The sequence below is a fragment of the Hipposideros armiger genome, unplaced genomic scaffold, assembly GCF_001890085.2.
Source record: "Hipposideros armiger isolate ML-2016 unplaced genomic scaffold, ASM189008v1 scaffold_447, whole genome shotgun sequence".
In the NCBI taxonomy this organism is placed as follows: domain Eukaryota; kingdom Metazoa; phylum Chordata; class Mammalia; order Chiroptera; family Hipposideridae; genus Hipposideros; species Hipposideros armiger.
In genome coordinates, this window is record NW_017731797.1 from 404,875 (window position 1) to 468,909 (window position 64,035).

The 64,035-nt window shown below is 51.8% G+C and overlaps 2 protein-coding genes across 3 annotated transcripts; both read left to right on the forward strand.

Annotated features, from left to right (window-relative positions):
* Nucleotides 1-20,874: 20,874 nt before the first annotated feature.
* On the forward strand, nucleotides 20,875-28,298 carry C1QL1 (complement C1q like 1). 2 transcript variants are annotated; one of them, XM_019665547.1, is made up of 3 exons: nucleotides 20,875-21,772; nucleotides 22,794-22,855; nucleotides 27,222-27,384. In XM_019665547.1, exons 1-3 carry the CDS (start codon nucleotides 21,176-21,178, stop codon nucleotides 27,283-27,285), a joined length of 723 nt encoding a protein of 240 aa, XP_019521092.1. In that variant the 5' UTR covers nucleotides 20,875-21,175; the 3' UTR covers nucleotides 27,286-27,384. The 2 variants fall into 2 exon arrangements, with proteins under 2 accessions (XP_019521092.1, XP_019521091.1); XM_019665546.1 differs by lacking the exon at nucleotides 22,794-22,855 and having other exon boundaries at nucleotides 27,222-28,298.
* Nucleotides 28,299-36,886: 8,588 nt separating this feature from the next.
* KIF18B (kinesin family member 18B) lies at nucleotides 36,887-57,329 on the forward strand. Its single transcript, XM_019665563.1, has 16 exons — nucleotides 36,887-36,965; nucleotides 46,455-46,781; nucleotides 47,431-47,588; nucleotides 47,932-48,036; nucleotides 48,237-48,347; nucleotides 48,427-48,624; nucleotides 48,779-48,955; nucleotides 49,670-49,744; nucleotides 49,902-50,002; nucleotides 50,387-50,573; nucleotides 50,929-51,056; nucleotides 53,687-53,892; nucleotides 54,175-54,703; nucleotides 55,641-55,730; nucleotides 56,248-56,330; nucleotides 56,548-57,329. The coding sequence occupies exons 2-16, from the start codon at nucleotides 46,463-46,465 to the stop codon at nucleotides 56,652-56,654; spliced, it is 2,574 nt and encodes an 857-aa protein (XP_019521108.1). The 5' UTR covers nucleotides 36,887-36,965; nucleotides 46,455-46,462; the 3' UTR covers nucleotides 56,655-57,329.
* Nucleotides 57,330-64,035: the final 6,706 nt, after the last annotated feature.

Genomic DNA, 64,035 nt, shown 5'->3' on the forward strand with positions numbered 1-64,035 from the left:
CTCCAGGTTGAGCTGTTGTTCACCATCTTAGCTGTAGAGGGCAGTGTCACTGGCCCTCATATGTGGGATCCGAACCGGGGCACTCTGGCGTCGCAAGCCAGCTCTTAACCAACGTGCCACTCGGCCGGCCCAAGGGCAATGATCTTGATGCTTTCCTGTGATGTGAGATCAGCCCAGCCCAGTGCCATGACTGTCCTCCTACCACCTAACACCCTATCTTGGGGCTGTGGGGTGATGAAAGCATCCAGCAAGCAGCAGCCAGACTTCTCTGAGGACAGCCCAGGGACAGGGAGGAAAACTCTCCCCAACCAAAGTATGCAGCTAGTCAGTGCCCGCGGGAGGAGCAGGTGGAAAGGAACGGGACTAGAGACCCAACAGGCCTACCACTAGTTAACCATACAGGTCCCAGAAGCCAGCGGAAGTTCAAATTAGTGCCCAGGTAGGGTCAGGGCAGTCCAGCTGTTACCATTAGATAGCTAAAGAGTTGCACAGGGCCCAGCACAAAGCAACAAGTGATAGTCAGTGGTTGGGAGGGTTGTCCTTATTGGATAGAATCTTAGATGGCCAACAGAGAGTGGTTTCAGGTGGTTCATTTGGGGTGGTCAATTTGGGAGACCTGTACTGAGGATCATCACTGAATGTTGGGGTAGAAATGTTGGTGATGGATGGTCAATTGAGAGGATGTATTAGCATATTGATGTTGGGTTATCAGGGGTGGATGGTCAGTGATGAATTGTTGACATTTGATGGCTGGTTGGGCATGGGACATCAGTGTTGGGAAGTTGGAGCTGGCTTGATGGGCGGTCAGTACTGCTTGTGATGGTCACTTGGCTGGTCATTGCTAAGAGGTAGATGTTGAACAGTCAGTATTTGGTGATTGGGATGAAGAGGTCAGTTCCCACACCCTGAAGGTAGGGCAGCCCTCTCCCACTCTGCATGGTGCCTGATAAGACTCAAGCAATTCTGAACTCAGAATCAGTCCTTGGTTCCCTACTCCAGGGCTTTCTCTAGTCCCAGGCTATGCTCCTTGCACAGTCAAAGCAAAGCTGTCCTGGGGCTTGGTCTCTTGGGATGGTAGCAGATGGGAAGGCAGGGCCAGGACCGGAGAATTGATGCATGGGGCATGGGGGATGGGGGATGGAGTGGCCAGGGAGCTGAAGTGCTTAGGGATGCAACAAAGCTCCACAGGGGCTGTGGGCCTCAAGGCCAGGATGCTCATTGATCAATCGATTCCCATTATTGATGCTGCTTGGAGAAGTTTTGAAAGATGGAGCTGGGGGAGAGGGTGGGGTTCTCACGGAAAAAGTCATGGCCCAGCCCAGCCACTCAGAATACAGATGCGACCATCTGCTCACCTAGCCCTTCACAGCTGCCCCCTGCAGTGCTGATGAGAGGTGGGGGCATGCACCCAGGTACGCCATGAGCTGCAGATGTGGGTGTTGGGGGGACCCATGGTAGGCTGCAGCCCCTGATTGGAGCACCCCAGCTCTGGGCAAGCTGCAGGCTTGTTGGCAGAGGTGCAGAGAGCATCAGGTTTGCATGGGGCAGTCACAATGAGATGAATGTTGGCTTCTAATGAGGACAGTTTCTCCAGAAAGCAGGTCATTTTCCACAAGAGAGAGCTCCCCTACTTCCAGAGGCACTGAGTACCCGGGACTAGAAGTGTCAGAGCAGAGTTTGGAAGAACCCCTCTCACGAAAGATGGCCTCTGAGTCACCCACCCTCTCACCAACCCTGCCCCTATATTGTCATCAGGGGTCCCACTGATGGTGTGAATGGTGGGAAAGGACCATAACCAGCCAGGGGCTCGTGGATGCTTATCATGAAGGGAAAGGGGAGTAGTTGCTGCAGTGGCCATCGCTGAGGCCAGGCAGGAGGAAGGGTGCCAATTTGGGTGGAGCTGCATCCATCCTCGCAGGTCACTGCAAGGAAAGCCTGGTGGGTACCCAAGCAGAAGCCAGGTAAGAACAGGATTACTCACTGCTGTGATGTGGAGCCAGGGATGAGTCAGGATGTAGGCATCGTTAGAGCTGCTGTAACCATCAGATCACAGGGGCAGAGGCTGGAGGGGGACAATTTGATGGGGGAGGCACAATCTCTGCCTTAAATGAATGTCCAGTCTGATGGGGGAGACTTAGTCCTTGCCCTGGGAACACCGGTCTGATGATAGCAACACAGTCCCTGCCTTGGGGAGCCCCCAAGTCTAAAGGGAAAGACACTGTCTGCCCCAAGAGTATCCATTTCTTGGGAGGAAAACAAGAGACAGGTTGTAGTGATTGGAGCCCATATGCGGTGCCCCAGACCTGAGAAGGGAGGCAGGAATGTGGAGGCCAGCATGGCCCCAAGTCTGCTGCCGTGAGGGCTAGGCCTGAGGACCTAGGCGTGCTGACTTCCTAGCTCCAACTTTCTGGTGCTGGCCTGAATTCACTGCCACTGGCTGTGACATTCCCCACCCTACCTCCCGCTCGCAGCTCCAGGCTCCGTTCTGTCCCTGATGAATTATTGAAGATACTCACACCAGCAAGAGGCCAGGGCTGCTGCTCCCTGCCAGACAGGTGACGTTCCCCCTCCGCTGTGCACACGCCATGCCTGCTCCGCTCCACACCCTCCACCCCGGAGGCCTGCTGGCTTTGTCTACCTCGTCACCCTTCGTCCGCAGGAAATCTCCAAGAGGACAGAGGCTCAGAAGGGGAGCAACGCCCTCTGTATCAGACCTAAATCATCAGCCCCGTGGTGGCAATAACTTGCTCTATGACTTTAGACAAGTCCCTTTCCCTCTGTCCCTCTGGACAATGAATGAGTTAGACCTCATGGCCTCCCAAGTCCCTGCAAGCACTAACCTTCTCTAAGCAGAAGGAACCAAAAAAGAGCAAAAGAAAAAAAAAAGTCTCTGCCATTTAGTAACATGTGACCTCGGGCAACTATTTTACCTCCTAGGGTCTCAGTTTCCTGTAAAATGGGCGCAAGAGCTGAACTGGGGCTATTATGAAGATCAGTAAGATAAAACCAGTGGCGTGCTTGATACAGGGCCTGGCGAGTAGTACATGCTTGACAGGTGTTGCTTACGGCTTTTGTTGTTGTTATTATTACTTTCTTCCCAGGAGTAGTAATGTCTCTGACATCTCTTCTCTGAACCCTATTCCCCCTTCTCCAGGCAATTCTGCCACAGCTGGGCCTTCCGCCCAATCCTTGTACCATATGGTTAGCTCCCACGTAGCCTACCATCCCATGTCTATAAGTGCCACCTTCCCCTAGCTGCCCCTCACAGGGACAAAGCTGCATAGCTCCTTCCCTATACACCCGCTACCAGTCAGAGGGCCCCTCTCCAAGCCCCCCTCTTCTGCAATTATGTAGAGCAAACAAGAGCAGCTGATGGGAAAGGAGCTGCTATTAGCTTAACCTTTCGGGACTGGAGCTGCTGGGACAGAGATGGGGAGGCCCGTGGGGAGGGGGCTTCTGAAGCAGGTGGAGCCGGGAGAGGGAAGTGAAGAAGGGAGCAGGGAGGGCATTTGCTCTGAGCTACTAATGGGTAGGATGCAGGCCCAGAAAAAGCCAAAGGGACAGAGAATGAAAGGAAGATATGGAAATGGAATTAAGGAAACTGGAGCAAAGAAATAGGTATGGGAGAGGAGGGAGGCAGAGGAAAGGTTGGGAAAATAAAGCCCCAGATCTCCGTGCTGAGAGCTCCATGCCATGTTCATCACAGCACCCCTGCCCCTCGTACACAGGTTAGGACATTAAGGTCTATAGGCAGGTTTACTCCAGCTGACACTGTGGAGGATCATAGAATGAGGATTGCCAGAGCGGCAACAGACCTCAGACAGCTCTTCTATTTTACAGATGGGGAAACTTAGGCCCAGAGAGGGCTCTTGCCTTTCCTAAAATCACAGCGAATGTTTGTAGGAACTGGGTGAACATTCAGTTCCTTGACTCATGACCCTGAGCTCTTCCCTCAACATCACCTCCCATCCATCCATCCATCCATCCATCCATCCATCCGTCCATCCAGGCAGGCAAGCTGGGTTCCAGCCTGAAGGAACTCAGATGTGGTGGGAGTGACACATATAAATAAGAAAGAAAACACAGGGTGGAGAGTGCCACAGAGAGACAAAGGTCCCACCAGGTACAACATGCGACTGCCTCTCCTCCGTGAATTTCATATTATTAAAGTGTGTCAATATGTACAGTGAACAAATAGTTCTTTCTCTGTGAATAAGGGAGGCTTCAGGGAAGAGGTGACTTTCATCTGGGCCTTGAAGGCTGTATTGGAGAAAGCTGTGACAATTGCAGTTTTCCCAGCAGAGCCAGGATCAGGTGCTGGTAGAAACTGGGGGTTCAGGGAGGCCATTCCTCCTTCTCTGAGTTCTGGGAGGGAGAATGAAACAGGTGTGCAAGGAGGTGGAGAAGGGACTGTGGCTACATGCAGGCCTCTCTCTCCTGAGGTGGGAGGGATGATGGATGGGGTGGTTCCTGTGAAATTGGTCAGGAGTTGAGGAGGGGGTTGCCAAGGGTGGTCAGGAACCTGAGACTGGCTTCTGTCTTTCTTCCTGTGCCCCACCCACCTGTGTCTCACCTGCCTCTCTCATTCCCGGCTCAGGTGGGTGGGCTAGCCAGGGGAGGGGAGGAGCAGGAGTCAGAGATCTGCGGAGGCCTGGGAGAATGCCTTTCTGCCTGACCTGGCTTGGCCAAGCCCTGACACTGGCTATGACCCTCCATCCTACAGCCCACTCAGGGGCCGAGGGAGGGAAACAGGGATGGGGGCGAGGGGGTAGGGAGGCTTGACTCACGCTTAGCCCACAGCCTCAGCCAGACAGCAAGGAATATTTTTAGGAGCTCATTAAACAGGGAAGAAAGAAAGGGAAGGGAAGGAAGGAAGATGAGGATTATGCATTATTTTTCATCCAAGTGACAGCTCTGAGCATCTCCACTGGAACTGTCACGCAAAAGAAATGGCATGTCTAATATTATTATGGAACGGGTGCGTGCACGCGTGTATGTACGTGTGAGTGCGTATGCCATCAGCGTGCAACTCTGCGGGGTGGGGGGCCCGCGGGTGAGCCCGGGCGAGCCCACGCATGTGACGTGGGGCCAGGGTGCTTGTGTGTGCGAGCAGCAGTGGGGGCGGCTGTGTGTGTATGGAAAGGCAGCACGTGCCACTGTGTGAGAGGGCCCGGAGCCCTGTGACTGTAACCGTGGGAGAAATTGCGAAGCTATGTGTAATGGGGCGTGCAGACTGTGTACAACTCCGTGTAATTGGGTGTGTATAACTCTGGGTGTGTGAGACGTCACTGGGAAGCTTGTACCCCCAGAGTTGTGTGGGGTGGGCATGGAGGGGGGGGGCACATTCTCACAGGTGAGGGAGCAGCCAGAATGAGCTGTTGGGTGTGGGCACACTGATAGGAGAGGGAGAATGGGTGCAGAGTTGAAGCCCCCAGGAGGCGATGGGGAAACCAGAGAGGTAAGTGGGGGTACTGGGCTCACCTGCCCTGTCCTGAAGGGAAAGGGTGCAGTGGCCAGAGCCCCCAGCTCACACCCACACTCTTCCGTTTCTGACCTGGCTGGCTGTGGAGCTGGAAAGGACCCCACCCCAATGGTGGGGGTGAAAAGTTCTCTTTCTTGAACCTGAACTCTTTCGTAGACTTTGTAGATGAGCTCACTGAATTTTCACGCCACTCTGGAGAGGTAGGTCCTGCTATTATCCCAATGTCGTGCGTGCGTGGTTAAGAAACTTCCCTGCTATCACAGAAGCCAGCAGGGAGCAAAGCTGAGGCTTGAATGGGCCGCTGTTGAGTTTCCACATGACTTCTCAGGGTCGGGGGTTGTGGGAAGGGGTCATCCAGGTAGGCTGTGACCCTGAGCTTGGGCTTTGGGGAGCTTTCCCAGGACTTTATTGGGGTTCTGGATGGCAGGTGCCCAGCGTGGGAAGCAGACGCCTGGAGAACTGGTGGGATGCCAGGTGGGGTGTGAGGAGATTCAATTCTGTCAGCGGCTGAGCTGTGGTGAGGGCCCTGCCGACTCGGTAACTAAAGCCAACCTCGTAAGTGGCTAATTGATTTCTGTTCCCTGATTAAATGTGCGGCACTTTACATGGCAGCACAAGGAGGTCAACGCTCTCCCCCACTCCTCCAGCGCCGCGTGCGGAGAGACAAAGAAATTGATTTTCCAATCGATGCTCTGAGCAATGATTAAATGTTCTCTGCACAGCGGGCCTAATGAGTCCCCGAGGGGCGTGCCAGTCCTTTAATTAGAGTCTCCCATGGGGGCCTGGGATAGGGGCTGTCCTGGAGTGAGGGGGTTCAGCCAGAGAAGAGGCCTCACCCCCCCAGGGATGAGTGGGCCAGGCCTCTGGGGGAGAACCTTGGCCTGAGGGATGCTGTCTATGGGCCTCTGAGCAGAAAGACCCCTGGGTGCTCAGGCCCATGCCAAGCCCCCCCCACACACACACACACAGACACAGAGCATCCAGGTAGCCAGCAGTTCTCCTTTCGGTGGGTCAGTCCATTGACGGTGGCAGCAGGGACCGGACCGGACAGAAAATGAATCCCCTGCTATAAGCGGCTGCGTTTTCATTACCCTGCTGCCCCATTGGAGGAGCCAACTAAAGACTTTAGAAATTCAAATGAGGCTCTCCGGGGAGAGCGGGGCTTAAACATTCCCCTGCGCAGGCGGCTTTATTGAAGGAATAAACTATATTTGCAAAGTAAGATATTGAGGCTGTCAGTTTCTCTTAGGGATATAATGAGATCCTGGGAGGGAGGGAGGCTGGCAGGATAGAGCTCTTGAAGGCAGGAGCACTAGCCAGGAGCTGGGGCGAGTGCCCCCCAGATGGGGCAGGCAGAGCCCCCTACCCCCCAATTCTGTGACCACCTGGTGGAATCTAGCCCTTCCCCCACATCTACGCTCCTCATCTCCCTTGTCGGAGCTCCTGAGAGAGATGGAGGCAGGAGGATAGTCAGAACAGCATGGCTTGGCTATGGAAACCCCAAGATAGTGGAGGTGTCCCCCCCCCTGCCCTGCCCCCCCCCCCACACACACACTTACCCAGACAGCTCTCCTCCTTGTAGAGAGCTCTGATCAGGAGGCAGAAGTAGAGGACAGGAGTCAAGACTCTGGTGTAGGGAGGGGGCTAAGCCTAGCCTCTGCTATTTGCTAGCTGTATGACCTTGGGCAAGCGACTTAACTTCTCTGTGCCTCAGCTGTCTCATCTCTAAAATATTATTAGTACCTGCCTCATAAGGTTGCTGGAAGGATTAAATGAATTATTACATATAAATACTGAGCATGTACCTGTTTTATGGGTGACACTCAACAAACAGTAGCTATTATTATTAAAGAGGTGGGAGAAGATGTAGAGGAAGGGAGTGACCAGTCAACCTCCCTCCCTTACTCTGATCATCCAAGAGCTACCACCACCACCACTACTATCACCACCACTGTCACTACCCCCTCCATCATTACCACCATTACCACTATCACCATCACCATCATCTCCGTCACTACTACTGTCACCGCCACCTCCACCATCATCATCACCATGACTCAGGCTTAGAGTCAGACACATAGTTTGAGACTGAAGGGATGGTCAGAAGGATCAGAGAGAGTGGAGCTGTGTGGGATGAGCCCAGAAGGCTTCCTGGGGGAGGAAGTCTGTGCACAATGTGCAGCCTGGCCATGATTCTGTCTCTCCTCTTCCTTTTTTCACTAACTCCTGGGGCGGGGGGTGGGAGGGTCAAGATGGAGATAACCATTGTTTTGAGCCGGAGACTAAGGTCCAGGACCGGAAAAGGGCAGCAAGATAACCAGGCTCCCAAGTTTACCACTTCAGAGCTCAGACAGGGATGAGGGTGGAGGGTGCCAGCGCCTACCCCTCATCCTCAATGCCAGTCAGAGTTGCTGCAGCATGGTGTCCAGGCCAAAGAAGGCCCACGGCTAGATCTGGGGAAGGGGATGTCAAGTATAATGGGTCAGGCAACAGCTGGGTGTCTGTCACTCTCACTGTGAGGCTGGAGGAGGAGACTAGAGTTGACAGTGTACAGGGTCAGGAGGACAGCCGAAACAGAGCCTGCCCCAGGGGCCTGAGGAGGTCGGGGCTCTGAGCCTCTGTCAGGGCTGTGCAGGGTAATGTGCTGATGTCCTCTGCAGTGAGACCCAGCTCCTGGGATGGGAAGGCTGCTGAGACCTAGAATTGCAGAGAAAACAGCCAGGCTCTGCTTCGAACTGCTGCACGACCTTGGGCAAATCAATAACCTCTTGGGTCTCCATGTCCCCGACTGTGAAATGTGGGTGGCTTCATGATGGCATAGAGAAGGAACATGGGGCTAGGAGTCAAAGGATCCAGAGTTAAGTAACTTTCCATGTCTTATTAGCTTGAGCTGGTACCCAGGTCACTTGTTATCTCTGGCCTCATTGTGTTTATCTGCAAAAGGAGACAGTAATCTCCATGTATTGCTGTGGAAATAAAGCATGTAGAAGGCCCTCAATGGATTAGCTGGAGCTGAGCTCTCTTTTAGCTCTCAAAATCTGAGCATAGGATTCTGAAATGAACTCCTACCTCCATCACCACCTCCACCACCACCAGTACCATCATCACCTCCATTATCATCTCTATCACTACCACCTTCACTTCCATCACCAACTTCACCATCACCACCACCAAACCATGAACACCTCCTTCACCAAAAGCACCTCCACCGTCACCACCACTGTCACCATCATCACAACCTTCACACAACCACCTCCGTCACCACCAATGCTGTCACTACCTCCACCATCACCGTTACCACCATCTCACAACCACCACACACAAAATAATGTTTGTTTAAACGTGAAAGCCAGAAGGAAGGGAACAGTGAAGAAAGGGGCTGTTTCTCTGGGATGTTCATGTGGTCTAGGAGGCAAAACCAGGCCTCTCTACCCTCCTCCCCTCAAATAAGTGGCTTCCTCAGAGAAGAAGTGACTTCCTGGGAGGGTGACATGAAGCACAGATTCACGGTGTTTGGAATGATGGGTCCTCTTGCACCCCAAATTCTCCCCAAGTTTCCTCCCTCTGCCAGTGAGGAGAGATGCTGGTGTATACTGCTGGCAAAGGGGCAGGGAAGGGGTTAGTATGAGTTGAGGCCCTACTATGTGTCAAGTACCATCTTTGCTGCTTTTTATACTCATTTGATGCTGATGGTGTGATGGGTATTCGTTACTACTTTTTTTTTTTTAAGATTTTATTGGGGAATTGGGGAAGGGGACCAGACAAGTTGTTGTTCTTCAGTCTTCGTTGTGGAGGGCGCCAGTCGCTACCTGGCTGCCCGTCAGCAGCTCGTGGCCTCTAAACTCAAGGTGCTGTGTTCAATCTTAGTTGCGGGTGGGCATAACCACCATCCCATGCAGGAGTTGAACCAGCAGCCTTGTTGTTAAGAGTGCATGCTCTAGCCACTGAGCCATCCAGGGCAGCTCAGCTCAAGGTGCCTAGTTCAGTCTTAGTTGCGGGTGGGCATAGCCCACCATCAAACAGGCAATCTTGTTACACCAGCTGAGCCATCCTGCCACCTGTTGGCAGCTCAGCGACAGCTCAGCTTGGGCGCAGCGTCACTGGCCCATGTGGGACTCGAACCAGGGGCCCTGTTGCTTAGAGCTCACGCTCTTAAGCCAACTCTTAACCAACTGAGCCACTCGGCCGGCCCCTCATTACTACTTTTTAATGGAGAAGGAAACTGGGACTTGGAGAGATGAATCATTTGCCTGAGTTCACCCAGCCAGTGAGTGTCCGAGATGACATTTCAGTTTCACATTCACATTCTTTCCACCATTCTCAGATGGCCTGATTGGCCCCCCCCCCCCCCCCCCCCGGGGCAGACCTGCAGAGGCAGGAGAGAGATGAGGAGGTGTTGATCCCCGGACGAGAGAGGGATTCTGTGTCATCTTCAAGCATTCAACTGGAAGAACAAGGACATCTAGGTCCCCAGGCAGGTCACCCAGACACTGCTCCCTGGCTCCCTGGGGGCATCACGCTTTGTTGTACATTTGTTTGTCTTCTTCCCTCAATTCTAAACACTGTGCAGGCAAGAACTTTGGCTTTTGCACTGGCTCCCAGGATGCAGCATAGGCCCTAGCACCTGGATGAATAATGGTTGTTGAATGAACCTGTGAAAGCATGAATCAATCAGGACATCAAAACCTGAGTGGAAAGCTGCCCTGGTGATTAAAAAACAGTCAATGCAACTTTTCCTGATTATTATTATTATTATTATTAGTAGTAGTAGTAGTAGTAGTAGTAGTAGTTTGTTTTTCTGATTTTATAGAAATGATTGTTCCCAAATTGCAGAGCACAAACAGATTGATTGATGTCCTAGAACAAATCACCTGAGACAGACCCCAGGTGAGAAGGACAATTATGTCACATAGCACCCAGGGACCCCATCGAGTGTGGGGACATTATTCTTGCGCATGGTAAATCAGGTGAAATTAAAAGTTTATAACAAAAACGTGTTTGGTTCCACATAGTGGCTCTCTTCCCCAACCCCCTCCTCAAGCCCTGCCTCATGTACCAGTTCCTGTCCATCTCTGATGGGTCCTGGGTGTCCAGAAGCAAAGAGTTAGCCCATGGTTCCCAGGCCCAGTTTCAGAGGCCAGGGTCTGGGCAAGGTCTGGTTAGCACTGCTCGCTCACCTTTCAGGGAGGGGGCTTCAGTTGCCTCACTGTCCCCGCTATGGCTCTGAGAGGTAATGGCAGTCAGGCCAATCACTGGTCTCATCTGGGCCCCTGTGGGTGATGAGATAGGCACTGATGGGTGAGTTAGCAGCCGGGCCAGCATGGCACAGCCAGCTGCCCTGGGCACTGTCTTCCCTGCTTGTCACCACTCCCGGCTGCCCAAGCAGCAAAGCAAAGCCACAGTGACAAGATCCAGAGGGGAGAGGCTCCAGCTGGGGGTTGCTGCTGGTCTCACAGGCCACTGGAGCAGCAATGTGACAGCTTCTCATTGGGGGAGGGGGGCTCTGTTCCCAGCTCCTGCCTCATCTGCCTTGACTCGTTTGTCAGTCTCCATTTCCTTGGCTTGACTCTGTCTTGTTTCGGTTCTGGGCTGATACCAGCTCTGAATGGCTCTTGGTCCATACCTCTAACCAATCCTCCTCCCTCTTCCTCACCCCCTGACTTCAGGGCCTGCTACACACACACACACACACACACACACACACACACACACACACACACACCATCTCAGACAGGAAACAGGAGGTTCCCTCCCAGGACCTGTGATTAAGACCTGTGGGGAGTGGCTGGGATCTGGGACTCCAATGGGTTTGTGAGCTGGTATGTGTGCAAAGGTGAGAGCTTCGATGTGGATGTGAAAGTTAGAAAACCTGTGTATAGAGTGTGACATTGAACATATGTGAGTGTTGAAAGAACGTGTGTGAGAGCAGGGTCAGTGTGGCGGTGGAGTGTGGGCACGGGGGTGAGTTGGTTGAGGGTAAAAGATGGAAGTGACTGAATGTGGAAACAGCCGGGGCAGGTGGACACCACATCCTTTGAGCTTGTGTTTCTGAATGTGGAGGCTGCCTGCCCCATGCCCTCTGCTTGATGACCCCCATCTCTGTCATCTGACTCATCAAGTCAGGTCAGGGTGTGGGGAATGGGGAGAGAAGCTACTGAGCTCTGGGCAGGGCCCCTGCCTGCTCCCGGAGTCTGTCAGCCACTGATCTTTTCCCTGTTCCTATAAATATTTACAAATCCCAGCTGCTGAGGAGCAAGACATCCGCCACCAGCTGGGGCTCCAGCCTGGAAGCTGATGGGAAAGGAATATGGGGGAGGGAAAAGTGGGGCCGCACTGGAGAGCCAGGGGACCAGGACTCCTGGGTTCAGTTTCTAGTTTCACCAAAGGTTAGCCTGTGTGCCCAGTGTGTCCCCATCAGGAACTGTGGAACCGGAAATCTCTTCACCCGTGCCTCTGCCTCAAGAAGCCTGTACTACCCCCTACCTGATGGGGAGGGGCCCCCATCACAGCCAACCTTTTGTCTCCTATTCATGTCTCTCAATTAGGGGCAAAGGGAGGGGTTTTCTCACTTTTTAAAAGACACAGAATTCTCCCTGAGCCCTTAGAGGATATTGTTTCTCTGAACTCAAAATCTTCCTCAGGATATTTTGATAAACCCATCTGGATCTTTCTAAATTGGAGGTTGGAGGACTTGCAGCTCAGTGACCCCCATCGCAAGACCCCCCTCTGTAGCCTCTTAGGGGAACTAAAGCATTTTCATCTGGCCTCACCTTCTGCCCCCCAGCCAGCCCTAATCATTTCTGGAGCTGGGCTGGTTGCAGGAACCTGGAGGAGGGGCAGTTAGGTGAGACCTCAGGGGAGGGCTCACTTGCCCCAGTCCATCAACACCATGGCCCAGGCTGGTGGTCAGACACCCTGGTGAACCTTTTCAAGCAGAGATTGATTATCTATCCTCTGTACCCGGTGCCCAGCGCAGTGTCAGGCACACCACAGGTCCCTTGGGCATTTGTGTGGAGTCATTCATTGGCCATGTGCTTGGATCTCCAAGTCAAGTTTCCCAGTAGCACTTGATGGCAACTTCCAACTCCTAGTCCCCGAAGACATGTGCCTGAGGGATGACAGTAAGGTCCTGGGTGTCCTGGGTCTCCCAGCTCAGGCAGGCCCAACACGGACACAGGAAACCCCTGATACCAAGTGAGCTGAGATCTCTTCCCCTGTATTGGCTAGAATATAGATTTATTCATGCTGGCCCCTTCTGCCCCCAGTGGGGCTGGATGCTCTTGGCCTTGCCCAGGTAATGCCTATCTCCTGCCCTAGATTTGTCCAAGAAGTCAGACATTGGAGTAGGAGAAAAAAATAGGGAGAGGGAACCCCATGACATTGTGTGGCTCTGGCTGCTTGTGTGGACAACCTAACGGGCATCAAAGTCACACAGGCAGGGGCTGCTGCTCTGCCAGAGAGTTGAAGCCAGGACTGTCTGTGGCTTCTCACTCATCTCCTCTTCGGGGCCCAGGCCAGCTGTTTTCACTGGGGAGGGAGAAGGAGAAGCAGGGTAATCATCCCAATTTCAGAAAATGAGAAGAAAGGGCTGGGGCGATTCTCAAATCTGCCCATCTCCTTAGTCCAGAGCTCAGATGAGGGGGTGGGGGAAGAGCACAGGGCAGGGCAGGAAGTGGGACTCAGGGGGACCATAGATGGGAACTTGCCTTAGTGAAAGGCAACTAGCCCCACTCCCGAGAAAACTGTGACCTTCTCTGCTGCCAAAAAGGAAGAGCAGAGACTGGGAGGAGGGAACAGGCGGAGGACAGTCTGGAGTTGGCATGTGCTCTGGAAGAGAGGTCCGGTGATGGCAGTGGCGCCGGAAGAGTTAAGAATATCCCTAAAATAGCCTAGCCAAAGCCTAAGCCAGCCGGCTAGTGCCTCTCCCGGAGAGCAGATCTATAGCGGGAAAAGCCAGCCTGCTCTGTGCCCACCGCCTGCTGCCTGGCTGGGGCTGCTAATTAAGCTTCCCACCCCACCTCTCTGCCAGCCCCTTCTGCCCTAGTGGGGGCGGGGGTGGGAGTAAGAGTAAGCAGGGGGCCATGTCTCATGTCCCTCCTATGACAACGGATTCCAGCAAGGACCAGGAGTCCTGTGGCCCGGGAGCCCTTACACACACACCCCTGGCCTGGGTCAGTGATGGGTACACAGTTGAACAGGCAAAGTGCAGGCCTGTGGATGAGATCAAGGCTGAGAGGACATAGCAGCCAAGTTCTCCCAACTCCACACATGCACAGTCAGCCTTTGGAGGGTGGGGACCCCCAGGAAGCCCATCAAAAACTAGCTTCTCCTAGCTCTGTGTTCCCCTCCACTTGGAACATCTTGGGGTGAGTTTGGGGCACGGAGGAGCCAGGGGTGCCCCTCCAAGAACAAACCACATCTCTGGTTCAAGGGCAGGACCAGCTACATAATTTACAGGGCCCAGTGGGCAGTGAAAGTGAGAAGTCCAGTCCTTTGTTCAAAAATTGTTAAGAATTTCAAGGTGGTAGCAGCAGGGCATAAACCAAGTGCAGGTCCCTTCTGAGTGTAGGACCTTTGCCACTGCTCAGGTTGCATATCCGTTAAGCTGGCCCTGTTCAGAAATTCGGTTTAATGATCATTTACTAAGCACCTCCACTCTACTGGCTCTGTCCCCTCAGAGATCACCTCTCAGTCACTCCTGTTCTCAAATGGATGGAGATGAGGTGCTCAAAGACCCCTCTCTGAACACAGAGGGGGGGCTGGTGCCACCCGCAGCCCTGGTTGACTCGGACTTTCCAAGGATACTGCTGCAGCCAGCGTTCTCACCCCCATACCTGGCTGGGAGACCTCCCTGAGCCCCAGCTCCCACTACCACCTCGGAGGGTCTGTGGAGACCACTTAGCACAGGGGCGAGCAATCAGCCCCTCCTCCCCTTGCCCCCGATCCCCACCTGTTGGGTCCTGAAAAGAGCCCCTGGGGCTCCCCTGGGACTGTGCCTCAGATAGGTCTATCACCTTAGCAAGCCATTTCCCCTCTCTGAGCCTCAGTTTCCCTGTCTATCAAAGGAGGAGGGGTCTCTGAGACCTTTCCAGACCCTAAGTTCTAGGTCTCCTGGTATGGGAATGCAAGCAAAGGTTTTTCCTAGAAAGAACAGGACTCCCCCCACCAAAAAGCTTTCTGCAGTCATCCTGGGGAGCAGGAGGCTTTCCCCCTTATGCCCCCATCCTCAGACCCAGGGGTGTCTTCCCCAGAACCCAAGAAAACTGGCAGCAGCCCACCAGCCCCAGTTTCTCCTCCACTATCTTCTCCCCACCACTGCTCCTCCTCCCTGCATTCCTGCCTTCCCTTCCCTTGCCTGGGAGCTGGGGCTGGGGCTGGGCTTGGGGGATCCGAAAGAGTCAAGGCCTGTGGAAGGGGGTGGGGAGCATGCAACCATGCTGGCCAGGCGGAGTCTTCTCTCTGCGCCTTTGCAGGAGGCTCAGCATAATTGCACTGCCTGTCACTCCTGCGTCCCGCTATCTGTCTCACAGGCTGACCCTGCGCACCCGCCATTATATTGGTTCCTGTTGGGACTGCGGAGCCTCATTACTTATACATGCAGCTGGGAGATGCAGGCTGGGCTGAGGGGAGAAGGCCCTTCTGAGTAGGTCTCCCCTCCCACAGCAGGGGCCTTTACAGAGCTGCCTCCCTGGAGCTGGATTTGGGATGGGTGGCAGCCAGTGGGTCCGAGGGGGTAAGGAGGAGGAGACCCAGGGCTCAGTAGTGCCCTGGAATCCCCAGGCATGAGACCCAGAGTTTTCTAGAAAGGGAGCATGAGAAAACCTTCCTAAGACCTGGGTACTTGGGCTCTGCCCCCTTAGTCCCTCTCTCCTCCTCAGGATAAGGGGCTGGGGGAGAGGCTCCTGAAGAAGGATGCTCACCAAACTCTGAGACCTGGCCAGACTCAGGAGTTCTGAATCCCACTCTGGTTCAGCCCACTGAGGTGTGTCCTGGCCCTCCCCACCCCAAATCACAACGTAACTTCCATTCTCCCGCACTTTCTGAACAAATGCCCCTCCCAAAAGGGGGGCTGAAATTATGGAGGCTTTTCCCATAGAGGATTTGGAAGTGTCTGAGTTTAAATGTCATGAAGGGATTAAAAATATTTTAATAGATGTCAATGGAGAATTTTCTTTAACATGATAATCACTGCCTTTCAGAGTTGCCCTGGATAATTCTCCAGCCCAGAGAAAGAAAGAGAAGCCCTTAAATGTGATGAGACTTCCCCAAAGACACAGGGCACGGTGGTGGCCCAACTGGGCCTTGAGAGCCAGTCTCTGCCTGTTGGTGCCCAGCTCCCCATCCTGCCCAAGCCAGGGCTGTAGACCAGTGTCTTCAACCAAAAGCCAAAAATATGCCTTTTATACTCCTAGGCCTTGACCAACCTGTTCTTTCTCCCTAAAATGCCTTTCCTTGCTTTCCCCACCAGGTATGTGCTGCTGGGCTGAGCAGTAAAAAGTCCCAACCAGGGGTCAAACAGACCTGATGTCTAATCCTGACTCTCCCTCTTACAAACTGTGTAATCCGGGCAAGTTACATAACCTCTCTGAGCCTTAGCATCCTCGTCTCCAACATGGAGATAATAATGTTTATTCCTTAGACTTCTAGTGAGGATTAAATAGTGTATAGAGTGCCTGGCACATATTGGTACCCAGGTAAGAGCAACAACATTCATCCATCCTTAATTCATTCATAAACATTTCAAGATCCTTCCAGAAATCTGGAAGTCCCCATTCTCACCTTCATCCCATCCAGATTAGGCCATTATCAACTCTCACCTGGACCACTGCAACTGCCTCCTATCTAATCTCCCTATGACACTCTTAGTCTATTTTAACCCCTCTGCCCCACAGTAGCCGGAGTAATCTTTCTAATCCAAAAAATCTGATTATATTGCTCTCTCAACACCCTTCAGTAGTTTCTAATTGCTCTCAGGATAAATTATACATTCCTTGTTACAGCCCACAAGGCCCTGCAAGCTTGTCCTTAGCACATGCTGTCCCCTCTGCCTGGAATATTCTTCCCTCCCTCCCACTCAGGGTAGCTTATGGCAGGCAGTTCACTGCAGCTCCACTGCAGCCTATGCAGTCGCAGGTGACTCACAGCAGCCCAGCTCCAGGTTGAGCTGTTGTTCACCATCTTAGCTGTAGAGGGCGCAGCATCACTGGCCCATGTGGCATCCGAACCGGCAGCCCTGCTGCTCAGGGCTCGCGCCCCCAAGCCAACTCTTAACCAATGAGCCACTCAGCTGGCCCAGCTGCATGCTCTTATAGCAGCCCACAGATTCCCAGCCAGCCTACTTGTCAAGCTAGATAGCAGTTGCTTGTTTAATTGTCCAGGTCCCTGACATACACTGCAAACCACATGAGGTCAGAAGTCTTTTCATGCTCATCACTTTGTCTTGTAATAATAAGAATGTGGTGGACAGTCACTTAATATGGGGTTATAGAATGGATGGACGATGGATGAATGAATGGATAAATAGATTGGAAAAATGACACCTCTCCTGTAGTCTTCCTGGAGTCCTTTGAGCTGGGAGTTTTTCATCTGTGCTTCATAACACCTAGCACAAACCTCTACCTAAGCCTTAGTTTCCTCAGCTATAAAATGGGAAAATAAGAGTACCTACCTCATAGGATTATTGATATTAAATGGCATTAGTCATGTAATAGTTTTAAGTCCATGCTAATAATAGGTTGTTAAATTTAAATGAGATAATCCACGTAAAGTGCTTTAGCACAAGACCTTGCACTTAGTATGTGCTCAGAAAATGTTAGTTGCAATAATTATCCTAGCATTTATCATTTCTTCCTTCCTGTGACCCTAGGCAAAGACTGAGCTCCTCAGGGGTACTGCTTACGTCTAACTTATTTTTGGACACACCATCACTACCACCTGGCAATGTCTTGCTAGGTATTTTCAGTAAATGTTTACTGAATGAACAAATGAACAAGTGAATGCAGATTTGCCAGCTGATGAATCAGGGCACAGCACCCCCCTTTCATCACTCACAAACCCAGACACACACTAACACAAACACAGTCTCTAATACATTCACACCCACTCACATTTATTCAAAAGACCCCAAAATACCACGGAACAGCCACCCAGTTTCCTAAAGTCAGCCATACATAATTGAGGAGCTTACCCACTTTCTTGCACCCTCCACAGACCACTGCAATGCCCGGTATCCCTCTCCACCGCTGGAATGATGGGGCTGTAGGAGTGAGCGAGCTCCCACTCACAGGAGGGAAAGTAAAGCTGGATCTTTAGCCCCCAGCACTGACAGCATCCCAGCTACAGATAATGCTGCTCTCCCTTCCCCCATGGCTCATCTCTTTCCCTTTCTGAAAACCTGGGTCCCTGATCTTGGCAGGTGGTTGAGGAAGAGACCTGGGAGCCAGAACTACAGGGTTCCTTCCTCACTCATCTTGTCCTGTGTCTGAACCTGGAAGCATAGACCATTGTCCTCTGTTAGTGCCAAGCACAGCAGTCTATAGGATGAAGGCAGGAGAAGGAGACCCAAGGCCTGGAGTGGTGGAAGGACCTTCTTAGCCTTGAGGTGGAATAATTTTATTGGGCACCATTTACTGGGTGCATTATTAGGGTCAGACACAGAACCCAGCGCTTTCCGTGCATTATATCTCATTTAATCCTCACAACAACGCTTTTCCCAAAGGAAGACACTTGAGGCGCTGCAGGTTAGGTGACTAGCTTAAAATCACCAGCTGGGATTGGCACGCAGTCTCTAAGTCCAGAATCTTCAAATGCCAGGCTTTAGAGAATTTGGGGGTGGGTGGATGGGGTGGGAGAGCTGGGGGTCCTCAAGTATTAAGCTGGGGGTGACGTCCCCCGCTCCCCCAAGACAGCACCCGCCCTCCTTCAGCCAGGCCCTCATCTCCCTCGGAAAAGCGGCACCGAGCGCGGCAGCCTGGGTTCACCTCCTTCGGGACCTGGGCGGGGCTGTGGCGGGACCTGGCGAGCCCTGGGGAGGCGCGGACTGGTGGCCCAGGCTCACAGGCCAAGATGGCTGTTAATTAAAGTGCTGGCACAAGCTCCTCTCTGCAAAGTTTGAAGCCGTTATTTTCCACTCCAGCGAAGCGGGGAGAATCCGGCTGGGCTGACAGAGACGCCACACCGCGCCAGGGGAGCGGGCGCTCTTTCGGAGCGGGGGGCGGGCTGCCTTGGACGCCCGGGCGAGTGCGGGCGGTGGGTGCTCCCGCCACTCCTTGGCCTCGGGAGGCCAGCCGCAGTTTCCCCAGCGAGTTCTGGGAGGGCTGCCGGGGGCGGACGAGCCCCAGCGGCATAGCGGAGGCGGGACGCGTCTGCGTTAGAACTAGGGAGAGGGGGTGTACAAATCATACGCTAATGACGGCGCACTTGTCCCTCGGGTCACCCACCAGCCCAGTTGCTCTTCTGGGGGGCCAAAGGCTGGACTGACAGCCAAGAGCTGAGGACTATTCTTCCTGAACCTGGAGCCCCCCTCCTCCTCCACTTGGCACCTTCTTCCCTTTGGGCAGTGAACAGCACCTAGAGACCTAATAGTGTGGAATTTGAAAGAGCATGGAATCAGGCTGAGGGTTTGAATCCCAGCTCTACCACTTATTAGTGAGACTTTGGGAAAATCTCTTAACTTGCCGGAGCCTCAGTTCTCCATCTGTAAAATGAGGGAAATGATGGACTTTTTACCTCTATGATTTGGTGTGAAGATCAAGTGTGACCGCATACCTAAAAGCATTCAACACAGGGCCTGACACAAAGTAAACCCGGAATAAATGCTACTTATTGCATTATTTTAGCTCCCTCTTTGGCGGTGGGGGTCACTCTAACCTGGCCTCAGACACAGGTGCTTGGAAGGCCCGCTCTCATAACCCACCACTTAATATCCTGCTGTCCCTTTCCCCCCTCCCAGCTCTGGGTGGGGTTAAGAAATCTCAACCTTGGATTGAGAAAGCCAGTGCATCGTAAGGACCCGGTGACAGGTCAGAAGGAGGAGAGTGTGAGCTGGGAGGGGACCTCTCAGGAGAAAAGAAAGGGGTTGAAGGGTCATCCTTTAGCAGTGGCCAGAGGCCTCCAAAAGGCAGAACCCTCCCTGGTGGGCTGGACAAGGAGGGTGAGGGCGGAGCAGTGGAGCAGCACAAGCTGGGCCTCAAATAATGTGACAAATATCTTTATGGGAGCAGACACATTTCAGTTTATGCAACCTAAACACTTTACTGCGCTGGAGGAAGAGGAATTGCCTCATACAACCTGATAGGGAGAAGAGTTAGGGGGCTGCTGAGAAGGTTGGGGTTGGGTGGAGGAGCGGTGGGGCAGGGTGAACTCAAACCCTCCTCTTGGAGACTGGAAAAGGGGGCCACCACCCAGGGACGTGTTTGTGCTGGTCAGGATGGAGAAATAATGTGGGGGTGCCCACTTTCTTCGGGCCATAAATTCTCCCTTGTCTAAAAGCAGGGATAATGGGAGTGATCATAGGAAGATGGAGACCTCCCCCTGCCTTCCAGGACAAAGCAGCCTGGTCTGGCCTGGAGCTTGGTGAGGAAGGGACAGGGGAGAGGAGGAGAAGTAGGTAGACGATTCTGCCCCTCCCCGGGCTGGGGGGCTGGGGAGGGGGTTGTGAATCAAGTCCTGGAACAGCTAGGAGCCAGAAAAGAGGAGCGAGAGGCTGTTATCGGGACTCGGGACCCCGCTGGGCACCCTGACAGGTGTGCGATCTCTCCCGAATCTCCCGGGCTGGTAGTCTGCGAGGCCCGGGTGCACGATGACCCCCTCCCCATCCTCCTTCTGCCTTCCTCTCTTCCCCTCATAATGCCCTTCCTTGATCCTTCTTGCTCCCCGCTCCGTCCTTCCTTCAATCGCTCTTTCTGTCCCCTGCAGACCGGGGTTTCCCCCCTCGCCTCCGCCCCCTGCGGACCGTGGCCCCTCTCGCCTCCCTCTGTTCCTCTTGGGTTCGCTCGTAGCCGACCCTCGAGTCCTCTCCTCTCTCAGCTCCCAGTTCCCCTCGGCGCTCTCTGGCTCTCCCGGTGGCCTTCTCTTCCACTCACTCTTTGGTCCCTACTCTCCCTTTCCCTATGCGAGCCTCTCCTGTTTCTCAGACTCTAGACCCCTTCTCATTTCGGAGTCAGTATCTCGCCCTCCCTCAGTCTCTCCCTTCCTCAGTCTCTCCCTTCCTCTCCAGGCTCTGTTCTTCTCCACGGCACCGTCCCCTCTGCCCCGCCCCTCTAGGTGGGCGGAGCCCTACCGCCCGCGGCCCAATTAGGCGTCAGCCCCGCCGTCAGCCCCACCCATCGCGGAGGCTGAGTCGCTCTTAGCGGGTGAAGTTGGGCGGGGCGGAGGGGGCGGTGGCCCCAGCTCCAGGAGGCGGGAGGAGCGAGGCAGGAGGCGGCGGCTGCCGCTCTCAGTCCGGGTGCGCAGCAGGAGGGAGGCGCGAGGCAGGAGCCGGAGGCTGGGCTCCGCAGCGCATCCAGCGCAGCGCGGCGCCCCGGGCCCGGCCCCATGCCCGCAGCCCCGCCGGACCGCCCTTGAGCGCGGGCGCCCTTCCCGCGCCCCTCGCCCGCCGGCATCATTGCCCCGACGGCGCGGCCGGGCGGCCCGGCGCTCCCCAGGCTTCGCGCCGGCCGGAAGACGCTGCTGGCGGCCGCCGCCGGCGTGGTGATGCTGTTGGTGCTGGTGGTGCTCATCCCCGTGCTGGTGAGCTCCGGCGGCCCGGACGGCCACTATGAGATGCTGGGCACCTGCCGCATGGTGTGCGACCCCTACCCCGCGCGGGGCCCCGGCACCGGCGCGCGGCCCGACGGCGGCGACGCCTTGAGCGAGCAAAGCGGCGCGCCCCCGCCCTCCACGCTGGTGCAGGGCCCCCAGGGGAAGCCGGGCCGCACAGGCAAGCCGGGTCCTCCTGGCCCCCCCGGGGACCCCGGTCCTCCGGGCCCCGTGGGGCCGCCTGGGGAGAAGGGTGAACCGGGCAAGACCGGCCCTCCCGGGTTGCCGGGCGCGGGGGGCAGCGGCGCCATCAGCACCGCCACCTACACCACGGTGCCGCGCGTGGCCTTCTACGCCGGCCTCAAGAACCCTCACGAGGGTTACGAGGTGCTCAAGTTCGACGACGTGGTCACCAACCTAGGCAACAACTACGACGCGACTAGCGGCAAGTTTACGTGCAACATTCCTGGCACCTACTTTTTCACCTACCACGTCCTCATGCGCGGCGGCGACGGCACCAGTATGTGGGCAGACCTCTGCAAGAACGGCCAGGTGGGCCAGGCAGGGCCACGGGGTTGGCCTGAGGGCATATGGGTACCGGGTCGGAGTTAGCGGGCGCAGGTGGAAACCCTAAGGCATTGCATGCGGGCCGGCTGGTACCCCTAACTCCTCAGTTCCTGGGAGCCGGCTCCAAGGCAAACGCTGCGGGGCACCCGCAGCATGGAAATGCGAGAGATAGATCGAATTGAGAGCGCAGGGACCCCGGGCGCGCGGACTAGCCCTTGAGCTTGGCCGTTGGGAAGCGGCATCTGAGAGCTGGGAGTCTGGTTGATACCAGCGGGCGATTAGGGGAGGGCAAGGATGGAAAAAAGCAGCCTCCGCTTCCGCGGGCTTCCAGGTGCACAGCCATGCACGCAAGGCCAGAAGGCGAGCTGTAAATGTTTTGGGCACAAAAGCAAAAGACGCTGGGCACGCAAAGTCTTAGCTGCAATACATCCTCCACTCCCTTGGGAAGGGACTACTGGGACGATCTGACACCCTTTGCAAAAACCCAGGACTCCTCTGCCCTTTGTATTGTGTCCGAGATACCGGCCCAAGAAGGTGGGCTGGGGGAAAAAGTTGTTCCTCCTGAGGCAGGGTGAAGAGGTGGAAACTCCCCCCTCCTCTTGGTCCCCTAGCTGTAACTCCTGACTCCTGGAGTGTCAGGGGGTCCTCTTCATTCTCTGTCCCTATCCCAGAGACCAGAGCTGGCAGGCGCCAAGTACGCAGGGTCTTTGGTACTGGGACCCGCAGTGCATGGTGTTCTCCTTGGAACTGCTGTCCCCTGGGACCAACCTTGACCCAACCCTGCCCCAGGACAGCAGTTTTGCCCAGCTCCCTTCTCTTTTGACACTCCTTCCCTTCCCAGTTCTCCCAGACCACGTAGCCTGGGTCCCTTGAGGGTGGTCAGGTTGAACATTTTTATTGAATGAGACCTGCATAGGTCAGAAATAAAGCTAGGCTGGTGGGAGTTGGGAAGGAATCTCCTGAGATTGAGACCCAAGAACCCCTGTTGGAACCCCTCCCACTACAGCACTGCCCTGAGGTAGACCCTGGCTTGGAAGTGAGAGACAGCAAAAAGCCTACCAGGTGCTTGTAAGTTGGCCCCCCTTTTCTCCCCCATTGCCTGCTTCTCTCTCTGGTTTCCACCTCTCTCCTGCTCTTGTGCCTGTCTCTGCCTTGTATCTACCAGTCCTATTTGTCTCTTCCTGTGTTTCTGGCCTCTCTACTGGGTTTAACCTCTCCCCCACCTTCTCTATTCTTTAGATGTCTCTCTCCCACTTGTGTCTGTCAGGCTTCCTGGGTCTCTCCTCTTTGTCCTTGGTTCCTGACCAAAAGGGAGGCCCCCTTATTCTGTGAAGGCTCATTCTGCAGACAGCTCCCCGATTCCCCTTACTAATCACCAATAAGGGATGCAGCAATGTCACCTTCATCAATGGAATTTCTTCCATTGAAATTTCTTCCAAAGAAAGTTTGGGCTGGCACCAAGTTGAGGTTTCAGGGGGCTGGGGGCCCAGCTTGCCTGGAGACGTAAGGGGCCACCCGTGGGCTCTAGATCCTGCACCACCTCAGGAGGTTGCAGCAGGGCCCCTGATATGAGGTAAAAGGAGACCCTAAGGATAGCGTGTGCTTAGTACTTGCTTCAGTCACTGGGAGGTGAAACTGACTCAAAAGCCTCTTCTTTGTGTGCTGTAGCAGGGGCAGAGCACTGGCAGAGCCTGACAAGGAAGTGGGGCCACAGGCTAGCGAAGAAAAGAGGTGGATTTAACTAGGGGTTTCAAAGACCCAGCATTTTAACCGTTACTCTATTTCCTCCCCTCCTCCCAAAAAAACCCAAGATTAATAGTGGGGCCTGTTCCCCCGCCCCCATCCCTGGTGACTTCTCCTTCCAGATTGTCCAAGAGACTCATTTAATCTCACCAGTCATTCCACATACTAGTTTTGAGCCCCTACTAGGAGCCAGGGATTGGTTCCAGGGGTTTGATCTGCTTGCTTTCCAGGACCTCATGGTCTGTGCAGGGGAAACAGTGGTGACTGCTTAATAATACACTCCAGTGATTACTGCATTAAAGGAAGACTGGGAGCCCAGCTGGGAACTTCTGTCCCCAAATGTGTTGGCCAGAGGGAGTGATTCAGTGGAATCTGCCCCAGCTCAGATCAACCTGGTCGGAGGAGAAGATGGTGAACCTGGGTCCCTTAAGATGAAGGGACACAGCTAGGGAGAAAATAAAAAGGTCAAGTGTAGGAAAAGACTGGCTCAGAAGTGAAAGAGGACTTTCAAGCGAGAAGAGAAAAGATGACAGGGCTGGGCAATGGATGGGAACAGAAGAGGACCTTGCACCTCCCATGCCCTCAAGACCAGGGGCAACCCTGGGCTCTGTGCTTTTCCTTCCTGGCTTCCTGACTGCAGAGAAGCTTCCAGAATTTCTTCAGGGTGACAGAGCTGCATCTGGGCCCTGGCCCTTTCCTGGGCAAGATAGGGAAGGGGAAAGTTATCACCTTCCTGCTTGGTGTTGAGGCTCCCTCTCTCCTTGTCTGAGCCCTACTGGCCCCTCTCCATAGGGGTAGCTATGAGTCACCACTGCACAGCCGGATGGCACTAAGCCCTGGTCATTAGGACATGGAGACCTGAGGAACCTGAGGAAGGCTTCTAGGTTGGGACTGGTACCCTGGGTGAGGTAAGCTCCCTGCAGCTGCCTCTAAGATCCATAGTTCATATGGGTCAAGGAGGACATGAAATTGACAAACTGGGCTGGGGAAGAGGGGGCTGCGTGGGGACAGGCCAGGCCTATGGGGAGGTGAGTATGATATTGAGTTGTCGGAAAAGTCATGACGCATTTTTGCAACGAAAAACAGAAGAAATACGTCATGACTTTTCCGACAACCCAATAAATGGGCAGGGGCTTAGACACCAGAGTGTGAGTGAGGTGAGAGGTGGTGGAATATATAAATTGAGGACTGGTATAAAGGCCTAACTGGAATCAGCCTCTTGCCTGAAGCTGGAAGAGGGGCCCCCAGCTATCCTCTCTAGCCTCTAATGCCTTTCAGACAGCCCAGGGCACAGTGCTTGGCACAGTAGGGACCGAGTAAATATGAAAGCACAAGTGTCCCATGTGGGCCAGGCTGGCTGCCTATGGGAGGCACACCTGAACATCCAAGACCCCAGCATTGATTTGGGGGCAGGGGCATGTTTTCTGGACTCTCCCCTCATCCTTTCCAGGCTCCTGGTCAGACTTCTGCCTCAGTTTTCCTTCCTGGCAGCCCTTGAAGAGGTGACAGCACCCCCTCGTGACAAGTACTAGGCTTGCTTTTCTACTTCCACGGCGACCACGGCGACCTCAGTCCCCAAACTTCTCCTTCGCCCCCAGGAGGAGCTGGAAGCCTCAGCTGTTTCCGGCCTTGAGCAAAGAATTAGAACCCCAGAGTTCTGTTCCTAGATCCCTCACCACCTAAGCACAGGGCACAAATTCTCCCCGCCTCCATGGATAATTAGGATAATCACAGCAACAATCATGGTGATGAATAAATAATAAACATAAGCATAACAGTTCTGATGCCTGTCACATCACCAGGAGATTCCTGATGACAGATGACTGTATTCTAATGGATTTGGCTATTAACAAGCACACTGTTTTAATGAGTTAAGGCTAAATTAATCTGGGTAATAAAAATAATTGTTATTAGTAGTAATTTATTAGCAAAGATAATGAAATGCATGTGTAATAATAAATACTACCAGGATTAGGGCCCAGGGAACAATACGGAAGTTGGCTGCTTGCTTTGAGTTCTTTCCTAGTAGCTCAAAGCCCCAACGAGATTAAAAATTTTTTTTCTTCACCATTAAACAGCTTTTACAAAGGTGGCAGTGGTGAGGCAGGATCTTCTTATCCATTTTTTAAACAGAGAAACTGAGCTTTTTGACAAAGAAGGCCCATCTCTCTCCTATTTGATTTCCCCCCATCTTTAGCTGGACCATGAGTTTTCCCAGCTAAGTGCCCCCAAACAGTTTCTTCCCAGGTTGGGGAAGAAGAGATTGAAGGGAGAGAAGATGGCTGGAAGGATCTGGGCTTTAAATGACAGTCTGTATGCAAATATGTTGGGTCCCCCTGTTGCAGTATTGCTGCTGAGTCAGCAGCTTTGGTGCAGCTGACCCACAGTTCCGCATTCCACCCTGGAGGGAGGATGGGCCCCTCCCCTAATTTGGCTTGGTCCTGTCCTGACTGTCAGCTCTTGCTGGAGCTGCTTTCAGGAAAAGCGCCAAATGGAGTGGGGCTGTTGAGGAACCTGGCTGAGTGAACCTCACTCAATGCAGCCTCCCCCCAACACAAGCCAGAACCTTGGAAATGGCTCCCCTCTCCCCAGTCTCCACCCAGGATATCCTGGAGGGGGCCCAGGTCCTATGGCTCAGGACTTGCATTCCTTCAGCTGTTGGAGAGGAATGCCTGGAGAGAATTTGTCCACCACCACACACCCTTAGTGTCTTATGATTATAGTCAGAGCCGGCAAAAGTGATGGCGGCAGGCTTCAGACCCAAATGCTGGTGCTCCCATACCTGTTGTCTTACCTTCCCTCCCCTCCTCCATCAAAACAAGGACCAGCAAGGATATCGGGTCAGACTAAGGATCACCGAAGGAGATAAGGATTCCTTTTTCCCCACCCACTTCCTTTCTGCCCCGTGGGGTGAGACAGGAGGAGCCAGAAATCCCTTTTGAGTGGGGTAATAGTCACAGGTATAGCTACAGCTCCTCAGAGGCGGTTGTGCAGGCCCAATCTGAGCCTTGGGAGGGGAAATAATTACCAGGCATTCCATCTCACTGCTCCAGTGTGACAGACTTCAGAATGAACTTTTGACAAGGAGTCCAAAGATCACATCCCAGTACTAGGGTGGTTACTTACCAGCAGCCTGGCATTGGTCCAGTCCCCTAGACTTACGGAGCCAAGATGCTCCTTGCGTCCATCCATTGACATGAAACAGGTGGATGTGCCTGAAATGTAAGACATCATTGTTACAATTAAAACAGAAAAGAAGGGATGAGGAGAGAGGGGATGGCCCTCCATCTTTGGGAGTCCAGAGAATTCCTCTCTGCAAGGAGGGAGTTCTAGGCGGGGCCATCCTGGAGGCAGTGTTGAGGTCCTCAGCAGGCCAGATGGTAAGACCTAGAGAAGTTAAGGAAACTGACTCCACCTTGACTCCCAATTCAGACCCAGATTACACCGGCCCTAGAAATCCAGGGCTCCTGTACTCTGCCACCCCCAAAAAACACACACTACGATTGGAAAGGGAGGACGATGGGGGAGAAACAGACTGAGAGCCCTGATGGGGCTGGAAATGGGGCCTCAAAACCCTCCCATATGGCTCCCTTACCTCTTACAGTTCCCCTTCCCTCCACGACCCCACTTCTCTCCCTCCTCATCCGTCCCCTCTCACACACGCCCCTACTCCCAACCCCACCCACCTCAGGTGCGGGCCAGCGCCATTGCCCAGGACGCAGACCAGAACTACGACTATGCCAGCAACAGCGTGATCCTGCACCTGGACGCAGGCGACGAGGTCTTCATCAAGCTCGACGGTGGCAAAGCGCATGGCGGCAACAGCAACAAATACAGCACGTTCTCCGGCTTCATCATCTACTCTGATTGAGCTCCCCGCGCGTCCCACTGCATCCCCTAACCACCCTCCCTCGGCTCCCCCTCCTGGCCGGGCAGAGGATGACCCGTCCCTTCCCCTACCCCCGCTACAAATTCGCTGCCGGCCCTGGGCTGACTGCCCTCCGCGGCTACTACGCCCGGGCCCGCCCCCACCACCGCCCTGGCCGCAGCTTGACCCTCCCGCCGGCTCGCGGCAGAGCCGGGCCCAGCGCGCCCCATCCTGGGCCCCGGGAGGCAAGCTGTGTTGACCAGCCTGCTCTGTATATTTGTACAATAGGACTGTTTATTGCTCCAGCCTGGGGACCGATCCCAGCGGGGTCACTTTCCGCGCTGGGATGCGTTGCCCTCCCGCTGCAGGGTGGCGCTGCCTGGGGAAGGGGTGGGATGGGGGCTGGATAGCTTCCCAGCGCTCCCTAAAGCCTGGCCCTGCCACGCCCGCCGCGCCTGACCAAAGCTATAATAAAAAACACTTCCACCCCGCTGTGTTTCAGTCTGTGCCCTGGGCAGATGTTGCAGGAGGCTACGACAACCCTGCCCTCCTCCAGACTGGGTAGGGGTCTGCCGTAAGCTGCCCATGGATCTGGGGGAAGCCAGGTGCTAGAGTCAGAGCTGCTCCAGGAGGAGGTGGGCCAAGAGGCTCAGTGCCCACTACAGCCCAAGTGGGCCTGGGCAGCTGGAATGGGAAGCAGCCCAGTTACATCATCATCTTCCGTGATGGTTAAGTTCCATTTTTTTCATCCTCGAAAGCGGCATTGGCATTCCAAAGGCAAAGCAAGGTTTCAACTGGGAGACCCAGCTTCTCATCCAGTGCCATTATATGTGATCCTGGGCAAGTCACTCCTCTGACTCAGTTCTGGGTCAATGACAGCCATGAAAGGAACAAGCTTTTGCACTAAAAGCTGGTTGACCTTGGCCCAAGCACTTCACCCCTGGGCCTCAGTTTTCGCATCTTTAAAGTGTAGGTGACCTACCTCACTTGACTGAGGATTAAAGAGATAGAATGTATGTGCTCAATAAACATAGCTTTTATTAGTTATACATCTTTAAAGTTTGCAAACTGCTTTCAGGTATGTCATCTCAAGTCTCCCAAGAGCCCTGGGAGGCTGGATGAGTAGATTGCATTCTTCTTCCAGGGAGGTTAAATAGCTTGCTTGCTTATTGTGAAACAGTCGCTAAGTTCTGTGATAGCACTTGAGTCCAAGAAAGCCTGCATACTAAGTCTCCTCACCCTGTCACTGCCTCCCTCACTTCCTGTAACTGGGGCCATGGCCGTCACACAGTTAGAGCATTCCGAAAAAATAGCTAATATTTAGAGAGCACCCACTCTGTGTCAGCTATCAGGAACTTTATAAATATTATCTCATGAATATGTGTGTGTGTAGATTGGCAGGAAATGCTCTCATACCCTTCAACATGGATACTGTTGTTTTATCTGAAATGATGAGGAAACTAAGGCTCTGAGAGGTTAAATAATTTGCCAAGGTCACAGAGCTTGGAAGAGGCAAATGCCAGTATTTGAGCCAAAGAACGTGCTCTTAACCGGTACACCACATTTCATAAAGATGTGGGATCTCCAAAGCAAAACCGAGGAAGGATGGCATCGAGGCAGCTCAGTCTCTCTCCCCATCGCGCTCAGTTCTTCTACTCCCACTCCTTTCTTGTAGAGGCATGGTGTATTTACAAGCCTCTGTCCTGGGCAACAGCCGTGGTGTGAGCCTCTTGGAGAATCCTAAGGCTCTACACTGAGGGAAAGGCCCCATCTGGCCTCCCCCGCCCCCCATGCTGCCAGCTCAGCTGGAGAGACAGGAAGGAGGGGTGGCCTCCCTTCCAGTCAGGCCCCATGTATGGACCCTTGTCATGGCTGGCCGACTTGAATGACTTTCTTTATCCTCCCTTCTCTCCCCTACTTCCCCCTACTGCCAGCTGTGGCCATTTAATAAAATTAGCTTAATACTTGTTCCTTCCCTGTGGGGTCTGAAGATTGAAATCTGCAGGTCCCCACAAACCCAATAAAACCCCTGGAAGGCCTGGCTGGAATGAGAGTTTCCTTGGGAAGATGATTAGATTAGACAGCACTCCCCTCTGCCCCTCAGTGCTGCCAACAGCCCCCTGTGATTCTTTAATGGCCACACTGGCTCAGAATTACCCAGCCACCACACCTGGGGGGCTCCCTGCTCCTCCCCAGAGACCATAGGGATGCGCCTAGGAACCTCTGCTTCAATAAAAAGCATGTTAATCATTTCCCTTAGGGAGTGTGCCTGGCTGGCTGGCTGGCTGGCTTTCTTTTCTTTCTGGTGACTGGATGACCCTCATGTCATTTTGAGAGATGGGCTTGAAATCTCCGTTTTGCAGATGAGGAAATCATAGTCTGAAGAAAATTCGTGACTTGCCCATGGTCATGCAGCAAGTTTGTGGCACAACTGAGACTGGACTGAAGCCAAGGACTGTTTCTTCCTTTGCAGAGCACCAGGTGTGTCCAGCAGTGCCCGTTGCCAGCTGCTTGTCACTCATCCCAGCTGCAGGGGGACCTGTTGGGGAAGCGTCTTTCCCATCAGTCAGGGGCTCCCCAAGGGCAAAGTCTGTTTTTATTCCCCCTTGGACTTGGGATACCTGCGGGCAACATCTGTGTCTCCTCCATCAGACTGGCGGTCCTCAAAGAGTGTTTTGAGTGAATTGAGGGCAAGGTGAGTATTTCCACTGAGACCGGGTATTGGGGGGTTTCCTAGGTGCAGAGACTGTGGCTCTGAGAGTAGATATTGTACTTTTTCTATTAAACTAGGGCTTTCTGAGACCAAATGTTGGGTCTAGGGGTTCCCCAAAGAACATATCCTCTCTTCTCATCCAACTGGGGGCTCTCTGAGAGCAAGAGCTGTGTCTCCCCCTCAGACTGGAGGCTCCCTGAAAGCAGGCATGTGTCTCCCCTTCTCAGTCTGGTGCTTTTCTGGCACAGGAACATTCCAAAGCGCAGGGCTGGCTGGGTGGTAGAAGGGAGGTTGGACAGTCAGAATGGCTGTCCCACTCTGGAGAAAGGAAGGAAGAAAACTCCCAGGCTGCCTCCTTTTTAGAAATATGTGTGATTAATTAATGAATAATGTCTCTGCCAGGGGTGTGTGAGGATGGAGGTGTTCCTGGAGCTTACCCACACAAGGAATGGCAGGCCAACCTGCTCCCAAGCAGTTGCCAGCCCTAGGGGCTAATGCTGCCCTGGTTTCTAGGGTCATGGGGACCAGAAGGGGCAGTGGGAGCCCACCTCTGGGGGCTGCCCTAATTGGATGACTTTGCAGGAAGGCCAGGCAGGTGCACTTGGCTCTCCCTGCCTCAGCTTGCTACAAACACATCTGCCATGGCGAGGTCTAGGGGTTAATTGCCTCCTGCTTCACTCCTGGTAACCAATATTTCATTTACTGCTCAGAGGGGGAGCTGCCCAGAGAATCAATCCTGGATAAGTGTCCGGGAGATAGGGGAGCTGCAGAGGTATGGGAGCTGTTTCTGGGAGGATCTCTGAGCACCAGAGGAAGAGGAGGCAGGAGGCGAGGACCCAAAGTGGCCAATTGCTCTTGGCTACTCTGGGCCTCACCCATGTTCTACTGACCCTGACAACAGCTACAGGATCTCTAAGGGCTGGGAGAACATCACAGGGTTCCAGAGGCTGCACTACCCCAGCTAGCCGTGCTGTCTCCCCTGCCCTCGTTCCTTGTGCATTTATTTATCTGGGTGCCCTCATAAGCTGTAGCAGGTTAGATGCTGTTAATAAGGTTATTTTCACAAGCAATGAAGGTATATTTGAAAAGCGGAACTGGAGGTGTGAGTTCCTCACTCCCTTCCAGGTAGCAAACCTTGAAATCCTACAAATGAGGTGCTAATAAAGTGGAAGTGAAAAGTCTACACACATTTGGAACTGAGAGGTAGAAGAATTACAGAAAGGGGACAGCTGGAGGCTGGAGGAAAAACGGACAAGAGGGGTTACTAGCCCCTCCTGCTTTCCACACACTACCCATTTGCCCCGCTGCCAACACTGAGAGCCAAAGCCACAGAATGGACAACTCCCATTACACAGCTGGAAAAACTGAGACTCAGAGAGGAACCCAAATTTGGTCAGGTTGGTTCAGGGTCGTGCTAGAACAACAGGACCCCACTAGATATGCAGCAACTAGAAACAGAAGCACGGAACTCAAGTCCTGGCTACACTCAGTGTTTCGGGAAAAGACACTTCGCCTCTCTGAACCTCAGTTTCTCCATCTATAAAACGGGGCTGGATAATAATTTACTTAAAGGGCTATTGTAAGGCAGTGGGTGAGAACCTGTCTGTAAGTTTTGCAGCAAACTGCAAACATGTTTTTATTATTACAACCTAAGTCTCCTGAGATCCATGATTTGAAATTCTTTTGGCTGCACTTCAATGCCTGAGATGGTGATACTGATCATCAAAGAAGGTGAAGACACCTGGGTTGTTACCCCACCCCACCCCCTGGTAACCCCAAAGTGAATGTAAGGCACTAGGGGAGGCGTTGGTTTGGGGTACCCAGGATTTGGAGCTAAGTATTGGGAGCAGAGTGCACTGAGTCCTCCAGTTTTCAATGTGGATCCCCCCAACCTTTTGCTCTGTGGCCTCTAGTTTGGAGTGAGAGCACAGGGATACCCCCAAGGCTATGGACCAGCCTTGTCTCTACTTGCTCTGCTTGCTTCAGCGTTACTGAACACCTCCAATGGGCCAGGCTGTAGCTTGGTATAGAGGATCCAAAGATGGATAAGAAACCACCCAGTTTCAAGGTACCCCAGGGATCACATAGGTACATCCAGGACACGGTGCTATTAGAGGGCCAGGGAGGGCCCCCCAAACTGTTAACAGAGGTTACTTCTGAGGGAGCTGGACTAAGTGGAGGCTTACATTTTTTTTACTTACATTATGTTTGGAAAGGCTTTACAAGTATATATCCCCCCAAAATCTGGGCCACCACTCCCAGGTTGTTACTAAAACTGTCCTTTTGGGGAAGGGCTGGCGAGTAGAAACCAGGCAGCTGAGGGTTTTCTCTTCTCTTGTCCAAGGGCTTGGGGAATACTGGAGCTGGAGGAACAACATATACTCCTATCACTGTCTGTATCAATAGCTAAGTTATAATAGTAGCTTATGTACCATGAACTGTTCTAAGCATTTTACATGTATTCATTCATTTAAATCTCCCAATGATCCCACAAGGTAGTTACCATTGCCACACCCATTTTTTGGATGAGAAAACTGAGGCACAGGGAGGTGAATTAACTTGCTCAAGATTGCATAGCTTACTCTTTCTGAGAACAGCTCTCTTGACTGGCCATTCCCTGGAGTAGGGGAAGGATTGAATCTCCCTCCCTCCCAGCCAGAGCTACCTTTCCTCCCCGAGGTCACCAGACACATCCCTTCCTGCAATGCCTGTTGCCTGGGCAACTTGTACAAGGGTAGGGATCCTGCCTTTTCCCAGATAGTGAAGGGCCAGGCCCTCAGGGCACAGACCTCTTTGCTCCCTGAGTGAGGAGCCCCAGCCTGGACTAGGACAACTCCCTAGGCCAGGAGAGTTACAGACCTCTCTCTGCCTCCCCAGAGCCAGGGATGGGTCTGCTCGGTCCTAGGCTACATCAGCTGCCTGCAGAACACCTGCTCATTATTCAAAGCCCAAGTCCATTGCCTGCTCTTCCAAGAAGCCCTCCTGACTCTCGCAGCAGTCATCTATCTGCCTGTCTCCAAGGCCATACTGAGAGCATCCTCCAAGTAGGACATGTGGCTTACTCAATACCTAACATTGTGCCTGCCACATTATAACTATTCTACCATAATAGCAACTATTTCAAATATCTCACACTCTCCATAAACTCCCAGGTCTCCTTTAGGACTGAGGATCTATTCTCCCAGCTGCTGGGAGTGCTGCCAGCAGATGGCTCTCGGCTACCAGCCCCCTCTGGGGATCGGCTCTGTTCATGTGAGCTGCCTTCCTCAAGGTCCTGCCCCTTTGTCAGGACAGCCTGCTTCCAATGACTGATCAACATGCAGGTTTCAACTCATGACAACTGTGAAGAATCTTCCCAGCTTCAGAGCTTCCAGCTCAGTTTCTCCCTCTGCCCAATCCTGCTCTCTCTTCTCTTCCACAGTTGTTAATTCCAAGAGTATTCCCCAATTAACTTCCTGCACAGTGATGCTCTCCATCTCAGAGTCTGCTCCTAGGAGTACCCAACCTGCGACACCTACCTCCAGTCTCATTCACTTATTGATTCTTTCAGCCAATTTTATTGAGTAACTATTAGGTTTCAGATCCAGCAACAAAGGTAGCAGATGAAGTGTGAAGCTAACTGTTCAATGGGTGATCACATCTTCTACCTCCCAGAGAAGTCAGAAGCCATTAGAAGGAGACTCCATCAACTTCCACCATAAAACACGAACTTCCCTGCACTGTGCCCCTCCTTTCCTCCTTTTTGCCTCCATAGAAGAGCTCTCCCCTCTTCCAGGGCCCAGCCTGACACTGTGCTCTGCATCTGGGACCTCTCACCATCATGACCAATCTATCCTTGTTTGTCCTGGACTGCCCCAGTTTTAAAACTGAAAGTCCCATATTCTGTTAAATCCTCAGTCCCAGCAGGGCAAAGTGAGATGGTTGATCACTCCACCTCTCACCTTCTTGGGAACTTCACTTAATTGGTAATCACACCTCTCTATTAATCTTCAACTGCTCAGTCTGTATCAGCTCCTTCCCATCATGATTTAAATCTCTCCTATCCTTAAAAATCCTCCTCTGGGGCTGGCCGAGTGGCGCATTGGTTAAGAGCTGGCTTGGAACGCCAGAGTGCCCCAGTTCAGATCCCACATATGAGGGCCAGTGACACTGCCCTCTACAGCTAAGATGCTGAACAACAACTCAACCTGGAGCTGGGCTGCCCTGAGTCACCGTCGACGTCGTAGGCTGCAGCCCCTGTGGCAGTGGGTTGCCATGGGCTACCGTATGTAGCCAGCAGCTGCAGTAAGCGGCCGTCCAGAAGCCGGCGACTGATCTGCCTCGCCCTGGAAGAGCGTAATGATGGTGCCAACTTGGGCCAGTGAAGCAACGTCCTCCACAACTAGACTGAAGAACAAAACGACAGCAACTTGTCTGTTCCCATCCCCCAATTCCCCAATAAAAATCTTAAAAAAAAAAATCCACCTCTGACCCCACATCCCCTCCAGCTACTACCTCCTGTCTCTGCTCCCTTTGGCAGCCAGATGCCTTAAAAGAGTTGTTACTTTTTTCTCACCTCCTACTCTGATCTGGCTGCTGCCAGTCTTCTGAAAATGCTCCTGCCAAGGCCACCTATGACCTCCTTGTGCTTGACTTCTGTGCTAGCAGACCTTGACATCTGGCCCATGTTTAAGGATGGCAAGAATGATGTCTTGGACTTGGTTCAAAGACCTTTTAAAATTAGTCTATATCTGAAACGCTAATGCTACACCTTAGCACAAAGGGCATGCAGAGATAAGGGTGCAGGTGAAAGGATGAGCCTCCCCTCTGTCTCCTCTGAGCAGCTAGAGCTGGTGGTCTTGCCAGTTACAAATAGTGAGATATCCATACACCTCACAAGAGCACAGAGCCAGTTGCCTTTCACACCCCCAGTCGTATCAGCCCAGGAACATCTTCTGCCACCATACAAGGCAAAAATTCTGCACCCAGACTTCACATCTGGGTTCTAAGCCTTGAAATTCTTGTTGGGTCAGTACCAGGTCCATCTCCCCTTGTCAGCATCTATGGTGTAGAGCCCAGGGATTTTCCATATGTGTCTACTAAAGTGGGCCTGGCCAAGACCTATCAAGGCCTCTCAGCATTATGGGCTCAGTTGACTCACCTGCAAATTCTTTCCCTTGGCTTCTGAGATCCAAGGAACAGCTCCCTTTGCCAAACCAGCTCTCTTCCTCCTTCAGACCTCAGCTTACATGCCACTTCCCACTGACAGCAGAGCCAGTCTCTGCTCCTTTCCTCACCTTGACCCACCTCACCTTCTCCAGGTAATTGTCCAAACCAGAAGTGTACCAGGGCAAGACCTGGCTTATGGGACACAAGAGGCACCTGTTCCCCTGAAGGCTCCTGGGTACCCCAAACCCTCCACCACACCGCTAAACCTCTGTTAAAATGTACATCTTTGTGAGAGGGAAGAGGACACCTATCTGGAAGCCATTCTTTAACAGATTCATTTCTCGAGTAGTAGAGATAGCAAGAATACCTTGGTTTTCTTGTAGCTTTATAATAACAGCACCTTGCATAGTTTTCTCATTTTATTCTCACAAAACTAGCAGTGTTATCCCATTGTACAGAGAGGGCAATTGAGGTCCAAGTAGGTGAATGAAGAGTTTGGGCCAAATCAACCAGGTATTAAATAGTGACTCTACTTAGTATTGATGGCAGGTCCACTAAGGCAATTTTGCCTCCCGCTTTCTTGCATGGCTCAGACCTGCTCATGGTCCCAGTGTGGGAACAAATCAGTTTAATGGAAAGTGGTGAGCAACTGGCTCCTGGTAGATCATTTTAATGGAAAGTGGTGAGTAACTGGCTCCTGGCAGCCATCACCTATTTCATTCTAATCAGATTCATAGAAAGCTATCCCCTTACATATGTAGGGAGTTTGGAGGACTTTCTTATCCATGCTCTTCTAGGTGAGTGGAAGGGCAGGATATTTGCCCCATTTTATAGATGAGAAAACTGACACACAGAGAGCAGAAGTGACTTCCACAGTCTCAGCACTAATTAGTGATTCAGCCACTAGTGAAAAGGATCAGGACTCCCGATTCCAGTGCAAGACTCTCTTCCACTCCCACAACCTCAGGTGCTGGGAATCAGCATGAAGTTGGCCCACCAGAATCCAAGCAGTGGCTGGCTGTGAGGATGGAGACAGTGCTGCCCAGCGGTGCTCTAAAGGCCCTCATATTCGACAATAAATCAGTCCTGACATTCTTCTGACACTGTCAAAGCCAAGCGGGCAGAAGCTGGCTGAGGCTTCTCCACATCAAGCCTGCTCTCGAAGTTCATTCTTGAGATGGTCGCGGAGCGAGAAGAGACTCTGGACAATAGCTAAAAAGTCTCTTTCTTGGATGAGCAGATGCCGCCCTAGCCCACAAAAAAAGCAGGTTTGAAAAAGTGTTGATGTCTGGCTGCTGCACTTGGTGATGAACCCGGTCCCAGGGACTACAGAGATGGGCCGTGGCCTATCCCTGGACCCCAACCCTGTACTGGTTTCTGAGTGTCCGTCGGGTTCGTCCAGCCTCGGAGACTGCCTCAAAACCTCCTCCAGCCAGCCGGAATGGGAAGTGCGCAAGCGCACTGTTGACAGCGCCCGCCACCGGGTGTACTGTGTTACTTAGGAAACAGCCAATCAGCGATCTGGGCTGTGACCAATGGGAAGCGCGGATGAGCCAACCCGGCTAATTTGAAAGCGCGGCGCGGGTGGAGGTTGGCGCCTGTAAAGGAAGTGTGTGGGGAGCACTTTCCTGTGGCCCCGGTCTCCTATCTGCGGCCCAGGGACCAGGCCGTGAGCGGCGATACAAGCGGCAGGGAACCGACAAAGGGTAAGCGCTGGCCTTGCGGGCTCCTGCGCTCGGGTATGGGACGCGCGGACCCAGCTGGTCGGTGCTGCAGCCCCAGCCCGATCTCTTTTGTGCGGGACACTAAAGTGCAGTGTGGAGGGCTCTGCATGGTCCCCTCAGAACAGGGCGTGGGGCAATGCCGAGAGCTGGGCGCTTCCTTCCATATATGCGTGGGAAATTGGAACCCGCTCGTTTGTACCGGACCTAGACTGGGTCCGCACATCTGCACCCAGCCCGGCCCGGCCCTCTGTACTCTGTGCATCTGCTGTGTGAAAGGTCCCTGTGCTCGTGTAAGGAAGAATTGGGTCTTCCTGTGCACTAGATCTGGAGATCTGGAGATCTGGGATCCCCTGCACATCTGGGTAGAGTAGCTAAGACCTTCACCGCACATCTGTACAGAAGAACTGATTGCAGAGTTGCAGTAACTTAGTTACCAGGCACTTAGTAAATATTTGATTGACTAAATGAAGGAATGAAAGAATATCTGTATGACAGAAAACCATGTTTTCTGTGACTGCTGCTAGGATGCATCCTCTCCGCTTTGACCTGTTAAGATAGTGAAGCGACTTGGAAAAGATTAAGCCTTGGTCTGTGCCACGGGTAACGTGGGGGATTTTACTGAAGACATTAGTTCTTCTGGCATCATGGGGAAATGTCGTATGTCATATTTATCCCAATAATAATTGCTGACATTTACTGAGCACTTACCAGATTTGAATGAACTCATTTAATCCTCACAACAACCCTATGGGATATATACTAGTATTATTTACATTCATGGGTTGGGAAACAGAGACGTTAAGCCTAGCTCAGAGGAGAACAGCTACACAATTTTTCCGAATGAACTGCTCCTCAGTTTTCACTACTTTTTCCAATCCTGTTCTATTTTCTTTCCTTCACCACATCCCATGCTTCAACTACCAACTTATCGAGTCCTTCTTTACCTATTTCGTTATTGAATTACCACACACTCAGACATTTTAAGGTGTCTCAACCAACCCAGCTCCATTTATATCTTTTTATTTTTTTAAATTTTATTTATTTTTAAAGATTTTATTGGGGAATTGGGGGATGGGAACAGAGCTGGGGAATTGGGGAAGGGGAACAGACACTTTGCTGTCCTTTTATTCTTCAGTCTAGTTGTGGAAGACGTTGCTTCACTGGCCCAAGTTGGCACCATCATTGCGCTCTTCCCTGACGAGGCAGATCAGTTGCCGGCTTCTGGACGGCCACTCACGCTGGCTGCTGGCTACACACGGTAGCCCATGGCAACCCACTGAAGCATGGGCTGCAGCCTACGCCGTCGCCAGCGACTCATGGCAGCCCAGCTCCAGGTTGAGCTGTTGTTCAGCATCTTAGCTGCAGAGAGCAGTGTCACTGGCCCTCATATGTGGGATCCGAACCGGGGCACTCTGGCGTCCCAAGCTAGCTCGTAACCAATGCGCCACTGGGCTGGCTTCATTTATATCTTTTTTAAAAAAGTATACAAGTAGCATATTTTTAGACGTAGTTATAAAAATTGTCTCTATCTGGCCACAAAGCAAATCTAGATGATTATCAGAGTACAAATCATATTCTCTTTCCACAAGCAATTAAGTTAAAAATACAAAAGAAAACAAACCCATGTTTGACTATTTAAAAAAAAAACCACTTCGTTAAATAGGATATCATAATTGGAATTAAAAGATAATTAACATGGAACAGTGATAATACTATTTGTAAAATTTGTGGGATACAGTTAAAGCAATATTTAGAGGGTAATTTATAGTCTTAAGTGCTTACATTTGAACACTTTTTAAAGCTGAAAGTTAGTGAGGCAAATATCCAACTTAGTTAAGATAAAACAGAACAACAGAATGAATGTGTAGGAAATAAAAAGGAGTTAAGCGCAGAAATTAATGAAATGAAATTTTACTACATAATAGGATTAACTTAGCCAAAAGCCGTACCTTTAAAAAGACTGATAAAAAGCCAAACCTCTAGCAATATTTGATTAAGAAATAAAGAAAAGAATCATAGAAAAATGCTCTTAAGAATAAAAATAGGGACCTGACTTTAATGACTGAGAAATTTAGAGAGAGAGGGAGAGAGTGAATCTTCAATAAAACACTCTTTCTGACAATGTTTTTGGACAATTTTCTAGGAAAAAACAACTTACGAAAACTGATTCAGAAGTTCTGGAATTTTTTTTTTTTTTTTAGAGATTTTATTGGGGAATCAGGGAAGGGTAACAGACAAGTTGCTGTCCTCTTGTTCTTCAGTCTAGTTGTGGAGGACATCACTTCACTGGCCTATGTTGGTATTATCATTACGCTCTTCCCCGGTGAGGCAGTTGCTCACTGGCCATTGGACGACTCGCGGTGGCTCACCAGCAGCTCACAGCCAGTCCCTGCTGGCCTACGGGGTTCCCGGGGACTCATGACAGCCCAGCTCCAGGTGTTCACCATCTTAGCTGTAGAGGGCACAGTGTCACTGGCCTACATGTGGGATCCGAACCTAGTCCTGCTGCTCAGAGCAGGCGTACCAAGCCAACTCCTAACCAATGTGCCACTCGGCTGGCCCAGAAGTTCTGGAAATCTTGAACAAACCTATGACCATTGAGGAAATTGTCACACCCATCAACCCCTCTCCCCCTGCTAAAATCCACCAAAAAAATTAAAACCAATTGGAAGAAATTATTCTAATCTTTTACAAACTCTGTCTCTCTAAAAAAAACAGAAAACACTTTCAGTCTATTTTGTGATACCAAAAATGAGACAAAGAAAATTACAAGCCAATAAATGTAGTTGTAAAAATCTTAAATAAAATATTAGCAATCAGAAGCCAGTAATGTAAGGGCCGGCTGAGTGGCTCAGTTGGTTAAGAGCTCACTCAAGAGTGCGAGCTCTGAGCAACAGCGGTTCGATTCCCGGCCCGAGCTGAGCAGCCGCTGAGCTGCCAACAGGTGGCAGGATGGCTCAGCTAAAAAAAAAGAAGCCAGCAATGTAATATAAAAAAAAATACATTATGACCAACTTGGGTTTATCCCAGGAATGTGAGAATAGTTTAACATTAGAAAATCTACTAATACAATTTACATAATTACAGATTAAAGGAGAAAACATCCCATTAGGCACAGAAATAGAATTCAATAAAATTCAATACCCATTAATGATTTTTTTTTAATTTGGTAAACTAGAAATAGAGGTAAATTTTCTTAAACCAACAAAAAATGAAATAATAGGAACATTCCCTATAAAATCAGTAAAGAGATAAGATTGCTCACTATTGCTGTCCCTATTCAATATTGTACCGGAGGTCCTAGCCATAACTATTGGGTTGTTGGAAAAGTCATGTCACATTTTTGCAACGAAAAACATAGAAAAAATACATCATGACTTTTCCGAAAACCCAATGGAAGATAAGAGAAATAAATAAAAATAAGATTAGAAAGGAATAAACAAAACTGTCATCAGTTACTGCCTTATGACTGTCTTTTTAAAAAAAAGAGCCCAGTTCTTTTGTGTGAAGACCAACCCAACCATAGAAAGAGCCAGTGGTCTTTGGACATTGTCCTCTGGGCACCAGAATGAACGGAGATAGGAGCCACAAAAGCCCAGCTACAGGGTAGAATGGTCTAGGATGAAGAGCAATGCTTCTGGTGACAGTCTGAACAAGGTCAAGTTCTGGCCTTGCTACTTACCATCCATATGACAAGTTCCTTCCTGAGCCTTAGTTTCCTTTGTAGAGTCGGGATGTAACTGCAGAATGAGATTGTTGTGAAAGTTAAAGGACACCATTTGTAAGGCACTTAGCATAGTATCTGATACATAGTAAGCACCAATAAATGTTCGCTGTAATAGTAATTATTTTTAGGCTTTTGGATTCAGACTCTGCTCTTCTCTGGCCTTTATTCATTCATAGGACAAACTTATACAGCCTTTACTACAGCTGGGTTTGGTGCCTAGGCATCTGCGATGAGCAGACGAGATATATATATATATATATATATATATATATATATATATATATATATATATATATATATATATATCAGAGGATCCTGTTCTCTTAGCGCTTAAGGACAAGAAACACAAGTGTGTGAGCGTTTTGACTTAGCGATGAAGGGGACTACAGCAACCCCTATAAAAAAAGAGCATGCAAGGGCTAGGCACCTGCCCCACTTTCCCAGCTCTGCAGGCGGATCCCCTCAAGTCCTCAGAAATTCTTCTCCAGGGCCTTCTGAGGAGCTTGGACTTGTTCCACCTGTGTCTCTGATGGTGGGCAGAGGAAGCTATCCTGAAAACAACTGAATCTTGACTTCCCAGCCCCAGCTCAGGATTGAACTAGCCTCTGGGTTTTAATGAGCTGCCCTGGGTTAGAAACAGGACGTGACTGTGGCTGGCTCAGAACCCTGAAGATCTTATTAAAGAATCATCTCTCTTGTACTTTGGGCTGAAATGCTCTTTCCAGCCGAGGATCAAAGCAAACTTGACAAACGTTCTCTCATTAATCTCCCCATTCCCCTGGGGCGGGAGCAGATAGTTAACTGTTCTCTCTGGCTCTCAAAGGGGGAAGCATCGACCTGGTGTGGCTGATGGAAAGACCACCCCACCAGTCAGATGCAGAGACCAGGACCCAGGTGTCCTAGCTGCGGCCATGCCAAGTGTCCCCCCACCCCAACCCTATGCCCCTAGCGCTGTCTCAGGAAGAAGGAAAACATCTCATTAGGCAAACCGCCTGCCTCACTGGCCCTCAGGAAGCCGTGAGGAGAGAACTGTAAAGGTTATGCACACTCTGCTGCCAGTGCCCTTTATAATTTCCTGCTTAGAATGTTAGTCTGCTCTGTGGCTCCTCCTCCTCCCTGTAGGGGAGCTGGGAGGGCCATTAAGGCAGCCAATGTAGACCCAGACGGTGGGGCCAGGCACCCTCAGCCTTCATTTCCCTGGGTATCAACAGTGGGGCTCCCCCGGGGGTGGGAATGAGAGGATGGGAGTGTTGAAAATTAAGAATTGTCTATATGTCTGAAAGTGCAGAATACATTATGCTAGTTACATAAAAGGGATTCTAATTATTACACAAACATAAGGGACTATCAACAATGTGATCATGAGAGCATAATATATAATATCATCATTATAAGGCAGTATACAGTCTCTGCAGTCAGACTGCCTGGGTCGGAACTAGGCTCTATCATTTACTAGCATTGGGATCTTGGGCAAGTTGCTTATCCTTTTCTGTCTCAATTTTCCCATTGAAAAATGAGTATAATAATAGTATCTATCTTGTGAGATTGTGATGGAGATGAAAGGAGGTGATACTTGTAAGGTGCTTAAAAGCAGTACCTGGCATAGTGGATAAGCAGACAGCTATTGTGTTTATTATTATGGCAGTCCAATTGCTGGGACAGGCAAAAAAATACACACGGAAAAAGATTATTGTTGGTTGCTATCTTGTTTTGTGTAGTGAAGAAATTATGAAGTTTGGAGGTGGGGGACAGGAGTTTCAAATCAGCTCCATTCTGCTTCATTCCCAAAGGAAAACATGAGTTATTTGCTGGATTATTAGGTAGAAATTCCACTTTTCTTTGCTGAATGACCTTGGTCCTGTCAGTGGGACCTTGTGTTTCCTGGGAAAGCATTCGTCTATTCAAATCCCCCAGGAACAGTCTCTGTTTCTTACCCCTGTTAATGTACCCGGAGAACTGGGTTGAACTTTTCCAGGAGATCTGTGACTCCTGCATGCCAAAATTCCATCTCTACCCTTGGTAGGCTGCCTTGAAGGAGAAATGAAAAGACCAAGGAGAGAGGTCTGAGGGGACTACAAGAGGGAATAAGCAAGTAAGTGTTTGGAATTATCACCAGGTCAACATTAGGAAATCTGTCCATGTCACTCTCTACATTAACAGATTAAAGGAGAAACACTGTTATCATCTCAGCCAGTGCCAAAAAAGCATTTGATAAAATTTAACACTCATTCCTAATGGACAGTGAAGGGTGGGAAACTAAATATAGAAGAGCTAAAAATAGAAAGTAACTCTATGACTTGCAAACTATACCATCATTTAATTGAAAAACCTAAGAGAATCAATGACAATCTATTAGAACTAATAAGGGAGTTCAGTAATGTGGCCAGATACAAGATCTGCATACAGAAATCAATTGCTTTCCTATATTCTGGCAAAAATGAATGAGAAAATGTGATTTTAAAAAGAGCCTATTCACAATATAATAAAGACTATACAATAACTAGCAATAAACCTATCAAGAAATACACAAAACTCAAGTGAAGAAAAGTATAAAATTTTATTGAGGGTTATAAAGTTGTGAATAATGAAAAGAGATAACTATATTCCTAGATGGGAAGATTTGATATTATAAAGATACTATTTCTCCTCATATTAATCTATAAATTCAAAGTAATCCCAATTAAAATCTTAGCAGGATTTTTCATTTAACTCTGTAAGCTGATTCTAAAATCATATGCAAGACAAGATGTCCAAGAGCCGGCCGAGTGGCGCGTTGGTTAAGAGCTGGCTTGGGATGCCAGAGGGCCCCGGTTCGGATCCCACATATGAGGGCCAGTGACACTGCCCTCTACAGCTAAGATGCTGAACAACAGCTCAACCTGGAGCTGGGTTGCCATGAGTCGCCGGCGACGGCGTAGGCTGCAGCCACTGCTGAAGTGGGTTGCCATGGGCTACCGTGTGTAGCCAGCAGCCAGCCTGAGCTGCCAGCAGCCGCGGTGAGCGGCCGTTCAGAAGCCGGCGACTGATCTGCCTCGCCTAGGAAGAGCGCAATGATGGTGCCAACTTGGGCCAGTGAAGCAACGTCCTCCACAACTAGACTGAAGAACAAAAGGACAGCAAAGTGTAAGTTCCCCTTCCCCCAATTCCCCAATAAAAAAAAAAAAAAGAACAAGGTGCCCAAGAATAGTCAAGAAAGGGCCGGCCGAGTGGCGCGATGGTTAAGAACTCGCTTGGGATGCCAGAGGGCCCCGGTTCGGATCCCACATATGAGGGCCAGTGACACTGCCCTCCACAGCTAAGATGCTGAACAACAGCTCAACCTGGAGCTGGGTTGCCATGAGTCGCCGGCGACGGCGTAGGCTGCAGCCACTGCTGAAGTGGGTTGCCATGGGCTACCGTGTGTAGCCAGCAGCCGCAGTGAGCGGCCGTCCAGAAGCCAGCGACTGATCTGCCTCACCCGGGAAGAGCGCAATGACGGTGCCAACTTGGGCCAGTGAAGCAACATCCTCCACAACTAGATTGAAGAACGAAAATGACAGCAACTTGTCTGTTCCCCTTCCCCCAAATCCCCAGCACTGTTCCCATCCCCGCAATTCCCCAATAAAAATCTTTAAAAAAAAAAAAAAGAATAGTCAAGAAAAAGAACAATGAGGTGAGATATAGAACCACAGTAATTACCACAGTGAGTTATTGGAAAAGGAATAGACATATCAGTATAACAGAATGGAGAATCCAAAAACAAATTTATATGAGAATTTAGTTATGTTAAATGTGGCATTTCAAATTGGTGGAGAAAGGATAGACTGTTTAATATATGATTTTGAGATAATTGCTTACCATTTGGAAAGAAATTTAGAAACCTCACACAATCAATCAATCAGTCAATCAATTCCACCTGTATAAAGGCCTAAATGTAAGAAAGAAAGAATATTAGGAGAAATATAATAAAAGTATTTATTATCTTGGGGAAAGAATATCTTCTTAAATATGATGTAAAAACCATAAAAGAAAAAGTTGATATATTTGACCGTTTGAAAATTTAAAACTTCAGTATGATCAGGGTAGTATTTTTTCTAAGAATGTGTGGTTGGTTTGATATGAGGATATCGATTTACCACATCAACAAAATAAAGGAGAAAAAACACATATCAGGCGATGCTGAAAGAGCATTAGGTAAAATTCTAGATATTTGTAATAACAACTCTAAGTAAAATAAGAATAGAAATAATTACTAGTATGATGACTATCCAAAACAAATTTCTAAATAGTGAAGCACTAAAGTCATTTTCTTTAAAATCAAGAACAAGACTGGGATGCCCATTGTCATTATTTATCGTTGTTGTGGAAGTTTTAAGGATTGCAATAGACAAGATATAAATATACAGAAAAAATATACAGAAAAAAGGTAAAAAAATTTTCTTTTCTGATATACTAATTGCATACTCAGAAAACCCAATAATCCCTAATTTAAAAAAAAATTGGAATTAATGAGAGAGTTTGAGGGTGGTGGTTATAAGGAAAATATATAAAAATCAATCATGTTTCTCCATACTAGCAATTACCATGTGGAAATGGAGATAGGGGGAGGTGTTCCATTCATAAGAGCAGTTAAATCTAGAAAGTACTTGGGAATTATATTAAAAGGGCAATTACAGAATCTGTCTGAAGAGACAGAAAACTACAAAATCTTATTGAGAGACATAAAAAATATCTGAACAAACAGGAAGGCAATAGCCATGTTTTTGCATGAAAAGGTTTAATATAAAATAAATACTTAAATGTAGGGCCGGCCGAGTGGCGCGATGGTTAAGAACTCGCTTGGGATGCCAGAGGGCTCCGGTTCGGATCCCACATATGAGGGCCAGTGACACTGCCCTCTACAGCTAAGATGCTGAACAACAGCTCAACCTGGAGCTGGGCTGCCATGAGTCGCCGGCGACGGCGTGGGCTGCAGTCCCTGTGGCAGTGGATTGCCATGGGCTACCGTGTGTGGCCAGCAGCCAGCGTGAGCGGCCAGCAGCTGCAGTGAGCGGCCGTCCAGAAGCCGGCGACTGATCTGCCTCGCCAGAGAAGAGCGCAATGAAGGTGCCAACTTGGGCCAGTGAAGCAACGTCCTCCACAACTAGACTGAAGAACAAAAAAACGACAGCAACTTGTCTGTTCCCCTTTCCCCAATTCCCCAGCACTGTTCCCATCCCCCCAATTTCCCAATAAAAATCTTAAAAAAAAAAAAAAAACTATAAAAAAAAAAAATACTTAAATGTAATGCAATTCCAATTGTAATCCCAATAGAGTTTTTTTAGGTGGTGGGTGGGATGTTCTGGGTTAGGGATGGATAAGATAATAAACATTTGAAAATAGCCAAGAAAATCATGAAAAAGAAAGACTAGTGGAGTTGGGGGGAGTCGTGCCTTACTAAGTGAAAAGCATACTGTAAAGGAATGGAATGCAAACAGTATGGGGTTGGCACAGGAGTGAACAGATTAGTGGAATATAATAGAAAGCCCAGTAATAGGCCTCTGAAAAATATATAGTCATTTAGAAACGACAAAGGTGGTATTTCAAGTGAAAAAGAGATATTTATTAGTAATCGGTGCTGGCACCAATATTCTTATTCTCTTGAGGTATAAAACGGAGATCAGCTGTTGCAAAAGACGTGGGAGGAAGCCTTGAATGCTAGGCTGCGAGACATCTGGGCAAGCCCCGGGCAGATTGGTCCTCATCTCCATTGTATCTCTGCCCAGGTGTTGCCATGGTGATGGCGGTGGAGGACAGCATGGTGCGGGTTGTGGTGAGGGTGCGGCCCCCCACCCCTCGCGAGTTGGAGAGCCAGCGGAGGCCTGTGGTTCAGGTGGTGGACCAGCAGGTGCTGGTGTTTGACCCTGAGGAGCCCGAGGGGGGCTTCCTCGGCCTGAAATGGGGTAGCACCCATGACGGCCCCAAGAAGAAGGGCAAAGACATGACGTTTGTCTTTGACCGGGTCTTTGGTGAGGCAGCCACCCAACAGGACGTGTTCCAGCACACCACCCACAGCATCCTGGACAGTTTCCTCCAGGGCTACAACTGCTCAGGTGAGAATCTGGGCGGTGAGGAGGAAGAGCTGGTAGCCGCCTTGCCCCGCTGCTTCCTTTTCAGGGTTTCACGTGTTTTCCAACAAGCGCCCACCTCCCTGTCAGCTGGGCACTTGTTGAGGAGGGCTCTGGCCCTTGCGTGCTCTGTGGGTCCCCCATTCATTCTTTTCCTGTGTGAGGCACTCTCCTGGGCCCTGGGATTTAACAGTAGAACAGACATGGTTCCTCTTGCTGCTTCCAGTCTAGAGAGGGAAGAAGACACTAATCAAAATGGTACCCACAAATGTGTGGCTATAAACCAAAGGAAGTGATATAAGGGAAAGAGCTATGAGCCTTCAACAGAGGAAGACACCTGGACTGGAGAAGGCTTCCCTGAGGGAGGGAGAGGCCCCCACCCACAGTGGGGACCCCTTTGCCCTCGAATCCACAGGCCTATAGGGGAGCCAGGACATAGACGTGGAGAACTTAAAAGCTACAGTACAAATGTGGGGGATGCAAGTGGGTATGAGCAGTGGGACTGTGCAGATGGAAGGCAAGGGAAGGGCTTGGAGAGGGGGGAAGGGTGAGCTGGGTGGAAATGCGCAGAGGGAGCCACTGGAGACATCGGAGCTGGCCCCGCCGCCACCCTAATCCCTACTCTCTCCTCTAGTGTTTGCCTATGGGGCCACTGGGGCTGGAAAGACACACACCATGCTGGGAAGAGAGGGGGACCCCGGCATCATGTACCTGACCACCATGGAACTGTACAGGCGCCTGGAGGCCTGCCAGGAGGAGAAGCAATTCGAGGTGCTCATCAGCTACCAGGAGGTAGGGCTGTCCCCTCCCTGGGACTGGGTGACCCCATCCCTCATTCTCACAATCACCTCAAGAGAGAGAGGAGTGGAGTGAGCAGGTGGGGAAGAGGGCGGTAGGAAGGGGGTACATGGGGGCCCAGTGAGAGCCCAGAGGGCAGTTACAGCTCAGAGACTGCATTTGAACTAAACCTGCGCCTCCTGCGCTTGTCACTTAACATCATCCCACAAAATGCCACCCTGTGGTGGTGCCTGGCCACGCTTCCCCGCCCAGCAGCTCAGCCCTCCCAGCCCCTAGGGGAGAGCTTTCGTGACTGGCCCTGTTCCTCAGGTCTCTCTCTTGCTTCCTTTCTCCTCAGGTGTATAATGAGCAGATCCATGACCTCCTGGAGCCCAAGGGGCCCCTTGCCATCCGCGAGGACCCCGACAAGGGGGTGGTGGTGCCAGGACTTTCCTTCCACCAGGTGTGTGATTAGGCCTGGGCGATACAAGCAATCCCACGGGTCCTCTGGGGTTCTCTTGCCAGGCAGTTTGGGGATGCCCTGGATCCCGTGAGGGTGCCCTTAGCAAGGGGGTGACATGGGTTCTGAAGAGCAGCCATCCTGTTGGGGGAAAGTGCTGGTGGGGGAGACCACAGCCCCCGGCCTGGTCATCTCCTCTGTAGCCAACTTCAGCTAGGCAGCTGCTGGAGATGCTGACCAGGGGGAACCGGAACCGCACGCAGCACCCCACTGACGCCAACGCTACTTCCTCCCGCTCCCATGCCATCTTCCAGGTGAGAGGGGTGGTAGGTTGCAGCCTGAAGACGGGCTCCTGATGTCCCGCACTCCCTCAGCCCTTCCCTCTGCCCCCAGATCTTTGTGAAACAGCAGGACCGGGTTCCAGGTCTGACTCAGGCCCTTCGGGTGGCCAAGATGAGCCTGATTGACCTGGCTGGCTCAGAGAGGGCATCCAGCACCCACGCGAAGGGGGAGCGGCTGCGGGAGGGTGCCAACATCAACCGCTCTCTGCTGGCCCTCATCAATGTCCTCAACGCCCTGGCCGATGCAAAGGTAAAGCTGCATAGATGCAGGGTCCCCCCAGGACAGCCACTGAGAGTGCCTAAAGCCAAGGGTCCCTCCCTCCAGCACTGGGCCAGAGGCTGCCAGGTCCCATCCTGGGCTCTAGCCCAACCATCTCACCCCATGCTTGCTCGCTGCCCTCCAGGGCCGAAAGTCTCATGTGCCCTACCGGGATAGCAAGCTGACCCGCCTGCTCAAGGACTCCATCGGGGGCAACTGTCGCACAGTGATGATTGCTGCCATCAGCCCCTCTGGCCTGACCTACGAGGACACTTACAACACCCTCAAGTATGCCAACCGGGCCAAGGAGATCAAGCTCTCGGTGCGTGGCAGCTGGAAAGGGCCGGCCTGGTGTGGGGGGAGTCCCCAGGCTGGGAGGAGGAAGGGACAGGACCCATCAGCTTCCTCCGGTGCCTGGAGCAAGTATTCCAACAAGGCAGAGGGAAGACATTCCCTCACCTCTCTTCAGGAACGTTTTTTGTGGTAGAAGTGACACAGCCCTCATCCTTGGAAAGACTCCAGTGTGGGGAGAGGCAGGACAGTCGCCAAGACTTGGAAGAAGAGTAAAATGTCACAGCATTGGGATGACTGAGGCAGAATTGTCTAAAGAGGGAAGCAACAGGACGGGGTGGCCGTGTGTTGGCCAGTGATCACGTTTAGACTTGTTTTTAGCAGCAGGACCGTTTTTCAGCAAAACAACATAAACACCAACCTATAACAGATAAAAGCAGAGCTGCTCCAGCTTCCCCTGCCTCCTCCAGGGAGCCCTGGTGCTCCCGGAGCTGCTGCTGAAAAGCCCCGAGCCTGGTGAGATTGTATTGTCAGGCAATCAGGGGTCTTGGGTTCAAAGGCAACCCGTACCTCTCGCTATAGTCTCAGGCGAGCCGATGACCTTCCCTGCTCCGCTTCCCCAGTCATGAGGGTGAGTCACGGGAATACGAGTGAGGCTCCTAGCGCAGCGCCTGGCCATGGGAAGTGGTTGCTTAAAGCTGCTTTGAATGAACAAACACATCTCTTCCCTGTGCTTCCATCTCAGCTGAAAAGCAATGTGATCAGCCTGGACTGTCATATCAGCCAGTATGCCACCATCTGCCAGCAGCTCCAGGCTGAGGTGAGGAGTCCACCTGGGGCCAGGAGCAGGGTGCCCCGGTTCCGGGGCAAGAGAGCGACAGACAGGGGCACTGGGGTGTGGCCAGGGCTCTATGCACGGCCACCCCCACCTCCTGTGCTCACCTGGGATTCTGAGAGGCTGGCTACTTTGGTTCTAGGTGGCCACTCTGAAGGAGAAGCTCCAAGTGTATGAGGCGGGAGCCGGGGCCCCACAACAAGACCTTCCACAGCCCCCCAAATCGGGCCTTCCACAACATCCGTGAGTTCTGCAGCCCATACGATGTTCGTCTTTCAGCTTGGCAGGAAAAGCCCTTACTCTCCAGCTTCCAGAGGGCTAGGACTCCTTGCTTCTGTTCTGACACCTAGGGTTAGGGGCTCCCACTCAGCACCCAGCACACTGAGCGTCACCTAAAATGTTCTGTGTCAAATGAATGACACCACAGGTCATATAAGCAGCATCTACTATACAAAAGAAAGTACAGTAAGGGGTGGGTATCATTGTTTCCTAAATTAGAAAATGTCTGACTCCTCCCCCCTTCAGCTACTATCCATTTGTTACCCAAGCATCCATCACTATGGGCTCTGTACCTCCTGGTGCCACCTGCCCCTACTTCCCATCTCTCAAACTTCATTTCCCTCTTAGCCTTCCAAGCTCCTCCCCAACGTCCCGCCTTCCTAGCCAGCCCTGCACCCCGGAGCTGCACCCAGGGTCTATAGTCCTTCAAGAAAAGAGCCTGGGGACAGAGGCCCAGGTGGAGAGGGTCGTGGAAGGGAACTCTTCAGACCAGGAGCAGCCCCCTGAGGACAAGGACGAATGTCCAGCCCAAGAGGTAGGACTTGGAGCGGGTGGGATACTGGAAGAAATGTTCCTCCCAACTCACAGAGTCCCTTTAGTCCCAGGTTCTCTACCTGGATGTCACATCTTAGTCATTAGGAGGCTTTTAGATCCTGTGCAGGAAGGAGAACTATTCTGTCAGGTCCTGTGTGCCTGGAAGTAAGGAGCATGTGTGTTACAATCAGGGGAGCAGGGAGGGTGGACAGAGACTGGGAGAAAGAAAGCCTCTACCAGGACCTGGCCAGTCCAGGAGCTATCATCCCCACTTTTGGAAGAGAAAAAGATTTTAGGAGCTGCTTACATAGGGAGGGAGGACATCTTGGGCCCTCTACCTGTGACTTCCTCTTTAGGTTCCAATCCAGGTGCCAGAGCAGAGCTTCAGACGCCCACCGCCAGGGTCCCCTGACCTGACCCTGCAGCCCAAGCCAGTCGTGGGCCTCCTCTCACCACAGAAACTGGGAAGGGATCATTCTAAGCAGTAGGTGTCTCCTTGTTCTTCTCTGGGGTCCAAGGTGGGAAGTGGTGGGTTCCAGCCTCTTGAGGTGTGAGTTGATGCTAAGTCACAAAACTGGCTCAACTCTAGTTAAGAGTCAAGGTTTTTTTTTTGTCACCATCGCCCCTTACCTGCTTTCAACAACTTGATATTATCACCTACTCTATTTACTTATCATCTCTCTATGTATTCCAGTGCAGCAGGCAGCACAACAGGAAACAAAACACCAAATTCCACCCAGATAGCTGGCAAGCACCGAGTTAGGGCAGGGGTGCCTGGGCTAGTGCTTTGCTTTCCACTCTGAGGGCCACACTGCCTGTCCTCAGCAAGGAGGGAGCAGCCGAGAGAAGTCAGGTGGCGGGCTGAGGAGGAACAGCCTTCCTGAGTCAGGTGTTTACCAAGTGTCTTCAACAACAGATTGACTGTAGCTGTTTCTTCTCAGAAGTAAATACAAACCACCACCCAAAGCCAAAGAGGAATGGATCTTGGACCATTCTTTCTGTGCTGAATAGAGAGATGCTGTTAGTATGTTTTTCCTTGGCCCCCAGAAAATAAATCCCCTGCCACTTAACTCTGCTGCTGCCAACCCCACTCTGCCCTCCCCAGCACGCTTCACGCTAGGCAGTATATTTAAAGCTTCCGGACAGAAGGGCCTGTTTAATTTTATTTTTTGTTGGGGAGTGTCTGTTCCCGACTCAGCAAAAATGCTGCAGCCGGAATAATCAGCAGCTTATTATCTGCCTCCTGCCGCTGACTCCCTGGGACCCAGGAGTGGCAGGGATGCATTGGCAGGAGGTCCCCTTGGTCCCCGGGGAGCGACCACAGGCTCCCACTGATGACTCAGGTTCTCTCTGCTTGGTGTCCCCCATTGGTGAGGAGAGAGGACGACAGGGTTCTCGTTTCTGCTGCGCCCCTGGTTTTGTGGCCTCCCACAAGTTACTTCAGTCTTGGCTATGATTTGGGATTCATAGGCCTTACTCTCCCTACTTCTTTGAGCTGAAGTAATTCATAAAATGTGACAGAAGACCCGAAGCGTTAGGGATTGCAGAACATTCTAGATCATCTCCATACTTGGAAACACCCTAACAACCAGATAACGGAAAATAATTTCTCTTTGGCTTTAGACTTTAGAATCTTAGACCACCAGGGCACTGAGTCGAGCTTAGATTTTCTAGTTCAATGGTTTTCAGAATTTTTTTAGCTCCAAAGTCCTACTTCAAATGAAATCTTAGGCTGAAATCTAATATGTAGAACAGATAAGGCAGAGCTGCACCATTTAAAATGTCCTCAGATGGGTTTCTTGAAACCTAATTTGAAAACCCCTGATATAGACCAAGTCCCCATTTGTCATATCGGGTACCGAGTCATCTGCCTGGAGCCCCATAGCTACAGCAAGAGGGATGGAGCCAGACCCAGGTCATCTGATATCCAACCCAGCGTGTTTCTCCCCACACACCCACATTCCTCAGTAGTCTAATCTTCATACGTGTGGCTCAGGTAGATATAGAATGATTTTCTGCTGTGTCTTTTTTAATTTATATCCTGCCTGCTTTCAAAAGGCCTGGAGGCTGCTTTAGAAAATGAGTTTGGGTTCCCCAAGCTCATGCTGAGGGCAGAGGAGGGGGCTCAGAGGTGTCCAGGCAGGTAGTAGATTATGCTACCTGAGGATAAATTATTGGCCATGACTAATCCCCACCGAGATAATTGTGTTTATTCTTTTATCGTAGGTGTGCCTGACAGAAAGGAAATTTGCTTTATTAGAATCTAAATTTACAACATCAATAATCGCATTACTCTCATAATTTCCCTTAAATAGCCCCTCAGTGCATGTGAAATATTCGCTGATTCACACATACTCTTTCAGGATCCCAGCCATTAAGTAGAGTTAAATAAAAGGCACAGACTGAATGCCTTTGTGAGGGTCTTCTCGGAACCAAGATCACACAACCTGTCTTGTTTAATCTCTTCCTAATGAGGTAGATGGCATTTCTATTTTACAGAAAACAATCGTTACCCACTCACTGTGTACCAGGTACTCTTTAAACACTCTCTGTATAAGGCGACTCATTTCATCTTCCCAACAGCCCAATGAGGTGGGTTGTACTTGTTACTCCCATTTAAAGGATGTGGAGACTGAGGGTGAGCCGTGATCCAAGCTCAACAGCTCGGAAGTGTCGGAGCCGGGATGTGACCTGGCAGGCTGGCCTTCTGACTTGAGTCTGGCTCACTACTAACTTTATTGCCCCTCAGGAAAATGAACTTTACTCAAGATCGTAGCACTAGTAGGTGGCAGAGTCCAAGGCCACTTAGCACCCTCTCCCTATTTCCCAGGTCACTACCTTTGTCGGGGGCCATGTTTAGTGGGTAAAGCCTCCCATCATTACCTGCAACCATCCCTGCCAGCCTTGGTCTTCAGCAAGGGCATGGCAGAGCAGGAGCCATGGCTGGAACGGTGGGGAGGCCAGCCGGCTAGCCTGGGGCAAGGCAGAAGGGGGCCAGGGGCCAGGCCATATGCGCTTCTCACCACACCCGGAGCAACAGGACCAGGTGAATGGCAGAGAGGACACTGGCCAGCTGGGTTGAGTAGGGTGGGGATCCCTTTCCCTCTCTTCCAGGTTGGCGCTAAAGGTGCTGTGCTTGGCCCAGCGGCAGTATTCTCTGCTCCAAGCAGCCAACCTGCTGACCCCCGACATGATTGCCGAGTTTGAGACCCTGCAGCAGTTGGTGCAAGAGGAAAAAACTGGGCCTGGAACTGAGACCTCAGGGACTCCTGGTCCGGCCAAGGGGGCACCTCTGGCTCAGGAGCTGTGTTCAAAGTCAAGTGAGTCTTGCGCCTGCTCTGCCTCTGCCTATTGGTGTCGTCTCCAAAGCCCAGCTGGTGCCAAGGGGTGGCCGCGACCTCAGATGCAGGGTTATGCTTTGGCAGGAGGCTAGGCCCCTGGGATCATGGACTTCTGCATACAGAGAAGCCCAGGAGTCAAGGCAGAACTGAGGAGTTAGGGGCTCCTGCATGTCTCCAGTGTCTATCTCCCCAAATTCTAGAAACTCCTTTCTTCTGGCCAGTCCCTGATCTCCTCTCAGCACCCTCCTTCTCTCTGCCCAGAAGCTCCAGGATACTCTGGCCCTGTGACCCGGACCATGGCAAAGCAACTGAGTGGCTTCATGCACATTCTCGGGGTCCCACCTGGGCCTGACTGCACCCCAGCCCCGACATCTCCACAGCCCATGGAGAAGAGGAGAAGGAAGAGACCGAGCCCCTCAGAGCAAGATGGTCCCCCAGCTCCAAAGCTGGGGACCAAGCGCCAGCGCCAGTCCTTCCTGCCCTGCCTGAGGAGGGGGTCGCTGCCTGAGGCTCAGCATTCACTGGGACCCAGCACCCCCAAAGGGGGAAGGGTCTCTTCCCCCTGCCACTCTCCTCGCTTCTGCCCAGCCACAGTCATCAAAAGCCGGGTGCCTCTGGGCCCATCTGCTGTGCAGAACTGCTCCACCCCTCTGGGCCTGCCTGCAAGGGACCTCAACACCACGTTTGATCTCTCCGAGGAGCTCCCCACAAAGCTGGGTTTCCATGAAGATGCTGGCTGGGAGAATGCCCCCCAGGAACTGAAAAGGCTGCATCAGCCCTTCATCCCCAGGTGGGTGTCCCTTCCAGCCTCCCTCCCAACCCTCCCCGCAGGGGCTCAGGGGTCAGCCAGGTACAATGGTGCTGCCAAGAGACGTGGAAGACAGCCCAACTCTGGAGCTAGAACGTTTGCCACCTCTTTGCCTTTGGTCTGATCAGATTGGTCACTCCCCAGGCCCAGGAGGGCAGAACATACACTTCCATGGAGGCATTGCTACTCTCAGGGGCCCTGCCTGGTCTGTCTACCTCAAAGCCACCAGCTCCATGCTGGTTTATGGCAGGTACAGCCATAAGTAGCTAACGGCAGGGTCAGCAGGGAGCAGGAATTCACAAGCGGAGCCCAGCCATCTCTGATCCTCTGCATTGCTTGGGCCCTTAGGTCCTCCCTGAGTTCTGTGTCCCGCTAGGAAATATCTTTCTGCCGCTCCATCCAGCCCAGCATCTGGAACTGGGAAGGGGAATCTTCAGAAAACTTGATTCAGCATTTTTCAGTGAGAAGATGAAGCTCGCAACCCTGCCTTCCACCCGCATAGCAGGGTAGGAGAATAGTGACCAGCTCAGGACAGCCCAAGGCCAAGAACAAGTAGCAGACTGACCTGGACTTGTGAGGCCAAGGACAGCAGGCTGCCCGCCACACCCCTGCCCCAAACCACCTGTTAGTAACAAGCTCCGAGTGGGCAGGTGGAAGGGTGAAATCGTTTGAACTCCAGTCCCCTGGACGCACCAGAAACTGACACCTGGATATTCTCCCAGAACAGGCCTGTCACTCAGCTGTCAGCCCAGGCCAAGTGAGGCAGGCAGAGGAATCCACCTCTTAGTAGGAAGAAACCTAGAGGTCATCTTGTTCACTCTCCCCACCCCCCACGCTGGGCTGGAGGGAGGAGGCACTGGCACCCTTTTCTGGTTCCCTCCTGAGCCACCTCCCTCCTTCATCTTCCTCCCTCCCCCAGTAGACCTGTGCCCCTGTTCACCATGAAGGGCCCCAAGCCAGTGTCTTCCTTCCCTGGGACCTCAGCCCGCAAGAAGAGGCGCATTGTGAGGTGAGGTTGGGGAGGTGCAGGGCGGCGGGGGAGGAGAGCTTTCATCAGGGCGTTGGATGCCTGGGCCAACTACAGGCCCCCCTTGAGTCTCTGGGCCCGAGCAGGAGTCCTGTGAGCAGGGCCTGAGTCTGATTTTCTGTCTGAGGTTCCCTTGGCCCTTGCTATTATTGCGGGATTATACTAGAGGTGAAGGGTGTCTCCCTTCTTTGGTTAAAGGCCACAGGCCCCCTCTCCACGAGGGAGACATTCAGTGTTCACTGATTAATCTAGAGAATGTACTCCCATTCATTCATTCAGTGTTCACTGATTAATCTAGAGAATGTACTCCCACCCCCTCACTTCTTAAACCCCACGAACTCCCTCCCTTCCCCCCACCTCCCATTCTCAGATCTGGCCTTGAAAGCACTTGTTGGTGCCCAGCCTTGCCCTGTTCTCAAGGCTTGGTGTCTCCCTCCACCTCCCCCATCCCCCACCTGCAGCTCCCGGGCATGGCTGTGACCTTTCTTCCTTCCCTCAGTTCCTCAGTCTCTCGCAGAAGCCGCATAGCGTGCCTCCCCAGCAGCACCTTGAAGAGGCCAGCTGAGCCCCTCGCAACCCCAGGTGACTGGCATTGAGAACAGGGGTGGTCTAGGCCACAGTGACAGAGGAAAATAGGAATTAAGAAGGGGACAGGGGAGGTGGAGACCCGGTGAGAGGAAGGGTGCTTCCAAGTGTCTTGGTGACCCTGATGAGAGAGATGGGCTGGGGGAGGGGAAGAGTGGGACACAGCCTCACTTTCCTCCTTCACCCTGCCTCCTTCTATGTAACTGGCCTGCAGAGCTCCCCTCCAGTCCCCGCTACCCTGGCAACCAGAGGAGCCAGAAGGAACTGATGAGGGCTGGGGGAGCGCTGTCATCTGGGAGCTGCATCGCCAAGGTGTCCTGACCGCCAACCCCTCTTGGCCGACTGTCCCTTCCTGAATCCTGAAGCCCTGACCTGCCTTCCTCAGCTCGGAGCAATTAATGCCAACACCCTCTTCCTTTATTAACACCCCTCCCCCAGCCATTCATTCTGCTACTCGCCCTCTTTATTAATCTCTTGTTACACTCAGCTTCTCAGCATGTATAGATTCATTTGTGAGTGTTAACATGTTGCTATTTTAAAGTGTGCTGCCATCATTCCCCCCAGAATATAACACCCTCCCTGCAGGCAGGTGGCTTTGGGGGGATTTGTTCTCTGCTCCCGGTCTAACACGGCTCTGCGCAGTGATGGCAGTGGAGGGGGGATGAGGATGGGATGGAGACGTGATGAGGAGTCCCAGCTTGACTCTTCCTGGTTTTTGAGAGAGGGGCGTCTTCAGCCCCATCCTCCCAGCCTGGAACAGGAGCCCCAGACCCAAGCCACAGTCCTGGTGATGATGCAGATGACGGTGGCAACTCAATTTCCAAATGAAGATAGCTTCCTTGTTTTTACCATGTTGTAAACAGGATACACACTCAGTGTAAAAAGAAGTGTAAAGAAGAAAGAGAAATGCAGCCTTAATGCTACCAGTATTATCAGAGGTGTTACTACTTGGGTTTATACCCTCAGATCCTTTATTTCTGCATATATACATACATAGATATATAGATATATTTTTATTATACTGATGAATAAACCATCTCTATCCTTGGTGTGTGTTTCTCTCTGTACACGTAGGGAGAATAGCAACACACCTTCCCTTTCTCACCTTCCCACTCTTCAAGACCTCGAGAAACTTCTGGGTGTAGAAACCATTTTCTTCTGCCTCCTGCAGGATCCCGGTCTGCTCCTGAGCAGGTGAAGGAGGCATCACACCTGGAAGCCTGCTCCATCCCCCTACAGTGTGGGCTCCGGTTGTTAGGAGTCCTGTGGTCAGTCAGCTGAGGAGAGTCTTTGTGGTTCTCCAGGTCTTAGCTGAGGCTGCAGGACAAGCCCCAACAGGCTTGAAGCCCGTGCAACTTTCCTCCTACCTGTCCCCGAAAGCCCCACTCCCCACCACTGCTGGTGACTTTCCACTCATTTAGATGGTGACAGTTCAACACAAGCTTACCTCTGTCTCTCCAGGAAGACGTGGCTGTCTGAATGAATTAAGAGTGTAAACAAAATTACAGGGGTCCGTGTTTAACTTGCTTCTGAAAACAAACATGTTAAAGGCATTTAGTACATCGTGAATAGCGTGTAAATAATCCTGCTGATTTCAAATGAGTCCTCACTACTCTGGGGAGCGGCATTCCCCTGAACTGGCGAGCCTCTCCCGCCCTGTTATGACTCCTTTTCGCAGGACTGGAAGGACACGAAACAGAGAACTGAGTTCCTACCAGCTGCAGGCATCTTCACAAAACTTCACGATCTTGTGGGGTATAGCGAGGAAACAGATGCAAAACAGTTAATAAAACATGCCCAGAGTTAGCACCAGGATTCAAACTGGGGTCTGCTCCTTTGCTTGGCACCAAGCTGCTTCCCTTTAGAAGCGAACAGACATCATTTCTTTCCCATGTGCCTGGGGTTCCCTCCCCTCCAATTAGTCTTAATGAGTTTTTTTCCCCTGTGTACCATGATTCCCACAGAAGCTGTCACAGCTTCACATCTGTAGCCCCCAGCAGCCTGGCGTGGTGCTGTGACCTTAGGAGGCCTCGGTGAGTGCTGGTTGGATTCAAATTGAATAACTTCCCGTTTCCTGGGGCCCTCACATATATTATCTCATTTGATTGTCACCATCACCCCTGCAAGTGCAGAGGCAGCAGGCACAGGGCAAGGCAGCTGGCAACTAGGGCCAGGAGGGCAAGCTTCACGCAACAGGGTCCATTGCATGAGGCAGAATTCGCTTGGGCTGGGGGCAGCTTATGCAAGTGGAAAAGGTCACTCTAGACAAGAATGTTCTACAGCCGGCCATTCGCTCAGCAAACACTTGTGGCTCCGTGATGCAAAATGTGCTCTCGGGTGACCCGTTAAATGTACAAAGACTCTGCTGATGGAGTTAAGCACATGTGGCTCCTGCCCTCAATCATGGAAGGTCGGGCTGAGTGTGCCCACTTGCTGGAAGGCAGCCTGGCTGGTCCCATCTTTGCTGAGAGCTGGCAGGGGCCAAGAGGGGCAGCGAGCTGACAGCCAGATCCCAACTGACCTCCGTGGGCAGTGACAAGGCTCTAGACTGGATTGTTCTTACATAAAGAGCATCATCCTCAAGACACAACAATCCATGCCCCCCCCCACTCCACTGCGGGCCCAGCAATCAATGGCACCCCCATTGACTGCAAGCCCAGCCTGCTCTAAGGTCCCTCTTCCTGCTTTACCCAGCCTCTGCCACCTTGGGGTATTTACAGAGCCCCTCACTCTACTTCCGGGGGTTTAGAAGTATCCTCTTCCCAGTCCCTTTACACCCACCTCAAGCCCTGCAGCTCAGGTATGGACCTCACTCGGGTACAAATTCCTGCCCAATTTAGAGAACTAGGCTCAGTGCCAGGAGCTTCAGACACAGAGAACAGACATGGTCTCTTCATGCAGGGAATCAGGATGGCACCGGTCCCTGTTACCTGAGTGTCAGTCAAACCTCCATCAATGTTGGGACCTGTCAATGGGAGGGAACTGGGCTTTTTCGGGACCTCCGGCTTGGCCCCCACAGGGGACCTAGTCACCACATGGGAAGCCTCCTTGGCAGCTGCTAACCCAAGAGTCCTGTCTCCCAGACCCCTGCTCACCTGTCCCCAGGTTCTCCCAGGAGTGTCCCTTTAGCTCTTGGCCAAGTTTGGGGGATCCTGGTTCCCAGAAAGAATCTAGTTCATGGCTGTCTTCCCCTCCTCCATAGTTCTTTTGCACAGAGGGACCCAGGAGGGCTTTGGAATGGAGGTTTTGGGGTTGAAAGTGACCAGAGTTATCCCAGGGGGCCTGGAGACTATGGCTGTGTTTTCCAGCTCCCCACAAGGGCTCCCCTCACCTTGCCCACAGAGCTCCCACCCCCGTCCCCAGGTTCATCCTGTCCATTTGAAGGACCACTGGATTGGAAATAACAGGCCACCTGCCAGTCCTCTCCTCTTGCCAGGAACACATCTGGCCCCCGCCTCATCCTCCTAGAGGGACGCAGTCAGGCAGGGAGATGGAGGGGAGTAGGGAGCAGAGCAGATAGGGGAAAGCAATTAAAAAGTCGGTCTCAGGGTTAGAGGCTGAGAAGTGGAGGGAGACTGGAGCAGGCCCTGGCTGGGGGAGGAGAGGCAGAGCCTGAGCTTATAGCCCCAACACAGCAGCCCGGTCCCTGGGTCTGTGAAGGTGAGTGAGCTGATGCCTCTGATGCCGGGAAGAGGAAGGGGACAGAGCCTGGGGGTTCAGCCAGGAACCCTTCTTCAGCCACAGGAGTTAGGCGCTTCTAAGCAGCAAAGCCTGGCTGGGCACGGGCTGTGGATGGGAGAAGGAACCCACCTTGGCCTGAGGCAGCCCTCCTCCAGCTGGAAGGGGGAGACAACTCCTGCCCTGAAGAAGTTCCCAACAGGGCCAGCCAAGTGGCGCAATGGTTAAGAACTGGCTTGGGATGCCAGAGGGCCCCGGTTCGGATCCCACATGTGAGGGCCAGTAACACGGCCCTCTACAAAAAAAAAAAAAAAATGGAGCTCCCAACTGATCATGAACCATGGATTCTCACATCAGAGAGCTCCCATCCAAGGGGAGAGGGTGACTCCTGTCCTGTGGGTGCCTTAGTCTGAAGTGGGAGACAGACCTTATTTTTAGGGTGATCCCAGTCTGATGAGACATAGGTCCCAGCATTAGGAAGTCCCCATCATGGCGGGGAGAAAGGGCCCCTTTCCTTGGGGAACATCAGGCTGAGGTGCAGAAAAGACCCACTCCCACAGGAGATGTTGACACGCCAAGAGCTTCTCAAACTGAATAGGGTTGGGGCCTGTAGTCTTAAGGTTGAGGCAAAGCAAGGATAGAGCAGTCAGGGAGGCAAGAAAGCAGGCTGGGAAACAGCCTCATAGTCTCCTCTGGGGCAGGTGGAGGTCACTTGTGTGTCCTCTGGCAGAGCCAAAGCCATGAACAACTAGTGGTCTGGGACAAACAGTGCTGATTCCCACACTGTCCTCATTGCCCGCTGCCCCCTGTCTCCTTTGTGTGCCCTTTGTGTGTGTGTGTGGGGGGAGTGGCTACCCACATGCTGTTTTCTGTCCCTCCCTCACCCCCAATGGAGTCAATAGGCCATGGCAGCCCTTCCTGGTGGACCCAGCGCCCACCCAATCACAAATGTGCTAACATGTAGATAGGTAAAGCACCGGGTAGGTGTTATTAAATAGAAGCTGTGATTTGTTGAGTGCCCTGCTCTGTCTGGCTTTCACTGATTTTATCCTCACAACTACCATGGAAGTAAGTATAGCGAGTCCCCATTTGACAGATGTGGAAATGGAGACTTAGAAGTTTCCTGAAGTCGGCCAGTATCATACAGCTATTGAGTGGCCATGGCCTTGCTCTCTGACCTAGAGGGCATTGCCATAGCAGTCAGAGGCAACTCTAGAGAATAAGGGGGTGATGCTTCTGTGTGATACAAATTTCAGTTTTGGAAAGCCTGCCCACTACGGCTGAGACCGCTTTCTCACGGCTTCTAAAAGGCTGTGGCCCAATAGCCACTAGGACCTGGGCAGCTGAGCACTGCCATCTAGTGGCCACCAGCGCCAGGTTCCCTTTCTTAGGGATGGTCCATGGGATGGACAGACTAGACTCAGCCGTCCGCAAGGGGTCAGCCAGAAAGACCCATGTTCTCTTCATTCCACCCACGTTTGCTGCCCACCATGCCATGTCAGGCACTGGGAGAGGGGCAGGGGCTCTAATGGAGCCAGTGGGCAGCAGTCCAATGGCAAAACAGCCATTTGAATCAGAGGCTGGCAAATTTAGAAAATGCTGAGCACCTTGTGTGTGGGTTAAGGTGTGGTATTGGTATGTCCTGGGAGGCATTTGGGCTCTGTGGGTAAGAGGGCATCCTGACAGGTTTTGACGTAGGGAAGGGGCACAGGGAGTGGAGGGCACCTTGTTCTCATCTCCACCTGAAGCAGGGCATGGCTTGGCTGAAGGCCCTGTGGAGGGGCGTCCAGGCATCCTCTCCCCATGGCCTTCAGCCTTCTGTCTAATCCAGAAGTCCATCTAGGGATTGGCCTGAAGCTCCAGATGTTGAAGCCCTCAGATTGGGGAAGCAGGCGAGGAAGCCCCAGGTTGATGGGGCAGGTGTGCATCTAGGAGAGAGAGAGAGAGAGAGAGAGAGAGAGAGAGAGAGAGAGAGAGAGAGAACATAACTATCCAACAATAGGGTTGTTTAAATTAATGCATGTAGTGAAAAACCATGCAGCTGTTAAAATGATGATGTAGATAAATATTTATTGATATGGAAAGATGTTCACAACACATTGCTGAGTGAAAAAAGCAAATTGCAAAGTAATTTGTACAGCAGGACCCACTTGTGAAAAACTGAATTTATATGTGTGGGGGGAAATCTGGCAGTGTTTATCTCCAGGTGGCAAAATTGTAGCTAATTTTTTATTATTATTTTTATTGCTTATCTGTAATTTCTAATTTTTCTACAATGATTGTGTAATAAAAAAGTAACGAAAGTGGGGCACACAATCGCAACCAAGTCTGTCTCCTTTGCTGGTTCTCTGTGTAGGCATCTTTAGATCGGTAAAGGCTGAGTTCCGGGCTGGGTCTGAGGGTCGGATGGAGGTGAAAGATGGAGCAAGAAGCCTGAGCCTATGACAGGGGCCCAAGGGCTGAAGCGGGTGAAGGTGGGGCCTCCATCTGCTGCTGCTGAAACACACCTGCGTCTCACATATACAGGTATAATTCATTCAGCATCACTGACAAGTACTTCTTGCTCTTGTTATACCTCTTCCCTCCATGACTGCTTGGCGCTCATTTCAACTAGATTTCACTTGAGCAAGAAGAGGAGGATATACGCTGTGACATGCCCGGCAAGACGGAAAGGCAGCCACTCCTAGCCACAGACAGGAAAGGATAGGGTTTGTCCCCAGTCTTGCTCTTCCTTTAAGGAGCCCTGTCCTCCCCCATCTCCCCAACCTACAGCAGGATCAAAAGTCACTGGTCACCCTCTGCTCAAGATTCCCCTTCTCACGTCCCTGCTCTGGCCCTGGGGTCGGATGTGGCTAGAGACTTAGGAACTCTTATCTCTTCTCTCTGCACTAAGAGTCACGGGGAAAACCTCGGCGGGCGCCCATAACATGCCCAAATGAAAAGCATCTCTCCCAGCGTGGGGTCAGGGCATTGCCTTGGCTGGGGCTCAGGGGCCTGAGCTGGCTCTGAGAGCTGGGGAGAGGGTGAGCAGTCAAGCCTTGTCTGCAGAGCTGGAGACCTGGCAGTGCTGGGCTGGCCACCTCCCAGGGCCTTCCCTGAGTCCCCACTGAATGACTCACCTTGGCACAGATACAATGGTCAGGGGTGGGCACAAAGCCTGTTCCCCATTGCACCCGAGCCCCCCTCAGATGCTTTCCGAGAAGTCTTTGAACAGGGGCCTTGGACCGTACCCTGCCTAACAGCCCGGCATCTTGGGATAAAAACAGCACAGCCCCTTGGGGGCTGTCCTTGCTGTGTGGCGCCCTCACCGGCTGTGGAGAACAAGGCTCCATTCAGCAAGTGCCGGGAAAAAGGATCAGAGCCCCAAGCATGGGCAACGGGCAGAGTGAGGGCAGGGAGAAGAAGGCTGCCCGCTTCTCAGAAGTCCAAGGACACAGATGGGTGGGGGTCCTGGGCAGGGCGCCAACCTTGCAAGATGAGAGTAGAAGGGGTAGATGGATTTGAAGCCCCAAGGGGCAACAGGGCCTGGGGTCCAGGTTCCCAGTTTAAACCCAATGGCCCTGGGTTCCCAAACCCACCCTCCCAGAGGCCTTCCCCATCTTCTCAGCCTGATGTGTGGGAACTCAGAGAAATATCTCCAGTGTGAGAGTGAGGTAAGGGGTGGCCAGGGAAACAGGGTATGGCAGGAACAAAGATGGAAATAGGGACAGCCAGCTCATTCATAACTGCTTTGTGGAGTTGTCAAGGCCCGGGCTCTGGGATGGGGTGCAGGGACACTGGGCAAGGGAGGGTGAGACTGAGGCGGGGGTGTAAGATTGGCCCAGGGAGAGGGCCAGAGAGTGCAGTGCCTGCTCCCTCTTGCCTTCTCAGGACCCCCAAGTCCCTTCCATCATCTCACCACTGCTATAGAGGCCTCAATTGACCCTCCAGACAAAGGGCTGGTGTCCAATTCCAGCCGACAGCCTAAGAACTCCAGGTCATGGGGAGAAAGCAAAAATGTGGGATGCCTGCATTCAAAGGGGAC

Bases quoted from the DNA above. Each gene is read 5' to 3' on its own strand.
- C1QL1 (XM_019665546.1), top strand. From the start codon at position 21,176: ATGCTGTTGGTGCTGGTGGTGCTCATCCCCGTGCTGGTGAGCTCCGGC. The intron at 21,773-27,221 runs GTGGGCCAGGCA...CACCCACCTCAG, and splicing joins ACCTCTGCAAGAACGGCCAG to GTGCGGGCCAGCGCCATTGC.
- KIF18B (XM_019665563.1), top strand. From the start codon at position 46,463: ATGGTGATGGCGGTGGAGGACAGCATGGTGCGGGTTGTGGTGAGGGTG. The intron at 50,574-50,928 runs GTAGGACTTGGA...CTTCCTCTTTAG, and splicing joins ACGAATGTCCAGCCCAAGAG to GTTCCAATCCAGGTGCCAGA. The intron at 51,057-53,686 runs GTAGGTGTCTCC...CCTCTCTTCCAG, and splicing joins GGAAGGGATCATTCTAAGCA to GTTGGCGCTAAAGGTGCTGT.